Source organism: Anolis sagrei, chromosome 2 (genome assembly GCF_037176765.1).
Source record: "Anolis sagrei isolate rAnoSag1 chromosome 2, rAnoSag1.mat, whole genome shotgun sequence".
Taxonomy (NCBI): domain Eukaryota; kingdom Metazoa; phylum Chordata; class Lepidosauria; order Squamata; family Dactyloidae; genus Anolis; species Anolis sagrei.
This window is the reverse complement of record NC_090022.1, coordinates 52,928,005-53,000,093: the sequence shown is the minus strand read 5'-3', so window position 1 is coordinate 53,000,093 and position 72,089 is coordinate 52,928,005. Positions and strand designations below refer to the sequence as shown.

Below are 72,089 nucleotides of genomic sequence, written 5' to 3'. Positions count from 1 at the left end.
AACTTGCTTGGTGGTGTCCATTTTGTTGGCTTTTAGGCACTGGGCAAATACCTTTAACATTTCTGAAGTACTTTAACCAGCTGCTTCTAAACTGCTGTTTAATGCCCTGCAATTTGTTTTTGATTTTTATTGTGTGGCTTTGCACTGACTGCTTTGAGAGCCCTCAGATGAAAAATGGCATCACAATATGTAAAATAAAGATGAAAAATGGCATTGAAATGTGTAAAATAAAGATGAAAAATGGCATTGAAATGTGTAAAATAAATTAACAAAATCTAGAAGCAAATTCTGGCTGCTTTTGTTTCAGTTGCACATGATGGCCAAAAATTCTTAGGCTCGGAGGGATAGAAATATGCTCCCACGGTTCCATTTTTCTGACTGTGTTTGAATCCAAGTGTGTTTGCAATGCATGTTAAAAGCTGCATAACACATGCCACATGTCATATGTAGGAAATGGATTTCAGTTCCCACTGGAGAGAAGGAATTGTGTAATTTTCATCCTTGTCATTGTGGCCCAATACAAGCTGTTTGGGTCTTCTTTTTGTTTCTGCCAGTGCCCCATGGAACACTTGAGCAGCGCTTGGGCTCTTGGGTCATTGCTGAGCAGTTTCTCTTTTCATCCCTTTTAGCACCTGGCAGACACAGCTTGAAAGGAACGTACAAGGTGTTGCTTTTACAGCATCCTTTTTTCTCCACCGCCTTTGAGACGCTAGTTCATTCAAAGTAATAAAGCCAGATCATCTGCACACAGGTTTTTTTTTTTTAAATAATCTTTTGAGCAGGCTCTGGGCTGTGCTGCACTACATTGGTTATGTATATTCATCTTCCTGGTTATTGTGCTGTTTGATTCAGCACCACAGGGTGAAAGCGCCAGCTGCCTCCCTAGCCTTGTTAACCCATTGAGTCTCAACGTGATGTTTCTTGAATAGCAAAGAGATGAGAGATTATAATTAGTTCAGGAAGAACATGCTGGCTTATTTAGGTCCAGGCCAATCAAATGTATGGTTAGATGAAAGACTGAATATCACTTTTTTTCCTCCTTTCACGCATTTTCAACCTGCCTTCCTGCAGTGAGTCGAAGGTGGCTAATGCTAAATAAGTAAAGATAGTAAACCAACCTTGGAGCTGGCATTTTTTTCCTCTACATAAGGTTAAAGGGATATATACATGTGTGTGTGTGTGTGTGTGTGTGTGTGTGTATACACATATACATATACATATACATATATAGCCAGGCTGAATGCATAGAAGACTGATGGAGAAGTGAAGACCTCATCTGTGCTATCTTCTGCTCTGGCTGACCTGAGCCAGCAGGACATATGGAGCGAGTGTTTATCCACCACAGAATTTCCCTGCCAAATAATCTTGGACTATACTAATAACAGAACAGTGATAAATTTCATTCATTGTTGTTGTGTGCCTCCAAGTCATTTCCTCTTTAAGAAGATCCCAATACATGCCTGTTATGGAGTTTTCAGGAGCTGAGAGTGTGTGATTTGCCCAAGGTCACCCAGTGAGTTCTCATGGTCAAACAGGGAATCCTAAAATGATCCTATCACAGAGTTTTCTTGTCAAAGTTTATTCAGTGGGGGTTTGCCCTTGCCTCCCACTGAGGCCCAGCATCATCCAGTGTGTTTTCATTACCCAGCCGGGAATTGAATCCTGGTTTCCAGAATCAAAGTCCAACATCCAAACCACAATGCTCACATATACCCTCCAACATTTCACAGGTAAGCACAGTGACATGTGAGGCCAAGCCACATCAGAGTTTGGTCAAGACGGGGAAGGAGACACAAGTTTGGAGAGGATGCAACAGTTTGTTATTACTGCACCCAACGGAAAAGTGCAAAATTGTCTTCTCTCCTCTCCCCCCCCCCCCCTCCCCAGGTTGAGTGGAATTGAAGCTAAGAGCAAGGGAATGGAGAGGGTAGAAGAGAATGTTTTTAAGCAGCTGGAATAGTCTGATGACACAGGATTTAACTGGGACTGCTCCTGCCAAATCAGGACAGTTGGAGAGTATGTACATACAATAAAGTAGCCATAAAGCATAAAAGAGCAGACAGAGTGTAAAAAATAAAACTGCAAATAGAGAGGGAAAAATTACTTTTAGAAGTAATTTAACCACAGTAATTAAACCAAAAGGGGAGCATCCATTTGTCCTGAGCCTGGAAGTAGTATATTACATTTTTGGATGATAAGGGTACAACAATCTGCCTTTTTGCAAATTAATATAACAGATGATATTATCCCCATTTTTATTGAAACCAGTTGTGATTTTGTGTCATTTCTCAAACATAACTGGGTAATTTTGGGCATTTTTTGAAAAAGTTAATTGTTTTTTTGTAAAAATAAAATAAAATAAAATAGGAAGTTGGTAACAGGTGGTATGTTACAATGATTGTATGCTGTGTCAAAAATAATCATCCTGAGTAATTATTAAGCCCTTCCTTTATAGCTCCAAATCCTTAGAAGAAAGTTTTTATTGTTTTCTAGAAGTTCATTCGAGATTGAGTAAGCCAAGCCAATCCAAACAAATCAGATGGGCAAATTCCAGAACTTGGGTGCTGAATTTTCTCCTCCTGATGTTACAGTGATGCAGCACTGAATGTTCATCCATAAAAATGTCTTTTGATGTCAGAGAACATAAAACTCCATAGGCTCTACTGCAGTGGTTCTCAACCAGTGGGTCCCCAAGTGTTTTGGCCTACAACTCCCAGAAACCCCAGCCAGTTTACGAGCTGTTACGATTTCTAGAAGTTGAAGGACAAAACATCTGGGGACCCACAAGTTGAGAACCACTGCTCTATTGGGTTTATGCTCTCTTTTAAGGAGCAAAGGTCTCTCAGGTCCAGCATTCTGTTCCCACACTAGACAAGCAGGGGATGTTCATACAATGCAATTACTGTGGGCCTTGTATCTGCCCACAGTCAATATCAAAACCCGTGGATACTCAAGTCCTATTGTATACAATGCCAAAGTGAAATGGTGCTCCTTATATAAATTGGCAAAATCAAACCTTGATTTTTGAATTATTAATATATTTTAAATATTTTCAAGCTGTGGATGGTTGAATCTGTGGATAGGGCCAACTATATAGTGCTATGAATCCACTTTAACTGTCATTGCAGCATCCTACAGAATCCTAGGATCTGAATCTTGGTGAAGCACAAGAACTCTCTAGTTGAGAATTCTAAATATCCCTACTTCAACTGAAAATCCCAGGAGTCAATAGGGGGGAACTATGGGAGATAAAGTGTAATCATAGTGGTGTAACTGTGCATAACTGTCCCACATTTACCTTTTTGACTTTCCCAGACTTGATTACTCCTGGATTTGATTAAAAATCTTACCTCTGGGAATCTCTAGATCCTCCAATGCAACTAAATGATCAACTTCCTCTAGCCATGCTGGATTTCTAGAGAAAATACCTCTCAGGAATCCTTAGGTCCTCCAATACAACTCTATGGCCAACTTCCAGTGCAAGTTGACCATATAGAGTTGTGCTGGAAAACCTAGACATTTCCAGGTAAGTTGTCTCCTGTTTTAAAAAATAGAAATGTCTTTATTCATTTTCATGGGAGTCATGTGCCCCCAACCCCAGCAAATGTGAGCTGGCTGTAGTATGAAAAGGCCCCAAATACCTCTAGAAGCCAACCAGCAGGACACACAAAAGCCATAACTCAAATTGTTTGTGTCCTCCAGCAAATGGCTGCTTTCCCTATGTCATATAGTCAGAGTTTGATTAACCTTTGTGCTAATGGTTTTTGAAATAGGGAGAATAACAGATTTGAAGTCAAATCTGGCACATTTATGGCAGGCTGAATGAATTATGCAAATGTTGTTTGATCTAAGAAATGAATCACATTTGATTGATTAGATACAAACTCTAATCAACATCAGCAGAAGTGGGAACTGATTATTTGAGACACTGCACCCCATGTTTATTAAGGCATCGCTGTCTAATGGCCAAAGGTGACAGGAGAAGAATAATAAGAGGGAAGGGGAGATTAGAGAGGAGTGGGAGCTTATCTTGAAAGAAATGAGGCAACAGAGTCAGAGAATTAGTATGGGGAGAAAAATTACTGGCAGGTATGAAACGTTTTAAGAACCTATGTTTGCCTCATTCTATATGATGGAGAGTCTGCAAGGATGGTCCTGTCTTTAGAGGCTATGTAGGAAGGTGAAGCCAGCATGTTAGAGAACAGAAAGATATGGTCTATCTTTCACACCCTAAGAAAATTTGATGCCTTCAGGTGTAGTAGAGGATACAGATATCTTGTCCCTTCCGTCCCCTCTCCAAAAAAGCAAAATTCTTGACAGCCCTTCCTTGCTAGAAGTGAGCAGGGATTCTTGCCAGTCAAAGAAGCAATGGCAGTCCTTGCTTGCCAGGGAAAGGGAAGTGAGTGCAGGGCAGAGCATGCAGAGGTCAGAAGGCAGTGATGCGGAAATCATATTGTGTGATCATGGGTCACTATAACAGTGCTAAAGCTATGAAGCAGAGACAACTCTGATAAAGACTGGTGCACAACTGGTATGCTTCCATGACTAACCTAGTGCAATTGTGACAGGGCAGCAGGATAATGTGATAAGGCACTAAACTACAAAAGCTTGTGCTACCAGCTTCATTCTCTCAGTCATTCTCTATGAAAGATCCCTTTGCATATTGATGTTCCAGACTAACATGGCAATACCTTTGAATTCCTGGGTCCTACTTTTGTGAGAAAGGTGACATATGAATTGAGTAAACAGATTGTACAAATAATTTGCTAAAATCTTTATTTCATCCTGTCACATGTCACTTTTTAAATTTGATCCTTTTCAAATACATATATCTTGTCTCATCTCTTGGATTCTCATAGACTAAAGTCACCAAATTCACATTCTGATGAGTTTCACATTCCAATCCATCATCTTGCAATTATTTCCTGCATAAAGAGACATTCCTTGAACATCCTGGATATTATCACCAAGCAATTTGTCTGACAGAAGGTATAACCAATATGGTTCTGACGTGGCTTGAATCACTTCTTTTAAAATACATTGTGAGACCATTTTACCACACACAGCCATGTCCATCTGCTAACATTTTTATTTGAAGCTACCAAGGATCCTGTAGAATTATGAACTGGAGGTTGACAGTAATTTTGGTTGTCCTATAAAATGACATCAGTGAGTAGCTGCCATTCCTATTCCTTCAGAAGAATCAGTAGGCATTGGTAATTACCATTTGCTCAGTTTCAACTCTTCTGGTGGATGAGCACCTATCTCTTTGGGTGCTCTGACATGTCTAAAGTTGCACATTATTCTCAGTTGCCCTAGAGAGAACATGCACCTCTCAGTTGGTTAGCAGACATACAAATGAAAAATAACACAACCCAACAACAATATTTTTTATTTGTTTTTAGACCTGTTCCTAGTTTTATTTGGGGGACAGATTCAAAAAATTCCATTGGATAGACTGCATCAGTTCTAGTTTCTTATCATGATTTTCTCTGGGGGGTAAGCAGATGGCAACCAGTAGATAGCATATGTTTTGTGTCTCAAAAATTAGAACTGATGGGGGAAAACTGGTGTCATTTTTGGAATCAACAAGTTAAATACACCCAGAAATTGGGCTAACATTTGAGCCACCAAAATGTGTGTTGGCCAGTGTAATGTGGGTTCCACCCAGAGAATTTTATGCAGATCAAAGAGTCTAGCTTTTAAATGAAATAATCTCAAAGTACCCCCCCCACACACACACACACACATTTTGTGAAAGTTTATTGTTTACTCATTCACTCGCCTCCAACTCTTGGTGACCTCATGGGCCAGTCCATACCAGAGCTCCCTGTTAGCCGTGGCCACCCCCAGCTCCTTCAAAGTCAAGCCAGACGTTTTTGCATGATGCAATAACAGACAGAGATTTTATTTGAGTTATATAGCTTATTGATAGGTGAAAGGTGCTGTATAGGTGCAGGTATATCCTATACAGGATGAGCACCCATATCTGGAAATCCAAAATGCTCCAAAATCCAAAATTATCCATATGGGTAGCTGAGATGATGATACTTTTGGGTTTCTGATAGTTCAGTACATATAAACTTCATATTGTGCACAAAATTATTTTTTTAAACTATTTTTAGAAGGGAGATATGGAAGATATATACATTTTTGTGTTTACACATTTGTCCAAGATACTTTGCCATGCTAAATAGTTGGTGTCTTCTATGAAGATTATGGGTGAATAAGACTTCTGTTTATATATTATTTATTTATTATTTTATTTGCCGTGCTTATATCCCACCCTTCTTAACCCTTAAGGGGATTCAGGGTGGCCTTACAAAGACAACAAATCAATACTGGGTGTACACATATCATCAATAAATAAACAAACACATTAAAACATTAAAACCAACCAGTTAAAACATCACATTGCACAACCATTTAAAATCACATAATCCAGGTAATAATTCAGGGCCAGTCCAAGTCATCGATGTTAATTTAGTCTCTTATTGCACTGCTCCCATTACTGACCAAAGGCCTGATCTCAAAACAATGTTTTAGGGTTTTTTTTCCTGAAGGTCAGGAGGGAGGGGTAGCCAATCTAATTTCACTGGGAAGAGAGTTCCATAGATGAGAGGCCACCACTGAGAAGGCCCTGTCCCTCGTTCGCACCAGTGGCACTTACAAGGAAGTGGAACTCAGAACAGGGCCTCCACCGATGATCTTAGCCTCTGAGGTGGATCATAGAGAGAGATGTGTTTAGCTTGTTTAAAGGACTCACTGGGATTTTCACATTCTGGGAAGATGCTGAGTGTTTCTTATAAAAAGAACAATCACAGGTGAGGTAAAGTCAGATTAACAGATTAATCCATACTTAACGAGACCCACTGTAATTTAATGGTTTGAATATTGGACCGGAATTCCCTGCATAGCCATGGGAATTTATTGGGTAACCTTGGGCAAGTCAACTCTCTCAACCTCAATGGAAGGCAAGGACAAACCCTCTATGGACAAATATTCCCAAGAAATCCCTGGGATAGTTTAACTGTAGAGTTATCATCAATTTGAAATGATTAGAAGATATACACTAACAACAAAAGTTATGTTACTGTTTTATATGTGCCACTCACCTTTATTCTGTTGTTACTGGTTGCATCTGACTGCAATTTGGCTTTTACTGTGAAATTGTGGTTTGCTATGTATACCTCCTTGCATGATCAGTATGAATTAGAAAGCACAAAGAAATGATAGATAGATAGCTTAGATAGAGTAGATTATAACTGAAGTGTAGAAATATTCAACACTAGAAATAGCATTGCTTACAGGTTTAAGTTTTCATAAGTTGATGGGCACAATTTATCTTCATCTTCTTAAGTACATTTACTTTTCAGTCTGTATGGGTTCATCTTGGTGCCTCTCAGCCCATGCATATATCCTCCATGCCCATGTTGTCTGTGCAAGCATACCATTCCTGATAAAGCAAAACAAGTCAAAATACACATGTGCCTGCACTGAGACAAAAGCAGCAAAGTGAAGGAGGGAGTTTCTGGAAAGAACTCATAAGCTGCCAGAGCATTCATTGAAAAGGAAGCATTTCTTTATAAGCTCTACCCACATCAAAACAACTAAACCTCTAGGCTACTATGGGATTATAAATCATGAAATTCTTTATCCTGCCTTAAAAGCTGTCTTTGACTTTCTGCCTTGGGTGGTTTCTAAAAAGGCCCACATGTTCCCAACTGCACGGTAGTTCCTATGAAGAAGGAATGCAGGAGTCCGAAATCTTATCTAGTTCAGAGGGTGGGCTGTAGCCACCCACCCTCCTCCTCTTGTCTGATAATTCATTCTTAGTACAGGCTGTTGGTAGAGACATGCTGTGACTGAAAGCAAGCTTGGGCCAAGATAATGCTTATAGTGATTCTCAATCTCTCTCTCTTGATGTGTGTGAGTATGTGTATGTGTGTGTGTTTGTAAATAAATGAACAAGTAAATTAACAGGTTAAGAGAGTCAGTGGCTAAAGAGTTGGACTGAAATTTAGGAAATTCAAGTTCTAAATCAGAATGGGGGTATCTACAACCATCCAAACTTTTTTGGACTACAATGTCCATCAGTAAGTAATAAATATCAAAGAATGGTGAGATTTGCAATCCAAGAACTTCTGGAAGGTTGTAGAATCCCCTCTACTTTGCTACACTTTTCCAGGACATAAAAATTATTTGGTGATCTTCGGTCTGTTCTCTCTCTCCCTCTCCTTCTCTGCCTTTCTACTGGTATGTTACAATTGGTGTTTCTTGGATAAAGTAGGGAAGATAAGAACCATATAAACCAACTTGATCTCACAGATGGAAAAACATGATATACAGTACTACTGACTAATAATCTATTAACTAATTGAAGCATTTAATATGTTGAGTGGTTGCTTATCCAGCATTCAATCACATTTTAGCAAGATGTAGGCTGGGTCTACGCTGCCATATAATGCAGTTTGGAACTGTATTGAACTGCATCATATGGCTCTACACTGAGCATATAATGCAGTTCTAAACTGCACTATATGACAGTGTAGATCCAGCCTAAGAAATGGCTGGTTCACATAAACCTAGCTGTCCAGCCATGATATGAAGTGGAGCTTCACTAAACCTGTCCTCTGGCATCTGGGATTCTGTAGTCCATGGGACTACAGTGTGACCTATTTTCAACATATGCATATAGAATCCAACACATCTGTCTCACCATCAGTTCTCACACAAAGTCCAAGAACTAAGGACACAATTTTGGATAAAGAGATAGTGCACTGCTCCATGAGCTCAGCCAAGTGAGCATTTTTGGAAATAATCCGAAGAAATAATTGCTATGTAGATAAAAGAAGGCAAAACTGTGATTAATTTCTCAAGGGATTGAGGTTTTTTGTTTTTTGTTTTTGTTTTTGTTTTTTTGTTTTTGTCGTGTCAGGAGCAACCGCTCCTGTTGTGAGAGAATTGGCCATCTGCAAGGACATTGCCCAGGGGACGCCCGGATGATTTCTGATGTTTTGTCATCCTTGTGGGAGGCTTCTCTCTTGTCCCCGCATGAGGAGCTGGAGCCGATAGGGAGCTCATCTGCCTCTCCCAGGATTCGAACCTGCGACCTGTCGGTCTTCAGTCCTGCCGGCACAGGGTTTTAACCCACTGCGCCACCGGGGGCTCTATAACACATTTAGTTTTCCTATAGTGGTGTCTTCAGGTGCATATATACATCTTCTCCCATTTACATTACCACATATATCTTTCTGGGCATTGAGAGAAGTTTGAAAAGTTTGTAGTCCTTCTTTTGGACTTGCAGTCCTTCCAAAGAATACCTTTTCAAACTCTGCTTTCTTAAAAAACCCATTAAAAACAGTCACCTTTCTTAGCCCAGTGGATATACATTCCATGTGTATAGACAGTGTCACTGTGGACACCATCTGCATGTTGCTGTATCTGTGCATCTCTTGATGTTTAGGAAACTACTTAAAACATGGCTTTTCAATCAAGCATTTGGAGAGTCAAGATAATTTTGAGACTGGTGCAATGTCAAATATTCTATGTTTTATGTTTGTCAATGTCCGATGTTTAATAGTTTGTTTGTTTTAATCTACTGTTATATGCTATTTTAGTTATGTGTTGATTTTATATTTTGTGAGGGATTGAATTTTGTCATTTACTTTGTTGTGAACCACTTCAAGTCCCCCCAGTGGTTGAGAAAAGCGGTATATACATGAAATAAATAAATAAATAACTCTTGCATGTATTGAAGACCTCTATGCAGCTACTACCTCTTTTGGAAAGCTTCTAATGTGAATGGAACATGATTTGTGGGTCCATTGACAAGAGGTCTAACTTTCAATACATCTAAACATTCCTTCAAATTGCATGTGAGGGTGTATTTATTGTATTTCAGTGTCTCAATTTAATATATGCTGCATCCCAAATTCAAGGCTGATGATAGGATGGACTTTCTAGCAAGCTGGATTCTAACTTAGCTAGACTATGCACATAGCATATTTTAGAAGAGATGCTCTTTAAGATTATGAAATATATCCGTTTGTCATAGCATGTGATTTTTTTCATGCACGTCATTAGCATTTAGTATGCTTTGAGATTATTTTATTTATTTATTTATTTATTTATTTACAGTATTTATATTCCTTCTCACCCCGCAGGGACTCAAGATGGATTACAATGCACATATACATGGCCAAAATTCAATGCCAATTAGACATACAACATATATAGACAGACACAGAGGCAATTTAACATTCCAGGTTTCTGGCTTCATGAGGGTGTGCTCAATTCTGGCCACAAGGGGAGCTGCCGCTTCACCATCCACTTATGACACTGAGTCCTTGATGGAATACTTCCTCATTCTTACGCATGCTGCTGGAAGGTTTTATGGTGTTGTAAATTAGTTAAATTGACCTCCCTGCATAAAGTGGTACCTAAATGTCATATGTGACAGAGGCAACTGTCTTTCAGGCTGCATAGGTCAACAGCAAGCTAGACTGTTAATGGTCAGGAGCTCACTCCAACCTGGGCTGCCTTCGAACTCATGACCTCTCGGTCAGTAGTGATTTAATGCAGCTGGCTACTAACTAGCTGCACCACAGCCCAGTAATCTGTGGAAAATAAACATGGCCTTAATATGGAACATGTTTCTAAGGAAATCTGTCACAGTTTAATCTTTCAAATTTAAGGATGTGCTGATGCTTCAACTGGGCAACTCACATATTCTCAGCCTTGTAAAACCCTATGATAATTTGCCTTTAGGGTGCCATAAGTCAGAAATTGTTTGAAGGTACAAAGCAATAACAAATGCTTCAGAATATGACTCCCTCTTAATGTTTAATTTGGTCATCAGGAAGGGCAAGGAGCATGTTTAGTCTCCATCAACATATAAGCGCTATCCTTCTGTGTTGGTGATATGAGTAATTAGTTGCCAAGAGAGAAAAAGATATCTCCTCCCCTTTAAGCCAGTTGACCTAGGCTTCCTGGTCAGGAATACTGCAGGAAATCTCAAACTTTCCTCTATAATTGCCTTACCTATTATGAAGGATTTCTCACTATTTTCTAGTAAAAAAAACATTCTGCATATTTGTTTATGTTCGGTAATTTTACTTCAGGTAAGTTAGCCCTGACTTATTGTTTCCAATTAGTCAACCATCTTCAGAATTGTTTTTTTTTTCCAATGGACATTATCTCTGAAACACATTGAGACTAAGAGAATAGGACAGTCTGTGGCTGCATTCAGTCTCGCCAAAGCATCAGTCATCTTTGTGCTATGCATATGCAGATAGAGACATCTAAATGCAGAAACCTGTCCAAATGATCATGTAGTCATCTGTTCCCAATAAGCTTTCTGTTTCAAAGAAGTAAGAGAGTTACATAACTAAGTTGCCAGTATCATTCAAATCAACTTTATCACTCTAACACTTTTATTCATACACATGAGTTCTCCCAACTATTCATATTTTCATGTAGCTTAAGGGAAATTCCAGGAAGGATGTAGCAACTTTAATCCACCCACACAAGCAGTATACCTGAATGATACATGTTAATCAGAATCAATTAAGTGCCTCTTCCTTTTCCTTGCCAAAATGCAAATTTCGCAGAGTGGGGAAAAATTCCCCAAAGTATCAGCATCTTTGTTAGAATCAGCAACCATCAGCAACAATTTTCCAATATCAAGTTAAATCCTGATATATGCATTCTCATTAGTACCTGTGAAATGTAGCATGCATGTTTTTGTATTACCCATATACAGACTGAGTGGTCAGTGCATGAATTCAGTGTCTGATAAATTCAATTGTGGGAGAATCTCTTTTTCAGGTAAAATAGTGTTTGGGTTTTGTTTTAATAAATGTATATGTGCCATGTATTGTCGAAGGCTTTCATGGCTGGAATCGCTGGGTTGTTGTGTGTTTTCCGGGCTGTATGGCCATGTTCCGGAAGCATTCTCTCTTGATGTTTCACCTGCATCTATGGCAGGCATCCTCAGAGGTTGTGAGGTTACAACCTCTGAGGATACCTGCTATAGATGCAGGTGAAACGTCAGGAGAGAGTGTTTCTGGAATATGGCCATACAGCCTGGAAAACACACAGCAACCCTATCTTTGTGCCTTTTGGAAAATCTCAGCTAGTGTTGCTTGGCCATTACTGCCATTGTTGTTACTGTTTTTCCCCTAGTTTGGAACTCAAGGTGGTATAGAGCAGTTTAAATAAATGTAATTTCAAAAGATAAGGTCAGCCCCTTCGCTGATGGCGTTTCGGAAAAAACTTAAGACATGGATGTTTGAACAAGCATTCGGATAATCCGACGAAACGAACCTTGACGATTAAGGACTGGTAATTACGGACGACGAATTTGGATTGTGATCCCAGTTACGAGATGCACTTGGATTGTTATTGGTGGCCCAATAATTCTGTATTTTATATGTGTTTTTATGCTTTTAAATTGAATATTGCTGTTTTTAGATGTTGTAAACTGCAATGAGTCGCCGACTTAGGCTGAGATATTAGCGGTATACAAGTGTAATAATAAATAAATAAATAAATAAATAAATAAATAAATAAATGTAATTTCAAAATCACTGCATATTCTCTTATCCCTCTACCTGGGGAAATAGAATATGTGCCTTGACTGACATTGTTGGACTGTATCCTATCACCACAATTAGCTATAATAGCCATTGGAGGAAAATGTGTTACAGTCTTTCAATACCAAGAGTAGTACACACTCCCAATTTCTACTGTATGCTAAACTAATAGCATACTCAGGTGGCAAAGTGTTTAGAGCTTTGGCTCACCTGAAATATATATACTTGAAAATCTATCTGTGCAGGAAAAGCATATAATTTGTTAGAGGGAATATTGAAAACCTAGTCCAGTGTGGACTAAGCATGTCCATGGTTGTTCAGAAGCCACAGAACACTTTCGTAGCTGGGGGAGCCTCTGAAAGACAGCTATGGGAGGGAGGAACTGGCATGCTTCCTTCCCTTGAAGCTTGAAGCTTAAACTTAAAGTAGGTGCAGGGAACTGGAACAGATTAGCAGGCTAATTTTTTCCCAGAGACCCCCACAGAGACCACACAGGTTATTCAAAATGCCCCAAAAACTAAAACCTGAGAAGAGGTTACAAGTTGATATCTGCTTTTGGTGGGGGGCATTATGCTAAATATTGAAGCAGGGGCTGCAACTTATTTAAAAGATGAAATGGACTTCCAAGTGATTGAAATCCATCAAACAGGGCAGTCCAGAGGATTAATGTTAGATCATAAGAACCATCAGAGGGGACACATGCAGCCCTGGAGCTACACTTTGCTCGCCTCATATTAGAAATTGAGATTACACACTAAGATTACACATACACACACCTCACAACAGTTTTCTTGCAGATTGCACCTGAACAGCTCGAGGGCTTAAAGTACTGCTAATTGTGTTATACTTTTCTGTGCTTTTCCAGAGTTCATGAGGTAATTGCTCCTTGCCTTTTAAAGCTACTGTTTTGCCTTGCCTTGGAGGTTGTTTTTAAGGTATATGGCTTTTCTCGAGATGCTGCCTTCTCTTTATTGAACGCTGAATAGCAATTTCATTGCAGCTCCCTCTGTTAGTTATGAATGGAGATGAGAGATTTTATTGAAACAAGCAGCAATTACAAATGGTATATTTAGAGGGTGGCATTGATTTGGGGATGGTTAGTAAAGTAAATAATAAAAAAAGATAATACTTGTGATTTGCACCATGTATTTCAAGTGTTAGAGTGCTTTGTACGTGTAATTTCAGCAGTTCTTACAAATACTCTGTAAAGTGGGTCATTATTAGTATTCATAAAGTGGTAAGGAGGGGCTGAGATTAAGAGAACAGCTGGCTACTGCCTCAAGACCACCTACTGGTTTTGAATGGTTTAAACAAGACTGTCTCTGGTCACATCTCACACAATGTATGTATGTAGATACCCCCTCGATGGATTGTTACCTTGTCATGGGAAGGGGCAGGCCCATAGCCAGAATTTTGATTCGGGGGGGGGGGGCTGAGTTTGATTCGGGGGGGGGGCTGAGTTTGATGGGGGGGGGGGTCAGGATCTCCCCCAGCAAACCTTTTGTATCATTATCCCAATACCCCCATGAATATGGGATATATTGAGCATGGTGATCAGATCATGATATGAATAAACATAACAGTTTAAATAATGTACCAGTAAGGCCTTCTCGCAGACCACCCTGAGAATTTCAGGGGGGGTTGAAGCCCCTCAAGCCCCCCCCCCCCCCCGGCTATGGGCCTGGTGAGGGGGCTTGCGTGTTCCAATGAACCTGCAAACCATTGGAGTCATGCACTCCTGGGGGGACGGGGGGACGCAGGGGAGATTCCAGACAGAGGACAATACGAAGACCTCAGTGGTGGAACAGACAGAAGATAACATGGTACATGTTACAATGGCTGTGAAGGCAAAAGAAAGCTGTAAAAGATTGAGAAGCCACCATCATCATGTTAACCATGCCACTGGTTGGGACCCTCACTCTGTGAAAACTGTGTGTTGATCAGCTGTCCACGCATTTTAAAAACTCATGCATAGGTGTCCTCCAAGAACTTGGAAGGCCAACATACTTGGACAACAAGGGATCAGTAAGTATGTAGCTAGCATATGAAACCAGGAGTGGGAGCAGGGGGGACTATATTTAGTTGGGTTGGGTTGTATTTGTTGTTGACTGTCATCAACCCATCTTCAACCTAGGTCAGCCAAATGAATGTGAGATCTCCAAGTCACCTTATTATCAACAACTCTTAGGTCTTGTAGACTCAAAGTTATGACTTTCTTGATTGAGTTTATCCATCTGGAATTGATACTCAACCAAATTCCCTGTACCATATCAAACTTGATTGTCTTTTCTAACGAGTCATATCTTCTTTTGATATGTTCAAAGCCCCAGTTTAATTTTTATTTCGTATCAAAAACATTGCATAAATTAGTATAAAACTGATAAAAATAGAAAGAGCGGAGGTGGCTAAATATCTTTTGACAAAAAACGGGCAACAGCAATGGATTGTCTGTAGCCTCCAACAATTCTTCCTCTGTACATGAGGCAGGGCATAGTGGACAAGCATACAGATGTGGAGTTGTCAGTTCTGCTCCACAGTCACACAAGGTGTGGGATTTTTTTAGGTAGTGCCATTTTGCCAGGTTTTCTTTTGATCTGCCCACTCCACATCTGAGCCTGTTCAGGGACTTCCAAGTTGCCCATTCTTGATTTGCCCCTGGAGGAAGAACTCATGGGGGGCCATCCCGTTGGGATTACCTGGTTTAGCTGCCCAGAGGGATACCTTTGCTGTTGCTGGGGGGACGCCAAGAGGAGTGGTAGTTCTCATAAAGCTTTTCCTTAATTTGAATCTACTGGTAGGAGGCTGGTAGTGATGTAGTGGATGGCTTTCACAGTGTTCAACCTTATTTCTCTCACATTTAGCAGCAACTTCCTGTCACACATCGGGGGGGGGGGGGGGCAATGCCAGCTAGCTTGTATAGTTTATCAACAAGTGTAGGTTTAAGACATCCTGTGATTATTCTGCATGTTTCATTCAATGCTATGTTCACCTGATTTGCATGGGCAGATTTATGCCAAACACTGCAGGAATACTCAGCAGTTGAGTAAGACAAGGCTAGGACTGATGTTCTTATTAATTTTGGGTCTGCACCCCATGTGTTTCCGCAGGATGTTATTGCATGCAGCTACTTTGTGCTTGGTGTTCAAGCAGTGTTTCCTATATGTTAGTGTTCGATCTAAGGTGACACCAAGATATTTAGGATGGAAACAATGTTCAAGCTCTTGACCTTCCCAGGTGACTTTCAATTTCCTGTTGGCTTCACGATTGCGTAGGTGGAAAGCACAAACTTGTGTCTTGGCAGGGTTAGGCTTCATCAAGGGTTAGAGTTAGGGGGATACAGAAAGAGCCTCCTTGAAGACTAAGTAAATACAGTTGGGCATCCCCTGGGCAACGTTTCTTGTAAATGGCTAATCTTTCCAAACCCAAAAGCATTGCTTTTAAACATTTGAAACCCAGTTTAATAATCTTAGCTTCAAGGAAGAGCCTTGGATTGATATGTTCGAGGACTCATATATTTGTCCTTTTGATAGTCCATGGTATCATAGAACACTTCTTCAGCACTATATTTCAAATGAGTTGATTATCTTCCTATCAGCTTTCTTCAATAAGCCTTTCTCATATGTCTTGGATATAGCTCCTTCACCTTTCCAAGATGGCATTTCCTTCAGAAATTTCATCTCTCTCCCACTAGTGGAGCCAGCACTTCATCCATGCAAGAGTGAAAAATGTCAATAAGCTGTGTATAGTCCTATAAATGGAGATCAGAGAAGAGCCCTTTTACACTACATAATTATAGCACTATGCTTCTGCTTTAAGTGCTATTGCTACATCTGGTAGAATGCTGGATCCCTTCACATCACACAGTTATAGAGCTATGATTCTACATGAATTTCCATGGCAACATCGTATGTTTTTCAGTTTGAGGAGGAACACTTAAAATTATTAGCCAAATATCTGTTGTTCCTCACCCAATCCCAGGATTCCATAGGAGGTTAAAGTGGAATTACTATGCAATTACAGTGTGGTGTGGAAGGGCCCCTAGGATCCATAGTTTGGGGAAAGAGCTCTCTGGGTGAGAATACTAAATGCACCTCTCTATATGGCAAAGCCTAAGACCCCATAGGATGTGAACCATGGCATTTAAAGTTGAATCATAATGCTATAACTATGTAATGTGAAAGGTCCATACTTTTGAATAGAAGGGACAATGAAGTCAAAGGCAAACTCGATCTAAGTTTATCAGCAATTCTCACAGAAGCTGGCAAGGGGTGTGAGAGTATGTCTTACTGACGCTGAGAACAGAAACTGCTATTTTGTGCTGTGTCGTGTGAGCATGAATGGTGAACACCTCTATCCGGTTTGAGGCGTGTATAATATATCACCAGATCTGGGAGGGCTGTGTCCCTCCCTACACAATTAAATGTAGAACAGAATTGTACCTTGTGTAGCTAGGAGGCATACTGCAACTTAACCAAATTTTGGTGGGCAGGAGGTGCTGTCTCATTCACAGGTTGGGGAAGGGGAGAGACCACCATGTTGTAAATCAAATCAAGGAGGTCCCAAAATGCTGCCATTAGGGGGTGCAAAAATATTTTCCAGCTAATAGCTATGGGACTCATTCTGAGGTCTGCCTGCACTTCATAATTCACCATTGCACCATTGAACTCAATGAGCCTATATGATCATGTATAAGTCTAGAAATTTTAGTTTAAAAAATCAACCCCTCCAAAAACTGAGTTGATTTATCCATGGGTCAGTTTGAGTACTGTGCCTTAGTTCTTACATGAAAAAAAAATCAGTGATCCCCTTCTTTGAGTAGCATAGTGAAAGGTGAGAGTTTAATCCATTTTGGAAGAACCTAAAAGAAGCACTAACCCTCTCTCCACCATGGGAGCACTTCTGGCCTTTTGAAGGCCTGGTTAGAGAATGGCATTTGCCACTAGAGGTGGCTGCCCCACAGGGTAGCATTGGTGCTTTCCCCACTCCACAGAATGGCTCTTGATCTATCCTTGGATTGTATCAAAGTCCATAATTTTGACACCCAAACTTGCTCCTGACTTATACACATGGTCAACTTAAATATTAGTGCATATAGTACATATGCTTTTAGGAGCTAGGTCTGTACAGTACACAGAGAGAAAGGATGGCGGGGGGGGGGGGAGTGGGAGATATAAAGTAGCCCCATTGAACTCAGTGGACTTTATATCCAAGCAGAAAAACACAATCTTGGACTGTTGATTTGTTAAAGTTCAGGCTGATCATAGAGAATGAGTTTTCAGCCTGTAAAATTAAGAAAGTTTTTTTAAAAAAAAATACACGTTATCCGCACAACAGCACTAATAAGGTAAGATATATTACTTGATGCTTAAGTGTGTACTTGTACACCAAGGAATCTTCATACCATTTGCCTATAGATTTCTTTTAATTAGATTAATAATTTTGTGTTAACAGAAGCAGCAGCAGCAGAGCTGTCAGTCACTGTAAAAGTCATGAGTTTGAATATCAAACCGGGGAGAGCTGATGGAAGAAAAATCCATTAATTACTTTCCTCTAACTGGCACATGCTTTTCCTACTTGCTTTTTCAAAAAATGACATTTTCTTTGCCATTCTGTGAGTGTCTTCAGCACCGCCCTTCCTTCCACGTACACACGCACATTGTAGACATTTCCCTCAAGAACAAAATTAAATTTAAAGCTGCTAAAGTCAGACCTTCTTGAAGCAAAGAGAATCTTTAGAATGGATTTTTTAAAAGGTCGTTTTGAACTTTATCTGAGTACACATGGATGGAATGGAGACCCAAACCATTCAGCTATATAAGGCCATCCAACTAGCTCTGTCATCATTACTGAAACAAATTCATCACAAACTTGAAATTGTCTCCTTTCCCCCTCCCCTCAAAGACCTTTTCCCATGAAGTGCTCAAACTAAACGGATAGTACAAAGACAGCATCTTTGCCATGTAACCAGTCAATACATCTTTTTCACCATTTCAGACTACTCCACATATGGGCTATTAGTCCAGCCATGCCTGGTGGCCCAGTACAAATGACCCCTCAGGAGTCTTATAACCCAGCCTTTTTTTTTTAGTACTCCTGGGTAAAGATTGGAATAATTACAGGCAGTCCCCTGGTTACAAACAACTCATACGAAGGTTGTTGTAGGTTTTTTGAGCTATATGGCCATGTTCTAGAAGCATTCTCTCCTGAGTTTTCTGATCTTTTCTTTGTATTGTTCTGTTTCCATTTTACTGTGGCATTCCCCTTGTCCGCTGGGAGAATGGTGATACCTGGATCTGAGTTGAGATCTCTGATGGCTTGTTTTTCCTTCCTTATTATGTTGCTGGATCCTTGCTGTTTCCCCTCTTACTTCTTCCACTTCTTCCTCTGGGAGGCATAAATTGCTGATTCAACATTGGCAATGATACATTCTACTGGAATCCTGGTGGCGGTCACTGCAAAATTTCCTCCTTTCACTAGTATGGATACTTGGTCTTCAGAGAGTTGTCTGTCTGTCAAGTTGATGATGGTTTGTGATGTATCAAATTAGGAGAGAATGCTTCTAGAACAAGGCCATATAGTCCGAAAAACCTATAACAACCAAGTGATTCCAGCCATGAAAGCCTTTGACAATACAACTCATACAAAGTTATCACACCATGGCTTTATAGCAGGCAGCCCTGCATTTCTGCCACCGGCAGAATTCTGGGAAATATAGTTTAGGGTGCGGCCTTTTGAATTCTCAGCTACTGAGGTCCTCGCCTTCTCAAACAACATTTCCCAGCATTCTGCAGGCAGCAGGAATACAGGGCTACCCGTGTCCACTTTAAAGCCCTGGTGTGATAACGTGGATAGTTAAGAACAGGGGTGAGACAACAGGATGTGAGAGAAATCTACCCCTCAGAAGGGAAATTTACTCCCAAAAGAATTATCAAGGTGTCTCCGCTGAAGTTTTATCACCAATCCTTATTTCCACAACAAGCCAAAATTTCCAAAATTCCAATTTTCACATGGACAGAAAGTGAGGTGAAATCTTCTGAACAGGGGCACAGACAGCAAAACAAAAACAAAAACAAAACAAAACAAAACAAACACCACAGGGGTGTTAACCCCTATGCTATCCAAAGCATGCATGTGAGTGTGTGTGTATACACACTCACATTTGACTTACAAAATTTACTTGTTCTGGTTTACAAACAAATTCAACTTAAGAACAAATCTACAGAACTTATCTTGTTTGTAACTTGGAGACTGCCTGTAATTGCTTAGACTACAGCTTCCAGATTTTTCCCTACATTCTAGGAATTGTACTCCATATTTTCACTCCATATTTTCAAGTTCTGCCATTAGAGCTGATGACACTAAGTGGTTGTTGGCTACATTAAGTTTGTTGAGCTACCAGCTGGGCAGACCTGGATTAGAAGTGATGAGTTTAAATATAGTGAAATCAATTAACAGGATGACAATTTGTCAGAACTGGAGGAGACGCAATGGACATTTCGTCCAATCTCCTGCCAGATGGCAGAAATACCACCCACCCACCCGGATTGTATGTCAAACTACTAAATAGAGAACAGTGTGCCAGAAGAAAGATAACAAGGGCATCAGAGGGAAGGTGTAGGCAGAATAATTAGATCTAGATGACTCCACGAAACAGGAGAACTGGTCTTATAATCTAAATTAGGACCTGATCATGGGCTATCTTAAAGAAGTTAAAGGAAGTCAAAAATGTATCAAAAATTCAGTCTCTATATGTATCAAGAAATCTATCAAGAAAGAACAGAAATATTAATATAAAACTAAGTGTTAATATCCTTTAAAATATAAAGAAGAAGAGGCTGCACATAAAAGAAACTAAAGAAATAAAAGAGATATCTCATGAAGTAGAAAATGGTAAGTCATATTGCCCCTCCCCTATCCCCCCTGGACCTCCCCTCCCTTTCCTCCCTAGTTACCCTCTACCTTGCTCAACACAAATTCAGCCATCCAGCGTCATCTCTCTCCCCGCCTCCTCCACCCTTGATCTATCCCTTGCCTATTTCACCCTTCTGTTCTCCCTTATTTCCTTTTTATGTTATTTTGAAAATACTTTAATAAAAATTCATTTTTAAAAAATCAGTCTATACACCTGGGGCCCTTCCACACAGCCATATAACCCAGAAGATCATAGAATCATAGAGTTGGAAGAGGCCTCATGGGCCATCCAGTCCAACCCCCTGCCAAGAAGCAGGAAAATCACATTCAAAGCACTTTGAAGTGGGTTATCTGAGTCCACACTACCATATATTCCAGTTGAAAGTGGAAAATATGGGATTTTATTCAGCTTTGTGGAAGGGGCCTTGGTTTCACAAGCTCTGACCAAAAAAAGAAACTAAAGAGAGAAAGTGGGAATGAGACTGATAGGTAGATAGATAGATGGAGGGATGGAGGAGGGATGGAAGGATGATAGATAGATAGATAGATAGATAGATAGATAGATAGATAGATAGACAGACAGACAGACAGACAGACAACAATGATAGCCATATATTACTCCAAGAGCATGGATGATTTTCAATGTCTTGCTGTCTGGAGTGCTATAAATGTGAAGAATTAAGGGAAATTTCATTGGGGGGGATTCTTATTTGGGGAAGGGCAATCTCCTCATCTTACACCACCATTTGTTACATGCCTGATCCCACCCCTAAACAGGTTTGCATGAAGTGTGGGGGGAATAAAGACTGAAGAGGTTAACAGGAGTACATGAAGTTGCTAACCTTTCATCAGAATGGTCCAGTAAAAGCTGTAAAAGAGTATGTGGACTTCCTTTTAGCATTTCCTGCTTGTCTTCTTTTTCTTCAAGCGTCTGAAGAAGAGAAGATTGAGCAGAGAATTTGCCCACACAGAAAGGCTACAGGCATATTTTTTGGCTCTTTGAGAAACCTGAAGACTAGAGAAAGCAATGATGCTAGTTCAGTATTATGGGACTCAATTATGAAAATAAATAACACTCCCCACCCCACCTCCACCCCAGGCACCCCCTAATGTTTTTGCCATTTTTGTAATGAGGCTCAGTGATGTATCTGGGGGAAAAGAATCTTATTTCCTCTTTGACTGTGGATTCCAGGGGTGAAGTATTTATTCAGACTCCATGGCTCAGTAGGTTCCACTCTCAGGTCGGCGCTCAGCAGAGGCAGGTAGGCTGATAAACAGCTTGCTGTTTATTAGGAACAGCACACGGAAACCTAATGTTCTTGCAGCAAAATAGAGCAGTGTATGTATAGATACAGATGTAGAACAAACCAAGGTTAGACACATACTGAGACGAAACCTGACCAGATTGGGGACTTTCTCACACTACATAGTTATCTCACTATTACTGTCCTGGCAGGAGCCCCCGGTAGTACAATGAGTTCAACAGCACTCCCGACATTAGTATTTCCCAGCACGTGATGATTTAGTATCGTTCTGACTGATAATGCTTGAGGAGACCATCGACACAGAAGTCTGAGTGGTCTAATCTTGCTTGGGGGGGGGGGGAGAGGAGTGCTCAAGAAAACACTATGATTGTTGCTTCCAGAATTTGAGATTTTCTCCCCCAAAAGCAAGATATTGATTCATACCTTTTGCATAAAACAGCTCATTAAGTAGACACTTTCAGACAGAGATGCCAGTATTCACTGCTACAAGATCATCCATCATTGAACAATAACTGCCATCGTTGTTGACTATTGGCTGAAATGGTTAAGGAGGATGGGATGTTTAGTTCAACAATATCTAAAGGACCACTGTACTCCTGGTCTATGGAGACAAAGTGCGTTCAGGATCAAAATTTCCCTTCCTGACTACTTTGGTAACAACATCCAGAGAAGAAATCTAGGCAAGGAGGGACAAAATGATGCCCTCCAGGCGTAAGTGGACTGCCAGGACTAGCAGCAATATCCAACACAACTAATGTAGAGAAATGCTGGGAGTTGCAATTCAACAATATCTGGCAAGCTGCATGATTTACACCAGGTGTCCTCAAATTAAGGCCTGGGGGCCGGATATGACCCTCCAAGGTCATTTACCCAGCCCTCACTCAGGGTCAACCTAAGTCTGAAATGACTTGAAAGCACACAACAACAAAAACAACAACAACAACCCTATTTCATCAGCCAAAAGCAGGCCCACACTTCCCATTGAAATACTAATAAGTTTATACCTGTATTCTATTATTTTCAAGTGTTTTTAGCACTACAAATAAGATATGTGCAGTGTGCATAGGAATGAATTCATGTTTTTTTCAAATTATAATCTGGCCCTCCAACGAGTTTGAAGGACTGTGATCGGGCCCTCTGTTTAAAAAGTTTGGGGACCCCTGATTTACACCCTTAATAAGGTCATAATAAACCTTTTCTTCTTTAAGAAGCCCCAGTAATCTTTATTCTTATGACCTTATGAAGAAAGGACCTAAAGCTTTTTTATTTTTCATGTCAGGACTGACTTGACAAACTGCAAGTGACTTCTGGTGTGAGAGAATTAACCATCTGTAAGGACATTGCCCAGGGGATGCCTGGATGTGTTACCATCCTGTGGGAGGCTTCTCTTATGTCCCCGCATGAGAAGCTGGAGCTGATAGGCAGGAGCTCACCCTACTCCCAGGATTCGAACTGCCAACTATTCAGTCCTGCTGGCACAAGGGCTTAACCCATTGCACCATCGGGGGCTCCTGACCTAAAGCTGAAACATCAGCTCGGTTTAGTAAACCTGTAAGAATTCAGGCACGAACAAGGATTTCTCATTCTTGCGCAGCATTTTCTTTTCCTTGCATCTTGTGACTAAAATGTGTCTATTTTCCTTTTATTCCCACTTGTCTGCTTCCTGTCATGCTGCCGAGAAAGCAGGGCAGCAGGGCTGAGGGCAGCGGCTTCATCAAGTGCCTCAGGATCCTGCCAATTTGAAAACCCAACATTCAGTCAGTGATAAAACGTTACATTATGATGGGCAGCCAGCCTGCATTATTGCCATCTGTAGTTCATGATTCCCCCTTTAATGAGGCTGCTTCTGAGAACCATACATAATGGGGAAAGATACTGATGCTAGCACTTTCCTATTACTATAAAAATTAAAAGCAGTCAAATCATTACAGTATAAAAAACTGCTTTTTTTAAATAAAAAAAAGACCCTGAAACCCTCACGTTCGTCAGAAGTATTCTAATTTTCCATTATTTAGTTCTTCAGGCACTAAAATGGCCCAATTCACATCCATCCAACTTGATTTTGCCTAGTGATACACTGCCCTCTGCTGTATTTTTCATCCTCCAGCATTTTGAAAATAAAGCAAACCTCTTGTTTATTTGTACTCATTCATTGCTTTTAAATACTGGATGCAAACAGACTTTGTTCCTGTCTATAAATGACTGACTGGCATCAAAATAGCTATTTAGAGAAAGCATCAAGATTACAGAACCCATTTCTATTGTGACTTTTAAGACAAAAAGATTTTAGAGGAAACTTTTCCTTGTTTTTCACTCATTTCACACCCCAAACTCAAGAACTTTGTGAATATTTGCAGCAGTTGAATATCACATACTGAGCTAAATGGGGAATCTTGAATGACGGATTGGCTGATTTTATATCCCACCTTTGTCCCAGACTGAAGGTGGATTTGAGCAGAATTTTATTTAAAATCCCATAAAAAGTCTCCATAGTGAAATGTCAATGATAAAGAACAGCATTCTTTTTTTTAAAACACACACACACACTATACATACACACACACAGTTAAGTGCTGAATAAGACTGCTCGGAAGTTTAATGCTGAAGACTGCTCGGAAGCTTCAGCTAGCCCAATGCTTGGCAGTCAGGTTACTTATGGGAGCGGGGTACAGGGAGCACACAACACCCTTGTTACACCAGCTCCACTGGCTGCCTATTAGCTTCCGAGCACAATTCAAAGTGCTGGTTTTGACCTGAAAAGCCCTAAACAGCTCTGGCCCACTTTACCTGTGCAAACGTGTCTCTCCTTATGAACCATCAAGGACTTTAAGATCATCTGGGGAGGCCCTGCTCTCAATCCCACCACCATCACAGTCGCGTTTGGTGGGGACGAGAGACAGGGCCTTCTCCGTGGTGGCCCCTCGGCTGTGGAACTCCCTCCCTAAAGAGGTTAGATCTGCCCCTTCCCTCCTAACTTCCCTCCTGACTTAAGACTTAGTTGTGAGAGCAAGCATTCACAGAATAGATGGTTATTATTGGCTTAGATGAGATTGTATGGACCACATTTTTTGGACTGATTTGGAGCATGTTTTAAACTTGGCAAACTGTTTTTGAATGTATATTTATTAACATTTTAGGTAATTGTGTATTTTATTAGTGTTTTTATATTGTTGGAAGCCGCCCTGAGTCCCTCTTTGAAGGTCAAGAATAGCATGGGATACAAATGTTCTAAATAATAATAAAATTAATCATCATCATCATCATATAAGATAAACAGATGCTGGGTATTTATATCAATACAGAATTAGAGAATAAGGTTCACAAAATGACAGAGAATACATAGATAAGAGATTCCTCACAGGAGATAGTTCTCATGTCAGTGGGTTGGTTAGTTGGCTTTGGGTTTTATTCTAGACTTTGAAGAACAATTACAAATGCTAGTCCTTATACTCCAAAAAGGTCCAGCATTTGGGTAGCTCCCTTAAAGATCTTACTAAAAACTTGATTGGATTCACTACTCCCTGACAGAGAAGGATGTGGTGAAAAGAAAAACAATATTAAAATACCACTGTCCCATGGTATATCCTGGGCTTTGGTTCCAGGGCTCTTTATGTATACCAAAATCCATAAACGTACATTCTGAAGATATAGAGGGCCAAGTGTACATTCACCCCCTGGCATGTATTTAAAAAGGAGGTAAGATCATAATGCCAGGTATTCATCTGAACTGGAGATAGAAGTCTTGGTAAAGGTAAAGGTTTTCCTCTGACATTAAGTCCACTCGTGTCCAACTCTGGGGATTGGTGCTCATCTCCATTTCTAAGCTGAAGAGTTGGCGTTGTCCATAGACACCTCCAAGGTCATGTGGCTCGCATGACTGCATTACCTTCCCACCGGAGCAGTACCTATTGATCTATTCACATTTGCATGTTTTCGAACTGTTAGGTTGGCGGAAGCTGGGGCTAACAGAGGGAGCTCATGTTGCTCTCCGGATTCGAACCTGCGACCTTTCGGTCAGCAAGTTCAGCAGCTCAGTGCTTTAACCCACTGCGCTACCGGAGGCTCCCATGAAGGTCTTACTTTATTGATTTTACCACTTGCTCAGACGACATTCTTTGCCATTGGTTATTCTAGCTAGGGTTGCTGGGATTTATAGTCTAGCAACATTTAGAGATCAAGATTATCCCACTCCTCTCTAAAGAGTAAAAATGTCCAGTATTCAATGGCATATTCCTTTCAGCAAAATGTCACCACCGCTCCTGCAGTCTCCCACACTGTTATTTGTTGTTGCCCTCAGGTCATTTCCAACATTCGTAAGCACTAAGACAGGGGTCCCCAAATCAAGGCTGGCAGCCGGATGCAGCCCTCTAAGGTCATTTACTTGGTCCCTACTCTAAACGTTAGACTTAGGGTCACCTTAAGTCTGAAACAACTTGAAGGCACACAACCAAAATCGACTGCCTGATGCAAGTGATTCACTTTGTCCCAAGGCTGGGCTGCTTTGGAGCCTAAATACTCTGAACACATCCAATTCTGTTCGATCTTGAAAGCTAAGCAGGGTCACTCCCTGGTTAGTACTTGGATGGGAGACCACCAAGGAATATCGGCTTCTAGAGGATATATTTCACAGGAGGGCTAAGACAATCCTCCTCTGTGTGGATTTATTTTATTTTATTATTATTTTTGCTGAAGAAAACTGTGAAATTGACAGGGTCACCATGAGTCAATAGGTAACCTAAAGATAATCCAACACCCCTACAACGGACTAGTTCAGTCATAAAAGGATTCTTGTTGCTGTGTCTCTTCAAGGCATTTCTGATTTATGGAGACTCTATGCTGACTTTATAATAGAGTCTTCTTTGTACAATTGGTTTGGAAATGTTTGACTTTGCCTTTCTCTGAGGCTGAAAGTGTGTGACTTGCCCAAGGTCACACCCAATGGGTTTCCATGACTGAGCAAGGATTCAGACCCTGGTCTCCAGAGTCATAAGCCAACATTCAGACCACGTCTCCATGCTGGTTATAGTGGAGAGATAGCTACAGTAAATATTGGGCATATAAAATAGTTTTAGACTGAGTCAGAGCATTACAGATGTCCAAATTTATGTTTTTTATGCCTCCTTAAAGTTTATCCTGGTCACAGTTTGCTCTTTTGTTTCCTTTTAACTGAAATCAATCAATAACTGTTTTCATTAGATCTGGGCACTTGACCTTTATGATGCGGGACTTAAGATTCCTTTCCACATTTGCATTATAGATGGATTAAGTGCATTAAAATTAACTGCAGAAGTTATTAATAGCTCCATGCAATGTTTTCCACCACAGGAGTACTCAACAGTCAGAGGTAATTGCTGACCTGATTACTGGGATCTGGAAAGTATTGCAATACTTTAATCTTTCTGGTTACATTTGCAGTGGACTTTGAGTTTTAGGGCAGGGATTTGCAGAAAATAGGCAGGGATCTATTTGTTAATTTTTAGCTATGTTTCTTTCAGATATAGTAAGTCACCTTGAATCCCAAACTGGGACAAGGGCAAGATATAAATAAATGTTGTTGTTTTGTTATTTAACATAGATCAGAAAAATCTCTGGCTCCTAATGTTTTCAAAATACCAAAAGGAAAACTATTCCCCGACTATCACCACATAGTCTCTCATAAATTAGATGTGTGTGTGTGTGGGGGGGGGGGGGCTAAATAAGAGTGGGTTTTTGAGTGAAAAAAGAAAAGCAATTTCCAGATTCAGAGTATGTGTGTATTTTGCACCTGTAATTTATTCTCAAGTCAGTAGGCATACAACTTGAGAATAAGCATGTGCTAAATCAGGGCAAAAAAGTGTGTGGTCCTCCAGATATTATTGTACTATAACTTCCATTAGTCCAAACAAGCACAGTCTGTCATGGATTGCAGTCTGACAACAGCTGGATCGCCACATGTTTCCTATCCATGTGCCAAGTACTACAACTGATATCAATGAGACTCTGTTTTAAGTTTTGGCAGAATTCTATCCCTTATAAGAAGCTATAACAGTGCAGTATTTTATAAGAAGTGATAACAACATTGTCTTTTTTCCTTTCATTTTTGTTACTAGCACTACTACTTATTATTATCAACACACTTATTTATATACAACTTTACCCTCTTACAGAAGGCTCAAAGCAGCTAGAATTAGCCAGAATGACTGGAGAACTGTAGTTGCCCAAATGAAGTTCCCCATGTAGTCTTCAGTCATCACATAATATTGGCTTGTTTTTATTTTCATCAAAAACATATAAAGGTTTGAATCTTATTGTTAATCCCAACTGGAGGAGATCTATTGAATCAAAAGAATTTATGTAGGTGCTGAATAATGAAAATCCTTATCTAAAGCCCTGGTGGTGCAGTGGGTTGAACCGCTGAGCTGCTGAACTTGCTGACCAAAAGGTTGGTGCTTTGAATCTGGGGAGCGGGGTAAGCTCCTGCTGTTAGGCCCAGCTTCTGCCAACCTAGCAGTTTGAAAACATGCAAATGTGAATAGATCATTAGGTACCACTTGGCGGGAAGGTAACAGTGCTCCATGCCAGGAGAAGCCTTTACCTTTACCTTATCTAAAACAGTTCTGCAATCAATTCAATTGGTATACTATATTTGGGAGTACCATCAGAATTTAGGCCTATAAGTTGGTCTTAATAACTTTGTAATTGTAGTACTTGGTGAGATGATTCTGACAGTAAGATGAAGTTTTTTTGCTGAGCTACACTACACTGAATGGACAAGCTTTCAGCTCAGAAAAGAGAAAGGCTATGTAAACAGAACTTAAGAGACCAACTGCTAATTCATCTGTGACAAAAGACAATGTAAAAATGTGTGCTTTTGAATTATTATCTGACCTCCCCGCTGTGCATACTTGAGCTGCTGCAGGATAAAATAAATTGGCTGTGTGAACAAAACGGCAGGAAATATTTGAATATTCTGTCTTCAAAAATTTTAACCTTTTATTGTAGCTAGCCTTGGTGTCAAATTCAGGCTATGCCTTTAACAGGGAAAGAATCTGGAAGTCAAAAACAAAACTAGAGAAGGGTCAGCTCTACCATTAGGGATAATGAGATGATTTTTCTCAGGCAGCAGATTTTGATTGTCATAAAAGAGCAGCAAATGTCTAGTTATTTCATTTATTGTTTTCTTCCTTCTATCAAGAGGGCTGCCTAGAGTTTGCTCAGGCCCAAGTGACAATTTTTGTACCTTTCAATATTTTATATGCTGAACACGGAATGGATATACTGGTAACAATTAAATTAAATTAAAATATAATGAATTGATGCTCTTAATATGCCCCTCCACTGCCTTTTCATAGAGGTGTGATTGTGTTTTACTAATAGAATCCTAGAGTTGGAAGAGTCCACAAGGGTCATCCAGTCCAACCTCCATCATGCAGAAACATATAATCAATGCACTCCTGAGTCCTGACCATCCAGCCTCTTTGCGGTAAGAGGCTATGCCAATGGTCTCCTTCATCAGGTAGGTTTAGGAGCCAAATTAAATGAAACAAACAGCTACTTGACAACTGATAGTTGAGGGTGAGACTAGTAGAAGATCTAACTAAGAGAATGGCAGTGGCACTTTGGGTCTTGTAATGGACTGGCCTACACTAAAGGGTTGGTGTGAAAAGGGTTGCTGCATAGCAAGGTTGGTTTTAAAGGCAGAAGCCAGGCCAGCTGAAGGGTGGAGCAATCAGGCAGTCTCGAAGGCCTAGGTGCGGCCTGATTGGCTGTTAAAATTGGAGGGAAAAGCTCAGTAGCTGGAGATGGGTGGAGCCAGAGCAAAAAGAAGAAGACAGCAGCAATTTTAAGATCAGTTAGTTGGAGTTGGGGATGGAAGGAGGAGGAAGTTAGGGAAATGGTGCTGAAGAAGAAACAGTCAGGAGACTGGGTTGGAAGAGGAAGGAGTTAGGGAGTGGGAAGTGAAGAAGAAGGATGTGGAGTAGTGAAGGGAAGAAGGAAAGGAAGGAAGGAAAAGAAGTGGGAATTTACTAGTTACCTCTTTGAGGATTAAACGGCCTCTAAAGTGCATAGAGTGCTGTGAAGGAAGGAAGGGAGTTGTCAAAATGGTTTTAAATGATTCCAGTTTGAATTTGTGTGTGGAACCTGTTCTAAAGGAATTTAAATTTAATATACCATCCTCTGTAATCAGATACACCTGGTAAGATTACTGCAACCATTACACTTGCTGACTGTTCATAAATAAACTACTATTTTCTGTTTAATCCAACTGAAGTCTCAGTGTGGCTTTTAAAACAGTTCAATAAAGGAGGCGACCTGTAAAGATCACAAACTGATGGCAGCAAAAGTATTCTGTAATAAAATAAAATAAGGTAGGAGCAAAGACAGAATATAATTTTCAGTGGCAGCTTTCCCACTGATTGAAAACCCATGACCTCACCTGGGTTGCCTTTTTGTCCTCCATATTGCGCGTGAGTGTGCCAGATGTAAAATCTAACTACTGTCCCTGCCTAGGTGGTCATTGATAAGGACAGTTGGTTATAATTGGTGGCACTTGTTGGGATCTCTGTAATAGCTAGTCAGAGAGTCCTCTATATTTTGGTGCCAAGTGGTGGGATATCCCAGGTTGTTGAGACGTATCCTCAGTAGATCTCTCTTGATAGAACTGCAGAGAAGGAAGCAATGGCAAACCACTTCTGAATGTCTTTTATTACAAAAATTCTATGATGGGATAGTCCAAAATGGCACGATAGTGCTGAAAAATGAGACTCGCAGATGATGAGGCACTCAACCATCTACTAGAGAAGAATAGAGGAAAAGTGCTAAATCTAATCATAAGTCAAAAGGATATTCAACTGGCAGTATCCTTAGAAATAAAAGGAAAATCTGAAACTGCACAATGAGTACAGTAGGAACATGGAATGTGAGAAGCATGAATCAGGGTAGGTAGCCAAGAAGTGGAACGTACAATGAGTTCTCCAGAGCTTTGGATTGTTGAATTTAACTGACTGCTGATCATCACACCCATATTATTGAATGGTAGCAATGGGAACACAAACATGCTGAAGTGTGCAAGCTTGTGTCAGTGCTATTTAATAATATGGGGAGCGATCATCTGCATATTTTTACATCTGTATAGGTCCAGGAATCAAATCCTCACATATACAGTGGGCACAGTATATTGTTGGAAGTGTAACATCTCGTAACCCTGAGGAGTAAAGAATGCCCCACAATGGGCAGTAGCAATGGGGTTTGATAGAATGAGTGACCTGAAATGTTTCTCCTTTATGTCTACCTGGCTTGACCTCTCTGTTGTGTGAACTGATACATTTAGAGATGTTTCTTCACCTCTTCTTCTTCCCATGAGTAATCTCTTGACCTTCCAAAGCTAGGTAAGATCAGCATCCTGGGTACCTTTCTATCATAAAATGGAATTCTTACAATAAAGCTTAGTTTCTTTCCCCAGACCATTGGTGTCTTTTGCTCCTTACATAAAAAACCTCTAACCACTGAATGCACTCCTTTTTAGTATTTTAGATGAGTTAGCAAAAGTGGACAGGAATGGGTCATTTTTCAATCAGATAGCATTTTACTCAGGAATCTTTTAAAATGGGTAGCACTAATAGTGAAGAGAGAGCTAGAAAAGCAGATAGAATATGATCAAATAGCTTTAGGAAAAACTTTGAACCATAATCCATGTTCACACCCCAACTACAGACGCAGAAGAGGAAGAAATGGAAACAACCTATTCTAGAATCCAATAGGAAAATGATGAAACAGCAAAACATGACACATTGATAATCATAGGCAACTGGAACACAAAATAGGGAATAATGAAGGACCAAACATTTTAGGAGATTTTGTCCTAAGATCACAAAACACGGCAATAGATATATTACTGAATTTTGTGAGAGCAACAGTTTGTTTATTGCAAACTCATTTTTCAGGCAGCCAGAGAGCTTTGTGAATGTCACGGCCTGACCAATAAAGAAATCAAATAAGCTACATAATTGGAAACAAAAGACAGAATTTCCATTTTCTCTGCAAAAATAAAACCAGGGGCAGGTGATTGTGACACAAATAATGAACTACTAATATTAAAAATAACAATAAAGCTTGGCAGCTGTGGTGGTATGGATGAGGGTGAACAAATTGAAATTGAATCCAGACAAGACAGAAGCACTTCTGGTCAGTTGCAAGGTCGAACAGGATATAGGGTTATAGTCTGTGTTGGATGGGGTTACACTCCCCCTGAAGACACAGGTTCGCAGTTTGGGGGTCCTTCTGGATTCATCACTAAGCCTGGAACCCCAGGTTTTTGCAGTGGCCAGGGGAGCTTTCGCACAATTAAAACTTGTGCACCCGTTGTGTCCATACCTTGGGAAGTCAGACTTGTAGTCCACACTCTAGTTTCATCCCAAATAGACTATTGCAACACGTTCTATGTGGGGTTGCCTTTGAACACTCGTCCAATGGGCAGTAGCGCAACTGCTCACTGGAGCAGGATACAGGGAGCACACCACTCCCCTGTTGCGCCAGTCTGCTACCGAGCACAATTCAAAGGGCTGCTTTAGCCTATCAGGCCCTAAATGGTTCCAGCCCAGCTTACCGGTCCAAACATATCTCCCTCTATGAACCATCTCGGAGGTTAAGATAATGTGGAGAAACCTTGCTCTTGGTTCCAGCTCCCTCACAGATGTGACTGTTGGGGACGAGAGATAGGGCCTTCTCAGTGGGGGCTCCTCGACTATGGAACTCCCTCCCCAACTAAATTAAATCAGTGCCCTCCCTACTGGCCTTCAGAAAAAAAGTAAAAACTTGGCTATGGGACCAACCCTTTGAGCAGTAAGCAGTACAAGGAACGATCAGGGATTATGTGCAATTGGTATTTGACATTTGAAATGGCCTTGGACCACAGTTTCTGGATTATGTGATTTTAACATTTATATTAATATGTTTTTAACTCCACATTTTAATTGTCTAAATATTGTTGCATTTTTATGATCTAATTGATAGTTATATGTTATTGTTGCTATATGATAGGTTTTCTCACCCCCCGGGTGAGAAAAGTGGTATACAAGTGAAGTAAAGAAATAAACAAATAATGTATTCAATCACAGGTTCTTAACCTATGATCTGTTGATCTCTGGATAGCTGCAGTGTCCTCACAGGAAATCTGTAAAGGCTTTAACATATTATGAGCTTTCACAGTTAAAACAGGGAGGGAGGGATTGTGGACAATCATATGCTGATGTCAGCAAACAGAAACTTTTGCTGAATATAAACATTATTTGTAAAAAGTTTCATTACAATATCTCAAATAATTCCAAAATTATGATAGCAACAAAGTACTTAGCATGCACTACTTCTGCACAGAATGAAAACTTGCAAGTGAATAATGCTGAGTGGCAAAATGGTGGCATGTGACATTTTTACCTTATTTATCTATTTATTGTAACATGCACATAACAGAAGCCAATTTCATCGCTGCAACAGATAGTTAGGATGTGGGGGGGGGGGGGGGAGCTGGTAGGAAAAGAATAAACTCATTTGAAATGTGGTGCTGAAGGAGAGTTCTATATGTACCACATGCTACCAAATAACAAATAACAAAATACCTACAGCAAATCAAGCCTGAATTCTCACTAAAGGTCAAAGAACCAAACTAAAGCTATCATACATTGACCATATTTCAAAATGGCATCATTCATTAATAACTGACCACCCTCCTAACAAAACACTTGCCTCCCTGGTCAAGAACATGGACATGGGTGCTGGTGACAAAAACAAAGCAGGTCACTTCTGTGCTCCCCATCCTTGCTTATCACTGGCCAAGGAAAAATTGTGTTGGTAGGAATGGCTGACACTGAAAATTTGAGAGTGAAAGCTAGGAAAAGGCAAGTATTTTCATCTGACCTTATGGAATTTTATGATGCCTAGTAATGCATCTCACTTTATTTTGGTTTGAAAATATTTGATCCCTATCCAAACCAATATCTCTATGGTGAATACATATGGCAGGTTTTTCTAGTTGGTTGTACCTAGGTTCTGGTATATTCTCCTACACAAGGCTTTTAGCTACTTCCCAACTTTCAGAAAGATTTTCTGCACGTTTCGGGTTTAAGAGCCTTTGATGTTTGATCCCTTTAGTGATTCCTGCTTATGCTGCGGTGTTAGCATGCTGATTGTTTCTTTTAAAGTTATTTTCGGTTTTTTACTGTTTTTTTATGCATGAGCTGCCCTAGGTCTCTCTCTGGTGGAATAAAAATTGCCATATAAATGTCTGAATAACATATAAATGACTTGTTTCATTGCCAAGGCAAAAGGGGAACAGCATTGGGCTTCAGAAGTGAACAACACGCGCAAAAATGGAGGAGAGGTAGGTGGTCAAAAAGAGGTTTATTCCTCCCACAGTCATAGTTTCTTCCTATTATGGAGGTTCACATTATGTTTCTGTTTTCATGTTAATGGAAATATATGGCAGTAGTAGCTCGCAACTATAAAGCAAAGGTCTAACTCGCTAGATTCTGGTGTATACGTATTATGTGTGATAAATTGTAATCTGATCGCAAGAAGGCTCTTAAAGACGGGGGAAGAATTCCACTTATGTAAAGGGGGTGTCTAGAGAGCATTCTCCCAGCTTTCCCCAGTCCATATTATGATTTCTATGTTAAAAATCATAATGGTTATAATGTGGAAAGAATTGCCACCTGCATGGATAACCAGGTGCATCTGCTCAGTGTGTCCCTCACATGATCTTCATGTGGCTTCCTTGATTTTGGGTTAGTCTGTACAGTCTGGAATGGTTCTAACTGTCCAAATCCTGTCTTCCCCCCCCCCCCCCTCCCTCTTTTTCTTTTATTTCTGTCTGATCAAATGATTATGGCCACAAACCAAATAAAACAGGCTAATATATTAAATCCATTAATATCACTGGATTTGCACCATTTAATCTTATATTGGGATTTTGAACTTTTTCAAGCCATAACAAACTTTTCATCTGAATGCAGAATATTAACTAAGTATAATTTATGTATTTTAAATAATGTAAATCAAGTTTTAATGTTTAGCTATTGCATTGAAAGGCTTTCTCATATTTCCAAACAACTCTCTGCAATCAGATTTCTTTTCACAAGGTGGCCAAAATAAAAATTTAACCAAATAGAGCAGATGCACTATCAGATCTCATCCTCCAGGTGGCGATTTTTGCTAGGTTTTCTCTGTCCCTGGCCTCCAAAATAAAAAAGGCACAATTAAAGGTTTTGTAAATAAGAATTTAAAGTGTCATATACCTAAGGGGTTCAAACAAAAAAAAAAAAGGCTTGTAACATCTTTAAAATAGTATAACCTAATGTGGAGCAGAACTCACATCGCTAGGTGCATGATGCGTTATCTCCAGACTTGAAACTATGAAATAATTTGTTTCAAAGTAATATAGTTCCTATTTTTGATTACTTTTTCTATACAGAAGGACAATGATCATGTAACAATGACATAAATCCCTGCCCTTTCACATACTTAAGACAAGACATACTTAATAGGGATGCAAAAATATTTCAATATTTTCTTTGTCCTCAATGAAAATGAGTGCCTTGGCATAAAGAAAAACCTTGTCAAAAAGTATCAACTACAACAAGGTTTTTTTGGACCCAGCACAAGAACAAAAAGACTTGAGGTGCAACATGACCATCAATCAGGAAGCCACCACTATGTTGAGAACTGGAGGGGGAAGGTAAATGCCATCCAGGTAAATCCCATGGTTCCTCCCTGTTGGGCTCCTCTCCTACAAATGCACTTTTATCCCTATCTCACCCAGGGTTTTTAACTTTTTAACATTTTACCCCATACATTTGCCCTGCCCTCTGTGTCTGGTTTTACTAAGCTGTTTTATATTGTTGATTTTGTTATTTCATATTTTGTTATGATGTACTTTGTTATTGTGTGTTTATTGTGTTGTATTATTTTGGGCTTGGCCTCATGTTAGCTGCCCCAAGTCCCCTTTGGGGAGATGGTGGCGGGTTATAAATAAAGTGTATTATTATTATTTATTATCCTGTGACCCCAGTGAATACAGGATAGTTGTGTAAACAGCTGTGACTGGTTCCATTCTGGGACTAAACAAAGTGATTACATGGGTCTGAAGTTGTGGTTTGCTCTGGATTCTTGGAGAAAAATTGGGACAATCTGTGATTTTGCTAACAAGGCTCAAGGTTGTGTTAATTCCCCTGGAATAACACCTTTCTGACTGCACTCTTCCAGTGAGTACTTTGGACTATATTATGATTGTTTTATGAGTAGTTCTATACAAAGCATTTTGGATGTGGATTAAACAAACCAGTCCTGCTGCACAGCACCTACACAAACACCCCAGGAATCAGTTGGAAGATGGCATAGTGACCATAATATATGTGGATTGCAAATCAGAACTGAACCAGGAACCACAATATCCATAGCTAGACAACTGCCAGAAATTTCAGGGGTGTTTTTTCTTCTTAACCAGTCTTCTGAGATGCACTGATGTGCATCATCATGTTCATTCATGATCAGCACTGGACCATGGCAGGGTACAGGAAATGAGAACAAAGAGGCAGAAAGCAAGACTTCCCATGGAAAGGAAGTGGTTTCCTTCACCAGTGGAGTAATTATTTACCTTCTGGCCAGCTGTACTTCTGTGTTTTAAGTGCTTTAGCACTAGCAGCGTCCTAACAAGAACTCCACATTGTCCAGTCCCAGTTTTGAGTCCTGCAATGGATATACTTTGCACAGCTGCACCACATGATCTAGCTTGTTCCGCACTGAGTTTTTTAATGCACCATTTCTGGCTTGATGCATACTGTGGCACACATTGGGGGTTTACATTTTGTGGACACTCGTCCTTGAGCTGAGTTACTGTGTCTGTATAGGACCACCCTGTCACCTTCACCTGGAATACTTACTCTGATTTATATCTTATATTACCTGGCCCCTGTTCTTGGACTACAAGATACTGTGGTAGATTTAAGAAGATGACAATGTTAAATTTGTCCATGTGGGAAATGCTCGGGTAATTAAAATGTGCATGATTCCTTGACTATTGTAATTCAGTTCTGCTTAATAGTCAATGCCAGTTTTTAAGAACTTTGAATATTTTAATATGTAATTTCAGGATCACACATAATATATCCCATATTACAACTGGGTGTCTAGGAAGGTTGTGTGCTGTTGCCTAATTTATATTCATAGATCACTTGTTTAAACACAGGCAACTAAATAGGGAGGGTGAAAGTGTGGGATAGGGAAGAATATAATTTTCTGAAGTAGTCTTAACACTTGGGTGGCATATCCTCCAACTATCCCGATTTGGCTAAAACAGTCCTCTTTTCAGCTGTATTTCAAATGTCCTTGTTGCTGCCTCTCCTCCCACTTTCTTTTCAGCAAAGACCACCAGCACTGAAGCGATGATCCTCCTCCAGCAACTTCACTGGATCAGTCATGTTGTCCGAATGCCCAATCACCATCTCCCAAATCAATTACTTTACTCTCAACTCAAGAACAACTCAAGTATCTCAAAAAATGTACCTTCTTTTTTTTAAAAAAAACCAACGATTAAAATTCAACCAGAGGTAGAGCCATTTCCTGGAAGGAATGCTCACCTTCCATCAACCAGTCCCCTCCAAAGACAAAGCAAAGCAAATCTACCTGGAGTCTAGACACATGCATAAGTCTGGACTTTCCATAAAACCATAGGGTAAATGGCAAAATTGTAAAAAAAATGAATTAAAGCTTATAAATGGATTGAAAATGAACCTCCACTTATTTCATTTGACAGGATGAGAGTGCCTACAAAGTAAGCACCATTTCTTTTAGTCTCTGTATATAAACCCAGAAACATCTGCTCTGATTTAGGATTTCTGATAAATAATTAAGTATTTAATTAGGAGTTAATATTTTATTAGAAAAATGGATCTTGTGTTGCACAATACAAAACCTTTAAGTGTTGATAGTGATGGTATTACAGCAAGTTTGAAGTGCTATGGAATACATTTTTAAAACTGTCAGAACCCAGACACCTTAAAGAGCCAGACTCAAGAGTATGTCCAAAAGTAGAGTTTATTTAAACAAAGCAAAAAGGACTCATAGACACTTAACTCAGTGTCTCTGGTCAAAACTCAAAAGTAGCAACTAGTTCTAGTTCAAAAGGTAAACTGAAGCAATAATCCGGATTATCCAGAGAAAAGATCTGGATTAAAACAAAGTGTTCCAAAAGTCACACAAAATAACACAGCATGTAAAGGGTTAACAAACAAAGAGCTGCAAGGAAGGAGACGTAGTCAAACAAAGTCCGAGGTCGTAGTCAAAACCGGTCCAAAGTCAAAGACGGGGAAATCCGCACTCACGAGTCGAAACACACGAACTGAAGCAGCAACCTGCAGATCCAGGACCCAATACCAACACGAAATAGGCAGCGATAAAACCCAAGGCACGAAACCAACACTTTGCCTTCTGCAAAGATTCTCCATTTCAAAGCCTTCATTTATCTTACACCTCATCATCCGAAGATGAGCTGACCTCCGCCCCGTCATCATCTCTTACAGCTGTCCTTGACTCCACACGTGAACTCTGATGCCCATCCCTCCAACTCCTCCATCTTCTTCAAGACTTAGATCCCCCCAAGACTCAGAAGTATCTCCCAAATGCCAATCCCCACCACTAGAAAACCCCACAAACGTGTCACTAGACGTTGGCTCTGCACATACATCTTGTACCTCTTGTACCTTAGTCCAGTCCAGTGTGTCATCCTCACTTTCATCACTCTCTAACCCATCACTATCAGAAAACCCTGCAAATGACTCTTCATCTGTGGAAGCAGTAAGTATATCCCAGATCTTCTTCCTTTGTCGCTCCTCATCCGATTCTTGCTCCCGAGTAACCATCTTAGTTCCCCTATTCACATCCACTGTATCTCCTTCCTCTCCCTCACTCACTGACCCTTCGTTATCAGAGAACCCTTCGAATGAGTCTTCATCTGTGGGAGCAGTAAGTATATCCCAGATCCTTTTCCTTTGTTGTTCCTCATCCAACTCTTGCTCACGAGCACTCCTTTTCCCCCTTCTGACACCCATACTACCACTTGCAACGTTACTTACAGGCTCTACTACAACAAAAATGCTATGAAAATGGCAGTACTTATAGCTTAAAGCTAGATATACTCATATCTTAGAAACGTATGCATCTGTACTATTTAATAGCTAATCTTCCTTACCTTGATTGTCTTTAGATTTTTGGATTCCCATCATTCCCAACTAGCATGGCCTATATACAATGTTGACCAACAAGCCAAAAAGGAATGGCTTGTAAGAAAATGCTGGCTCAGAATACCAAAGTAACACAGGGAGGCCTGAAGCATAGAGCTTCATTAAGTGATTCAGCATAATCAATAGAAGGAAGCAGTATGGCCTATTAAAAATGCTGGATATAAGATTACAACAAAGACAATACAAGATTTGCCACAGGGCTTCTTGGATGCTTCAGCAATTTGCAAACAGAAACCCAATTAGCCAGCAGCAATCTGGAGATGTTCTGTGTTGTGAGTGCCCATTTAGTGTATAAATAAGTCTTGCAAAATTATTTCTCCTTTTGGGAATGAAATTACCAAACAAATATATTTTGAAAATAATAAGAGATTTTACATTTAAATATTTCATATTTGGATATATACATATGGTATGTGATCCATATCCAGATCAAAACATCTATGTTGGTTCCTTCTGGATCAGCTAGACTCTTCACCAAGAATAGGAATCTGTGGAGGAGTGAAGTGTCTGAGAACCCAGGCAAGTAAGTTAAGGCATCATTATATATCGGTTCTTCAAGAGTTCAGCTACACTATAGAATTAATGCAGTTCGACACCACTTTAACTGCTCTGGCTCACTGCTATGGGATAATAGAAGTTGTAGTTTTACAAGGTCTTTCACCTTTCCTGCCAAAAAAGTGCTGCTGCTTCACCAAACGACAGCTCCCAGGATTCCATAGCATTGAGCCATGGCAGTCAAAGTGGTGTCAAACAGCTATTCTATACACTATTCTATAGTGTAGATGCACTCTTAGACTAAAGGATTGCCCTTCTGCGTCTCCATTCCTCTATAAACAGCACTAAATGATTTCCACATATGCAAAATTGCTTGCTTAGTATTTTAATATTATGATTGTCAATCAGTTTCCCTTATTCTCTTCTCCCATCTCTCTTCACTGATCAATTCTTTCACGTCATTAGGTAGAAGAAAAATTAGCTCACTGAGAAGGAACAAACATGAATTATTTTTGGTGTGAGCCTTCAAAATATTTCTGGGTCATGGGTCATGGAGATCCTAGAGCATGTGGAGTTTCCTGGCAAGATTTCTTCAGACAAGGTGTGCCTTTGCCTTTCTCTGAGGCCGAAAGTATGACTTGCCCAATGTTGCCTAATGAATTTCCATGGCGAAAAGGATTCACATCCTGGACTTCTCAGTCATAATCTAACATTCAAACCATTACACAACACTGGCTTTCTAAATATGAATTAGAAGGAGGGAGTTGTAACCAAGGGTCCATTTCTGGATTCTTTCTGCGAAGGTAGAGTGATGGTTGTCTTCTTCTCGCACCACTGATGCTCTTATTGTGTGTGTGTGTGTGTTTTAAAACATTATCAATGCTACAGAAAGACCGAGCAGTGCATTGGTTCAAACATTGGACTATGACTCTGCAGAGCAGGGTTTGACTCACTGGGTGAACTTGGGCAAGTCATACTCTCTCCACCTTAGAAGGCCAAGAACACCCCATGAAAGGGTCACCTTGGGGTCACTGTAAGTCAGAAATGACTTGAAGGCACAAAACAATTGAACTATTACAAAGTATTAAACTGTAATATCTATGAATGTTCATGCTCCTATGTAGACAAAGCATCCCTTATCTAGAATCTCAAAATCATCCACTGAGGTCCCTTCCACACACTTGTATAAAATCCACATTGAATTAAGTCCCCTGCTTGAGCCCTGCGATTGTGGAGGTGACGGTGGCACTGCGGGACCCAAGCAGGAGGGAAAGGGAGGGGGCATCCCTACTTTGCGGAATTTCACTTCTGGAACCTGGAACGCAACACCCGCAATAAGTGAGGGACCACTGTAAACAAGAATAAGAAGGCAGATAAGTCACAATATCTGCTTTGAACTGAGGGCCCTTCCACACAGCCCTATATCTCAGAATATCAAGGCAGAAAATCCCACATTATCTGAGTGTGGACTCAGATAACCCAGTTCAAAGCAGGTATTTTGGGATTTTCTGGCTTGATATTCTGGGATATAGGGCTGTGTGGAAAGCCCTAGGTTATCCGAGGCCTCTTCCACACAGCTGAATAAAATCCCACATGATCTGCTTTGAACTGGAACACATGGCAGTGCAGATTCAGATATTGTGGGATTTTCTGCCTTAATATTCGACTTCTTGTCAGGGTGTTGGACTGGATGGCCCACGAGGTCTCTTCTGACTCTATAGAATCATAGATTGGAAAAGACTTCATGGGCCATCTAGTCCAACCCCCTGCCAAAGAAGCAGGAAAATTGCATTCAAGCACCCCCGACAGACGGCCATCTAGCCTCTGTTTAATTTAAAAGCTTCCAAAGAAGGAGCCTCCACCACACTCTGGGACAGAGTTCCACTGCTGAATGGCTCTCAGTCAGGAAGTTTTTCCTAATGTTCAGATGGAATCTCCTTTCTTGTAGTTTAAAGCCATTGTTCTGCGTCCTAGTTTCCAGGGCAGCAGAAAAGAAGCTTGCTCCCTCCTCCCTATGACTTCCTCTTATGTATTTATACATGGCTATCATGTCTCCTCTCAGCCTTCTCTTCTTCAAGCTAAACATGCCCAGCTCTTTAAGCCACTCTTCATAGGGCTTGCTCTCCAGACCCTTGATCATTTTAGTCGCCCTCCTCTGGACACATTCCAGCTTGTCAATACCTCTATGATTCTATTGCGATGTGGGAACGGCCCCGAGTCCACACTGCCATATAACCCAGTTCAAAGCAGGTAATGTGGAATCTTATTTAGCTGAGAGGAAGGGGCCTTAAAGGGAATGTTTCTTAGGGGAATGCTCAAGACCCAAATATCTTAAAAGGGGAAAAGGGCGACCACAACAAAAGGTTTCCTCACTGCCAAGGAAAGGCAAGTGGGTGGGGAGTGGGAAGGGTGTGGTGAGCGCGAGGAGCCCTGACGTCACTTCCACTCCCCCTTCCATTTGCCCGCAGTGCCTCCCGGGCTCTCTTCCTATTCGCTGGCCTGGGAAGAAGGAGAAGCACGTGAGCGGCTTTTCCCCCTACTGGGCGGGTATTGGGAAGGAGCCACAGTGCTTTCTGCGCATGCGGGAAAGCGAGCGCTCGAGCCTGCGCGCCAGTTGCCTCTCCGCGGCAGTGGAAGCGGTCGCTTTTTTATTTTGGCGCTCCCGGCTCGGACTGAAGGAAGGAAGGAGGGAGCCATGCCGCCTCCGGGCCAAGTCCGGCTCCCGGATTGGGACGCGCTGAAGCTCCGCGTGCGCTCCATGGTCACTTCCCACCGGGTTATGATCTTCAGCAAGACCTACTGCCCTTTCTGCCGGAAGGTGAGGAGGGGGAAAGGGGGGGAGGAGGAGGAGGAGGAAGTAACCGTTTCCGTGGCAACGTCCCCTCAGGGGGGTGAGAGAGCTCAGAAGGCCTCCTGGTTCCACCTCACTTTCTCTTGCCCTTGGCTTTTTCCTCTCTAGACTTTCCTCGGCGTAGCTTCCCCCTCCCCCCCCCCCAAAACCCCCAAAACCTCTCAGCATCTATATTGTAGAATTAATACAGTTTGACACCACTTTAACTGCCCATAGGATTCTGGGAGATGTGATTCTACAAGATCTTTAGCCTTCTCTGTCAAGAGTGCTGGTACCTCTCCAAAGTACAACTCCCACAATCCTATAGCATAGAGACATAGCAGTAAAAGTAGTGTGAATGGCATTAGTTCCACAACTTTGGCCCTCCAGGTGTTTTGGACTTCAGCTCCCAGAATTCTTAACAGCCTCAGGCTTAAGCGGCTGAGGGAAATCCACCAATGATGGAATTGAACCAAACGTGGCACACATGACTCCCATGACCAACAGACACACTAGAAGGGTTTAGTGGGCATTGACCTTGAGTTTGGGAGTTGTAGTTCACCTACATCCAGAGAACACTGTGGACTCAAACTATGATGGAACTGGACCAAACTTGGCACGAATACTCCATTTGCCCAAATATGAACACATATGGAGTTTGGGGAAAATAGACCTTGACATTTGGGAGTTGTAGTTACTTGGATTTATAGTTCACCTACAATCAAAGAGCATTCTGAAGCCCATGAATGACAGAATTGGGGCAAACTTCCCACACAGAACCCCCATGACCAACAGAAAATACCCAGTCCAACTCCCTTCACCAGGACAAGAAAACGTAATCAAGGCCCTCCTGGCAAAGAGCCATCCAACCATAAATATAGATAGATAGATATGATTCACACACACAGAGATATAGTGTCATAGATTTGAAAGGGACCCCTAAAGGAGGACAGTTATATGTTGCATGTTCCAAAGTAGGAAAATCAGACAATCTCTACATAAACACTGAAAAAAACCCAACAAAAAATACTGTTTACCCACAAGCATAAAGAAATTACATATATTAGAAACCAACACTTTCTAATTACTTTATTTTCCAGATCATCAGACTGGGCTACAGCAACGCATGGCAGGGGGTGGCTAGTTAGGCATAAAATTGAAGTTTAAAAATTGTTATTAAAACTATCTGGCTAGGCCTGCTGGAAGAGACCTGTGCCTTAAATTCTGACAGCTGATTTAGCTGTTGGATCTCAACCAGCAAGTTGTTCCACAGCCTTGAGGTGCTGATGAAAAGGTCCTCTGGTGTCGGTTGCCAGTCGGGTTCTGGCAGACTGGAGCAGCCCTCCTCCTCCTCCCAGGACCTCAGTATTCAGGGTGGATTATACAGGAGAAGGCAATCCACACCCATGTGGATGATTTTGGAGGATGTTTGATTTCCTGATTGGGAATGCTCAACCTGTATTGATTGTTTCACCATCCAAAAAAGATAAACCAGGAAGCCCAAGTCTTTATCACACTACTACAGCAACCCCTGCTCCCTGTAATTTGAAGAAATTTAGTACTCACGTTGTTGAATTACTTAATAGTTAATGTCTTACATGTTTTGTTGGTCGTTAACTTTTCTTCATAGCAATTGTAGTAAGCAGCAGACTCTAATTCTGCTTGTCGTCAAGTTCTTTGTATGGAAATCAGTATTGACAGATGTTACTCTTAAGGCTTTCATTACTATTTAGGGTAGGATGTTATCTCAAAAGATGCTTCCAGAAGAAGTCTTTTCTATCCTTTCACTTTATTTTCTTCATTAAAGTTTGTGGGAATTCCAGATGTTTTCCCCTCAAGTTGCAGTCTCCATTTTTTTCTATGCATTTCTCTATCCATCTTTATAAGCAGAGAAAACATGTTAAGAAAAGAAATTACAGAATAGCTGAATAATACTTTAATATTATGTATAATAGTGTTTTTTTCCTGGAAGTATCCTATGGAAAGTAAGAAAAGTAGTGAAATGTAGCTGAAACTGACATCTATAAATTATTATTGTATTTATTTATATCTTGCTTTTTCTTTCCATACTGACATTCAAAGTGGCTCACAATTGAAAAGCATTACAATACAACTTACAAATATACAAATATTAAAACAGGATTAAACATCATTAATATTTAAACAATTCAGTTGAAAAGCATAGAAAACCACAGCACCCCTGACTAAATTGTAAACACCTTAATCTTTAAAAGCCTTTAAATTCCTTTAAAATTAAACTGTTCTCTGGTTTTTATAAGACAGCTGGGACCTCTGGGACCATAAATCAAGAGTCTCAATTCAGTACGATTTTAGCTAGTCATGAGTATAAATTAGTTGTGCTAGGCATTTCATTGATCTGCTAGTCAGGGGCAACGTGTCTGTTTCTTTAGGAACCTTTTTAAATTTTTAAATTGTTTGTAGAAGGTAAAGTAATGGTACGGGGGAGATAAACATCAAGATTATGTGTAGTAAGTTTGTCTTTTTCTTGTTTCTTTTGCTGTGTCACTCAATGAACACCCACATCCAGCTGTTAGAATAGAGGCTTCCTTGATGGAAATAGGGCAATTAAGGACTCCAGAAATTATGGTTCCAGAATGTCTCTTGATAGCACATCACATGCCTGTGGGTGCAACTAATATGCATGTTTTTAATTGAAGCAAATAGGCATGTGATTAAAACACATTGCATAAAAGTGTTGTGCCAAACAGCAAATCAGATAAGATGTTAGATTTCTTCTCTGATGCTGCTTGTATGCTTTCAGGTGTACTGCTGAAAATAGTTCTATTGTAATAAAAATTCAAGACTTAGGGGTTTTTTAACAGTCACAATGCTGCTGGTTTATTGCCACTGAGCTTTCAGGTGTGATTGCTTTTTGCACAAACATTGTTGCATAGAGGAAAAGATGAGAATAAAAAGAAGGAAGTTAGATGTCTTGAGTAAGTGCTGATTTCTGCTCTTATACAACTCTTGCTCATAAGCTGCCCAACTCTGCAAAGACAGTCATGGCAGGCCCACACGAGGAAGTTTATGCTCATCCAAAATGAGTCATGGCAGAGATTGGGATTTCTAGAGGTTAAATGTCCAAGTTCTTGATTAGTTGACAGACTTGAATATGGGAAAGTATTAACTGGCATGTGTTGAAATCCCCTCATGTAACTACGTAAGAGAATGTGATAGTAGCTATTTAAAGAAGTAAAAGTGGGATTAATTTATGTAAGGTAAAAAGAAAGTATTTAATACTTATGGTGGTAATCTCTTGTTCCACAGACTAGTGTCAAATGATAGATTAAAGTCTCTTCCCTCCCCAATTCAAAGCTGAGGAGTAACAAACTTGATCTTGGTATCTCTTTCCTGCCCTTGTGTCCTTCCCTTTCTGTTGCTAGAGAGATTGAAGGCGGGCAGGTTGAGGCATGAGCATGGTAATGCAGGCTCTGCATAAGTACAGGATTATGGATTTTTGAATACCTGTACTTGTGTATGCATACATAATGAGATAGTTGGCAATGGGGCCAAAGTCTACACATGACATTTGTTTATTTTGTACATATACACTTTATACATATAGACTGGAGATAGTTTTATATGTAATAATTTGTATGTAAAGCAGTTTGAATTACTATCTCAGCCACCCATTTGGACAATTTTGGATTTTAGAGTATTTATAATCTTGGAATTCCAAATAAAGGATTCATAACCTGTAGTATACAAAGTTCTTTCAGTCTCATATCATACACCTATCATTGGAGAGAGGGGGCTTAGACTAGTTCAAGAGCTTAATGAGCCAATGCTTTTCAAGCTATCAGAAGTATGAGATAGCTTTTCAAGCTATCAGAAGTATGAGTAGGGACCACTACTATATTTATGTCCTTCCTTTCTTCCAGCACTTTCCATGGACACCCACTTTGTCATTTATGTAAATGCTTGTTTCCCACTTTTGCATGGGGAGCAAAGTAATGCTACCCTTGCAAAAACAAAACAAAACTGAGGAGAAAGTGTTTGCTACCTTTTGCTCTGCTGTCAAGTATACAGTGTTGCCTTTAGTATTAAGAATGCTAAAATTTCACACTAGGTTTACTGTGGAAATTACCTGAAGGGGAAACGAGTTCAGGAGCAAAAGTAAAAAAGAATCCTTAGCCAGGGAAAAGGCTTTTGAAAATGAAGGAAAAGTATAGCTTGCCTCTTTTCTACCCACAGGGTCAAGCAGATGGTGTTAGACCCTGCTTCAGGTTTTCCCTGGGCAGTAATGTGAGTTTCCTTAAAACCCTGATGTGAGATTTGCTTCAGATGCCTGAAAGGATTAAGATAGAGTTTAGAACTTCTTTGTTTATTGGTAAGAAGCAGATGGTGATTTTACTTGCTTTTCATATACTTGTGATGTAATGATGGGCAAGTCTTTTAAGAAATAAGTCCCACAGTTCAGTGATTTTTACTCCCAGGTAGATGCATGTAGATCGGTTTTTTAAAAAAGAAGAAGTTAAGAGTAAAATACAGTAAATGTACATTTCTACTTACCCATATATACTCGAGTATAAGCTGACCCAAATATAAGCCGAGGCACCTAATTTTATTACAAAAAACAGGGAAAACGTATTGACTCGAGTATAAGCCGAGGGTGGGAAATGCATCCACTATGGGTCAATTTCAAAATAAAAATAGATACCAACCAAATTACATTAATTGAGGCATCAATAAGCTAAATGTTTTGAATATTTCCATAAAACTGTAATTTAATATAAGACTGTCCAACAAACCATTATGCTAACCTCCTTCAATGTAAATGTACTTATTATTAAAATAATAAATATAATAAAAATAATAGACTGAAATAATGAAAATGCAATAAAAACAGTAATAATAGAGTAAAATAATAGATGTAATAATAGGGTAAAATACTGTAAATGTAATAATAATAATAATAATAATAATAATAAATGTAATAATAATTATAGGGTAAAATAATGTAAATGTAATAATAATAGAGCAAAATAATAAATAGAATAATAATAATAGAGCAAAATAATGTAAATATAATAATAGGGTAAAATAATAAATGTAAAAAAATAATACTAATAACAGAGTAAATGAAATAAATAACCTTGACTCAAGTATAAGCCGAGGGGAGCTTTTTCAGCCTAAAAAAGGGGCTGAAAAACTAGGCTTATACTCGAGTATATACAGTACTTTTTATTAAAATACTTTAATCAGTACCACCAGTGTCTATATCTGAAGCTAAAGAAAGAGTGAAGTTAATGAAAAATAACACTGGTTTTGTAAAGCCCAAAGAATGATAGCAAATAAGGCCCTTGATATCAGCTGGGATTTGCCTCCAGAACCCCCATGGATAACAAAATGTATGGATTCTCAAGTCCCATGATACACATGACATAATAAAATGGCAAAATCTGGAATTCCTTTGTGAAATTTGGTTGGCTTTTTAAAAAATGCAAGCTGTAGTTTGTTGACTCCATGAATGTGGAGGGATGATTGTTGCTATCTTTAGGGAAGAATATAATTAAAGCATCACCCAATTGGCTGGAACTATTATTCACTTCATAATAAGTAAAGCAGTGGGTCAGATCCTGATTAAAGTTATTCTAAGATTAACCTTCATTGAAATTAAGGGAACCTAGTTGTGAGTAACTTAAATTATTTGTTCTAAGCATGATTTCAGTAGCCTTGTACTAGGCATGATTCAAAACTGGATGTGGTTTATATTTCTGATGGATTATGTACTTTCTAGCCTACATATAGCAAATCTTCCTCAACTTTTAAAGTTTCTTTTTAATTCGTTCTGTCCTTTTAATCTAAAGCGTTGCAACCAAAGGAAAGATGTTGACAGTGTTGTAAGCATTGACATGTGATCACTGGCAGCAAATGAAACATTCTTTGAAAAATGGTTAAAGCTTACTATTGCATAAATTGCATTAAATGCTTAGAATTAAAAAGATACCAGATCTAGCTTTATTAGAATTAAAAAGATACCAGAGCTAGCTTGATTGAGTTATTTAACTCTGTTTGCTTTGATGTGCATGCATATTGTAATAATGCTAGATTGTGTAGATTGATTAGGTTTATGGCTTACTGCATTCATTCCAGAATGCTGGTCTTGATGTTACAACATTATCCTTTTATATTTAGAGTGATGAGATGATATAGGGAAGAGTACAACTTGACACTTCAGCATTGGCACATTCATTCGTAAACTGCACACCTTGATGGAAATGTACTAGTGATAGTTTCTTTCTATATAATTGCTTGAAATCATGAAGCTAGAAAATCCTGTTTCCCTTTTTTGGAAACAAAGAAATCATAATGGGGGCAGCTTCTTATTTTGATCAGACATTCTGTTAGAAACACAGACACCTTAAAGGGCCAGACTCAAAAGTGGCTTCAAAACAGAGTTTATTAAAACAAAAGAAAAAGGACGCAGAGGCACTTAAGTGCAGTGCCACTGGTCAAAACTCAAGAAACAAACCAGACCTGGTCCAAAAGGTAAACAGAAATATAATCCATATTGATTGGATGCAAAAGGAACGAAGCAAAGAAAGCGCTCTGAGGCAAAACCAAATGGCACAGTACACAAATGGTTAACATTAAGGAGGAGCCGCAGGAAGAGAAGCGTTGTCAGCCGAAGTCCAGCGTTGAAGCGGGAGAAATCTGAAACAGCGCTGCTCTAATGTCCGCAGAAGCAGTGTCTTTAGCCAAGCCAGTCCAAGTCCAGAAAAGGGAGAAGTCCACATTCACGAAAAGCCAATCCGGGTCAATAACACGCAACGATCAGGAGATCCAAATTGCATATCCAACGCTGAACACAAAACAGGCAGCTGCAAGTCTACAAGAATCCTTTTCAATACACAGCACCCAACACACGAACGCTCACCAACACTTTGCCTTCTGCAAGGACCCATCACCCCTGAACCCACTTTTATTTACAAATTGTCATCAGAAGATGAACTGACCGCCGCCCCATCATTATCCCCCACAGCTGCTCCCAGCTCTTCGCTTGAATTCCTTTGTCTTTCTCTCCAAGTCCTCCATCTCCTGTCAAGACTTAGGTCCCCCCAAGACTCAGTTGGATCCCCAGATTGCCAGTCTTCACCCCCAGAGAACCCCAAAAAGGTATCACTAGTTGTTGGCTCCTCACAAATAGCTTGCACTTCTCTTATCTTAGTCCAATCCAAGGTGTCTCCTTCTCCTTCACTCATTGACCCATCATCCCCAGAGAATCCCTCAAGCGACTCTTCATCTGTAGGTGCCGTATGTCCCGGATCCTCCTTCTCTGCTGCTCATCATCAGATTCCTGCTGCCGATGAACCCTTCCCCCCCCCCCCCTGGCACCCATACTACTGTTTGTAACATTACTCACAGGCTCTACTACAACACATTCTCAGTGTCTAATGTGGAAATGGATAAGAAAAAAGGACTCTTGCAATCTAAATAAATAACCCTAAATATCCATGTCATTTGACTTCAGTATTACTTAAAATACTGCATAGCTGCATATAAATATGCATGTGTAAACATAAATATTAGATATGTAAGCCACTTCACTATTTAAAAATAGCTTTAGTGAAGCAGCTGTGGATGACATAAGAATTGTTCTAGAAGTAGGGTGTTGCTTCTGAGGCTGTTAAATAGTGTTTAGCAGATTAGGCTTGTAAAGTTCAAGGGTCAAATGAGTGCTTACAATGCAGTTTTTACTTCATGCTGACATTCAGTTTGTAATCCAAGTTGTACTGAAAATTTCAAAACAGTTTAGTGGACATTGAATATTTGCTGCCACCCTGAGAATATTTAAGGAGAAAAGGGAAATGACTAGAGTAGGGTTGAGCAATATGTGGCCCAACAAGGGATGTCATACTGCAACTTCCAGTATTTCTCACCATTGACTTTTGCTGGCTAAGGTTGTCGGCAATTCCAGCCCAACAACCTTTGGAGTCTTACACTTTGACTGCCCATGAACTGGAGCATATGACCAAAGTTAAGCCATGACTATGTGTGCTGTTTCATAATGTTGATGGGAGCATTTAGCAGATTTTACACCAATTATGTTGGCATCAGATGCTTTCCGTGCTACATGACGCAGTTCTATTATACTGGCATACTGGAGAGTTTATAGCAGAATGGGGAAAAATCACTATAAAAAACCTGTTTAGGTGTTTGAAACTACTTAGCATATTATATTGAAGAGCCCCAACAGAAAATAACGAGTATTCCTTTCCTAAGAAAATTCTTTAAAATTTATGGGGTTGCCATAAATTGACAGGTGACTTCAAAACACATACAAATACATAAATCATCTAGTATAACAAAAGGAAACTTGAAAATTCAGCAACACACTACAATGTTCAATTATTTTCTCACTTTTTAAACAGTTTTCTTCAGTTTAGTGCCAAACAAATCTCCAAGGAATCTCTCCTTTTAAAATATTATTGGCTTACATGTTAATGAAGTCTTATCATCCTTCCATTAAAGGAAAAGGTTGTACTAACTCGTGACAAGTAGTCTTGTGGTAAGCACCATATTATCATTGTTTGTTTTTCATCCGATACATCTTTATGCAAAACTGACACAGGTTTCAAAGATGACAACACCCCTTGTCATGTAGCATTGCTCTTTTATTTTTCTAATTTATCTTGTGCTAAAAAAGATTATTATTTTTCTCATTTTCCAAATTAGCACAATCTATCTCCCGTATGCAATCAGTTTATCAGTAACATGTCTTTTGACCAGATAATGCAATTTCAATACATTCAATGATGAGAGTTTTCTTCATACAGCACTCACGATGACATTTTGGTGTCATTCTGAATGTCTTGCCTCCTTTCCGATTATACATCTACACTGTAGAATCAATGCAGCTTGACACCACTCTTAACTGCCATGACTCAGTGCCATGGTATCCTGAGAGTTATAGTTTGGTGGTACACCAGCATTCTATGGCAGAAAAAGCTAAAGACCTTGGAAAGATACAACTCCCCTGATTCCATAGCATTGAGCCATGACAGTTAAAGTGGTGTCAAACTGCATTAATTCTGCCGTGCAGATGCACTCCCAAGTTTATGGAATTAGATTGGTAAACTGGTTAGAACAGGTACATACATTGAATATTTACTTGCCTGCAGTCAGGAGTTGAGATTGCATTACTACTGTCCTTCAGACTTCATTTTAACACTTTGCACTTGCTACTTCAGGTTTTTCTTCAGAATCTTTCTCAAAAAAAGTCTGGGAGTAATATTGCATCACTAGTTGCCACCTTGAGAAGGGTTCTGGCAAAAATGGGGGGGGGGGGTGTTTCCATGTTGTGAAGAGGGCTTTCAGTGCAATTTTCAGGCAAATCTAGTACCAGTTTATAAAATTGAGGCTTTAAAGGATAGAAAGAGCTTCAGGTGCTACAAATGGGATGGGGGCAGCATTCACATTCAGGATCCAAGGCACACTTTCCCTACCTGGTGTGATACATCTGATCAGTAACACAGCCATTCTGTTTCCTTTCTACTAGCTGTTTGATTCTTTGCTTCCTTCATTTTCACATCCAATTCTCCATCCAATCTTAGTGAGCACCATCAGTTTTCACTGGCTGGTCTCTGAGTTCCTTTCTGCGTTTTCCTGTGGGTTGAGATCAAGAACAGATGTCCCCATCCACAGTTAGCATGTAGGATTTCTTTCTTGTATGGGAAGCTCTTACTTCTGTCCCATAAACGTACAAACCAGAAGATTTGCTGAGAGATAACATTCTCTGTACATTCCTTATTCTTTTATGCTTCTATCTCAAGCTCTGCTGCATTCCTCCTCATAATATTCAGCAAAACAAATTTTACACCCTTGCGAACTTCAGGGTTATCATCAATTTATTGATATTGAGCTGTAAATGGACAAGCATGGGAATACTTGAATTAAAAGCCAGGAGTATTAATATGTATTTCATGAATTTCCATTTTCACATGGAAACCCATTTAATTTAATGTGATCTTTTTTGCTTGTTGGGTTCCTTCAGCTAATTTCCAACTTATTCTGACCCTAAACCTGAGACAGTGTGACTTGCTCAGTGGGTTTTTATGGCTGGGTACAAGTTTTAAACCACTGTACCTATTTCATCCTATAGCTATTCATGAGAAGTTACCTACAAAGATGGGTAGTAATCTGATTTCTAAATGATATTGAGATTGGTGCTAATTTTAATTGTATTTTTTGTAAACAGCAAGAACACATTTTATGTATTTTAACTATATTTGCCCTTGTTAGTACTTGAATAGGAAACTGCTAACAAATTCCTGGTTCTGTGAGCTACATTTCAAGGGAAGGAATCAACAAAAATATGTTCATAATTCTTGCCTTAAAAACCCTTTATTAAATTCAAGGGGTTGCCATGAGTCAATAGGTGATGTAAAAGTACATGCACATATCTACAAGTCATCTTGAGTCCCAATTTGGAAAAAAAGTGGGATATTAAAAATAATGACAACAACAAACATTTAATAAGGTTTTCTGGTTTTTGCACTGGCTGTTACATTTCCCGAAATGATTAAAGTGTTAATGATAAACTAACTTTGCTAGTTTAGGTAAGATTTAGCTATCTTTTTTCATGAACCTTGTGTACAGCACTGCTACAGAAAGTCCTTTACATAATGTATTTTAAACCATATCTAAAATTTAACATTTCTAGCATGGTAAAATTGTTCTGTAAGAAATAAAAGTGTCCCTTAGGTTTTACAAACAATAAAGGCTCTATTTTTATACTTTCTCTTATTCTTTTTGCAGGTGAAAGATCTATTTCATTCTATGTCGGTAGAATATAGTGCTCTAGAACTTGATAAGACGGGTAAGTGGCCTAGTATGTCACAAAACTTTGAGAAGAAAGATGCTGAGTCATTGGAAAGAATACAGAATTCTGATACATATGGATGAATATAATCCTGAAACAAGCATTTTGAGATGAATAGGAAAATACATCTTGAATTAAATGACAGGTGCTTTCAACTAGTTCTACTGCTGGCCCATTCTGGAAATTGTAGAGCATTCTTTTTTACCTGTTCTATACTGAATTGGTTTACTTTGGTGGGGTTATAAGTATTTACTACACATATCATTGCATGTTTATTGAAAAGTAAATTCCACTACATTCATTGGGGCACACGGCTACACTAATGATTTTGCAGAGTGCTCATATAGAACATAGCGTATTCAGTTCACATGCCAGCTACTATGTGGGAGGACCTGGAACCAGACAGAAAAGAAAAGAAGAGTGATACAAGAAAAAGAAAACTTCCTCATAGATATCCATTTAGTAACTTAAAGCAAGGATACAGCTTAATGTGTACTGAGGTTTGTTCTTTTTGTCTTGTGTACTTTAATTTATGACATTGTTGGTATCTTTTTTCTGTATCCCTTTGCCAATTGGGTCAAAAGGCAGGCTTGAATTTTTAAAATAGGGTTACATTTGGATGAAAAGTATAGAACTGATACTGTTTCAAGTACGGAATTACCTTCATGCATGTGAAGAGTTGAAAAGACAAGTTGTCAGAACACACACCATCTTGTCTTTTGTATAAATTCCCAATGAAGTTATTAAACCCGAGGCTTACCAAAATCCACTTGAGCTGCATTTGTATATTCCTAGGCTTGGGTTTCTGTTAGTTCATAATTACAGTGTGTGTGTTAAGTAGGACTTCACTCCTAAAAGACACTGCATTGGTTAATAGTCTATTTTAGCCTTCTCAGTAAAGCATACTGCCTCATTACTACTATACTGAAATATATTTGCAAAATCCTCAAGGCTATTATGATACTTGTAGTAGGAGTTGCTGCTTTTTTAGGACAAGGATTCTTAATTTGGGGTACTACTCTTGCTCTAAAATTTCCATGGATAGACTCCAAGGGATCAATGAAGTCTTTTTTGCATTTTTCTGGGGGATAGGAATTTTATTGCCTTTGTAGATTCTCAAAGGATTCTGTGTCCCAGAAAAAGAATAAAAACCAATGTGTTAGAACACTGAAGGAAATTAGAACAGTCCTGTAACAGCCTAAGAGTGGACATGCTTTATTTGTCATAGGCTTTCATGGACTGCAGTGCAGTTGTTTACATTTCTTTTACAAAGTAGTCTGTGGTCTATGAACCAGGAGAACCTAAAAGAAGCACCCAACTCCTATACTCTCTCAACTGCAGTGTTGCTTCTGGCCTTTTTGAAAGTTTGGGTGGGAAAATGGTGGGAGTGTCCAGGGATGGCTGGCCCCCTGAGTAGGCACTGGTACTTTTTCCTTTTTGTAGAACAGTCATCAACTTATCAATGGATCATATCAAATTACATATTTTGTCCATGACTTATCTGGGCAGTCAATTTATACACGAGTACAAACAGTACTTATGGTTTTGCAAGTTGCTGTCTTTGGGATTTGCTTTCTTCATGTCTGTGCCATAAGATAAAGTGTCTAAGTTGGAGGTTTTATTAAATCCAAATGCAGACAGTCTGAAGATGCTTTCCCATGGCATTTTGTGTTTTTGATATTTATATTTGGCTTTCTGCACATTTATCTTAAAAAGCATCAAGGCTTCCATTGTAATTAGGGAAATACTGGGTTGAGTCCATTTGAGTCATCTTGGTGACTGCAGTTGTTTCTGCTCCTTGATTTAGCATACCTAAATGGATTTTAAGAGAGAGTTAATCTTCTTTATTGCATGTGTCATTTCAGTGAACATTGTCGTTACAATCATAGTGTTTCTATTTTGTCTCTAGATGAAGGACCCAGCATCCAAGAAGTATTACTAGAATTAACAGGCCAAAGGACTGTTCCCAATGTGTTTGTAAATGGAACACATGTGGGTGGATGTGACCAGACTTTTCAGGTAATCTTAATCTCTTCTTTGACATTGTAATGAGACCATTACTCTGGGCTTCTTCAATTAGTACCAGTTTTGTAACCTCTAATTATATAATGTAGTACTGAACAGTTGTAGCTTGATTATTTATCTACTACCTTGTTTCAGTATGAGGTTTCTTACTTTATATACTCATGTGTGAGTCTAGAAATTTTAGTGAAAAAAAATAATCTCTAAAAACCTGGGTTGACTTATTCAATGCAATGCACTCTACGTGGGGCTACCTTTGAAGACGGCCCGGAAACTTCAATTGGTCCAACATTTGGCAGCCAGACTACTAACAGGAGTGAACTACAGGGAGCAGTCTACCCCCCTGTTTAAGGAGCTCCATTGGTTGCCGTTCGTCTTCCGGTTCAATTCAAGGTGCAGGTTATCACCTATAAAGCCCTAAATGGTTTGGGACCCGCCTACCTTCGTGACCACATCTCCCTCTATAAACCTGCACGAACTTTTCGATCCTCTGGGGAGGCCCTTCTCTCACTTCCATCATCATCACAAGTACAACTTTGGGGAAGAGGGAGAGAGCCTTCTCTGCTGTGGCCCCTCGGCTCTGGAACTCACTGCCTGGTGAAATTAGGCAAGCTCCTACCTTAGCAGCTTTTAAGAGAAAAAAAACTAAAAACCTGGCTCTTTCAATGTGCTTTTGGCGAGTGAATATATTTCCCATATGCAGTCTGTTCTAATTACTGCTCCGTCCTCATGAGGCAATTTTCCCCCTACTCTTAAAGAAGGCCTAACCCTACTGTTCTGGTCCTTTTGTGTTCCTCCCTCAGAAACCCATTCTCCCTCAGAAACACATTCTACATATCTCATCCAGGGTTTTATCAGTTTTATTCCTAGTACATTTGGCCCTCCCACTGTGTTCTATTTCTCATGTTATTTTGAAATTGTTTATTTTATTTTGTTATTCCATGTATTTATTAATGATATTTTTGCTTTTTGTATTATACTGTAATTTTGGGCTTGGCGTCACGTTAGCCGCCCTGAGTCCCCTTTGGGGAGATGTGGTGGAGTATAAATAAAGTTTATTGTTATTTATTAATTATTATTCATGCGAGTATTGTATCTTAACTCTTATAAAAAAGAGTGGTAAAAGGTTAGAGCTTAGTCTTTACCAAGACAACTTAAAAGTTCACTCTACTCTTTACTGTGATGTATTCTTGCCTTTTTGTATGCCTAGGTAGGGAATGGCAGTGGCATTGACCAGAGGTGGTTGGCCCTCTGAGGCAGCATTGATGTTTTTCTTTCTTCTTGGGATGACCATTGGCAAAATCCATAATTTTGGCCCCAAAATTTGCCCTTAAACATGAGTATATACAGCAAATACAGATAGTATAATTCCAGATAGTATAATTACTGGTAGAGACGTTTGTTCTCTTGATGGGCACACCATTAGCAAACCTAATCCAAAACATTTTGTACCAGCTGTAGCTGCTTCTGGATCACCCTTGAAGTTACAAGTGTCTGAGTCATTGTAGCCAAGTTATCCTTATTCAGGAACTTCTACACTTGGGGTACTTGCCTCTGTCAGTAAAAAAAAACCACTCTGAACCATTGATATGATTCAAATTACTAGCAAAAAAGATTGATTCAGAACTATGCTTTAGATTTCACACCTGGTGTTTTCAGCCGGGGTAGGACCCCACCCACTAGGATTCAGATTCTGTTTACTCATCATTACATGACACACTGTTCCAGAATCTGCACAGTCACCTCTCTTTCTGATGTAAAAGAGAAATACTGTTGCATGTTGACAAACACTGATAGTATTTTACTCTAGATATCTTGAAAATGGTTCACCTTCATAATGTTCATAGTATTAATATAAATATTAAATAATATTGGGAATATGAACAGCCTTTCCAATTCAGTTAGGTGCCCAGGACTTCCAGTAATGTGGAAAAAATATAATTAAATTCTGTTTTGTTTTACCTTAGAACAGGCCTTCACAATTTTTGGCCCTCCAGGTGGTTTGGACTTCAGCTTCCAGAATTCCTTACCATTGCACAAGCTCGCTAGGGCTTCTGGGAGTTGGAGGCAGAAACACCTGGAGGGCTACAGGTTGAAAAGGCCTGCCTGAAAGAGGGAAACTCTAGGAATCTCTTCAGCATGACTGTGGTTGACTTCTGGCCAGAAGGGACCATAGAGTTACACTGGAAAATCAGGAGATTCCTAAAGAGAACATTTTAAATGAAATCAGTGAATTATCATATCTGAAAAAGTCATATCCCCAAATGTGGAGGGCCAGTTGTACATTAGAACTTTGTTACGCCTTTAATAGAAGTTACCAGGGATCTCAAAAGCAATTGTTGAAGTCAACTCTCTAGAACCAGCATAGTGGGTAGAATCAGACAGTAAGCAGTCTTTCTCCTGTATTATCTTGTCTATGCCAAAGCATCCTCCAATCTTCTGAAGATAATGCTAGGATGTAAACAAGGCCTTAGGGGAAAAACCAAATTAATCCAATTAGTTCCCCTTCCATTTGCAGAGGTAGGTTTTTGAGCACAAACATTTCTGTGAGTAGAAGAGTATTATTTGCAACCTTTTGCCATAGGGTTGATTTTGGAGAATTAGTAAAACATTCTGATCTTTGCATCTTGTCCTCTTATCACAGGCTTACCAGAGTGGCTTACTGCAGAGCCTTTTAGGGGATGGAAAGGGTGAAGAGCTGGAAAGCTTTGACTATGACCTGATTATTATTGGTGGAGGTTCTGGTGGACTCGCATGTTCCAAGGTAAGTAATCTGTACATCATTGCTGAGAACACCGTGCAGTTAATGCAGTGCATCTAAGTGTTCATTCGATTTATCATTTGGTAATTTTGGTTCACATCCCAGCAGTGAAACCCATTCAGTAACCTTGGGCAAGTCACACATTCTGAGCCTCAGAAGAAGGCAGTAGCAAAACTCTTGCCAAGAAAACTCTATGAAGGGCTGCCAAAGATCGGAAATGACTTGTAGGCATACAACAGCCATCTGAGCAAAGCCATAGAAAAAGCATCTTGCTTAATCTTTTGTTTTTAAAACAAAAAGGGCTGCAAAAGCTTGGGAAAAGTTGATGTTGCCTCTGAGAGATTTGAATTCTAGCCTAGTCTTGTAAATTAGCATGGAAGTAGGCTTGGTTGACTATAGTGGAATTTACTTTTCAGCCAGCATGCAGAGCTGAGCTGTCTCAAGAAGTGATTTTCTAAATTTAAAAAAATAATTGTTTGTAGTTCCCTAGAAATATTTTTACTCCCTCTGAATTATTTTTCATGGTTAGGTCATATTATAAAACTCCATTTACCATATCAAATAAACATTTTGTTGTTGAGTTAAGTTGGCAAAACCCCTGGGAAAACAACTTTTATCATCAGCAAAACAATTAAAAATGTTCCAGGTTTATCATTTAAGGAAATATATTCTTTCATGTTTGAAATTATTAGATAATATAATTAGATAATATAGTGAGATGGCCAAAGCGAGGAGGAGATGAGGAGCCTTCTAATCAAGGTGAAAGAAGAAAGCGCAAAAGCTGGGTTGCAGCTAAACATAAAAAAAACCAAGATTATGGCAACAAGAATGATTGACAACTGGAAAATAGAGGGAGAAAATGTGGAGGCCGTGACAGACTTTGTATTTCTAGGTGCAAAGATTACTGCAGATGCAGACTGTGGCCAGGAAATCAGAAGACGCTTACTTCTTGGGAGGAGAGCAATGTCCAATCTCGATAAAATAGTAAAGAGTAGAGATATCACACTGGCAACGAAGATCCGCATAGTCAAAGCCATGGTATTCCCTGTAGTAACCTACAGATGTGAGAGCTGGATCTTAGGGAAGGCTGAGCGAAGGAAGATAGATGCTTTTGAACTGTGGTGTTGGAGGAAAGTTCTGAGAGTGCCTTGGACTGCAAGAAGATCCAACCAGTCCATCCTCCAGGAAATAAAGCCCGACTGCTCACTGGAGGGAAGGATACTAGAGACAAAGTTGAAGTACTTTGGCCACATCATGAGGAGACAGGAAAGCCTAGAGAAGACAATTATGCTGGGGAAAGTGGAAGGCAAAAGGAAGAGGGGCCGACCAAGGGCAAGATGGATGAATGGCATCCTTGAAGTGACTGGACTGACCTTGAAGGAGCTGGGGGTGGTGACGGCCGACAGGGAGCTCTGGCGTGGGCTGGTCCATGAGGTCATGAAGAGTCAGAGACGACTGAACGAATTAACAACAACATAGTGAGAGGGAGAGCATAATACAAGTAGAAAAGAGACCTGGAAATAAGAGCAATAGCAGTTTAGCAAGTAAATAGCTAGGATGTAATAGCATCTTTACTTTATTTTATTGTTAAATCTAAACTCCAGGCTGCTAAAGTTCAAATAAAACAGAATGAAAGATAAACAAATCAAAACACGTATGTAAAATGGAAATCACAGCAATTAAACACCTTCAATAGTAAACTAGCTTAGATGTCAAAGACCTGTCTTAATTTTTAAAATCTTCCCTTTCTGGTAAACCAATGAAAGAAGAGCCAGCCAGGCAGTTCCATAGGCTTGGAGTGACTACCAAAAAAGTCCTTCCTTGCACCTCTCTATCAGTGGTCCCCAAGTCATGTCAAATGTAAAAATGTGTGTTTGATAAATTGAGTTGGCATTTGAGCCTGTGCCTGCTTTTTTGTCACAAATGATACCTTTGCCACCCCTTAAGGCAAGGGTTATCTCCAGTCCATTGACAACTTCAGTTTTATGCTATTTATTAATTAAGTGCATTTTCCTGGGGATGGGATAGAATATTTTCCTCAGGTATTTAAAGAGGTCCATGCTCTTCCTCCAGGTTAAGTACTACTGTTTAAAATATGATACATTTCATGAATGCATTTCTAAATAGTTCACTGGAAAGCAATTTGTCTTACATCTTCTTTCCAGGAAGCTGCAACTTTAGGAAAGAAAGTCATGGTACTAGACTATGTTGTACCAACACCAATTGGTACTACATGGGGTAAGTTTTTAATCAGTTCCCCTATTATTGCTTATTAAATTTGCTTGCATTATCTTTTTTTTATTCATGTTTCTTGCTGTCTTGCTGGGTGTGGTTAGTTCTTGAATAGATGCTTGATGAGAAAATATTTGTGATCATTATAATTCCCAACATAGAAAGATACGTTGCGACAGAACCTTCCTCCTTCTCCCCTCTCTTCCTCCTTCAAACTGGTTCTGAGGGCTTCTCAGTCAACTGGAACCAATTTTAGGGATATACCGGAGATTGTAGTGGAAAAAGCAACTTGCTCGGTTTTTTATTACACTGTAGTGACTCATAGTTAGTAATTTTATGTGAAATGGCCGTTCTCTGTAAACACGTTTTCACTGTCTATATTAAAATTGTATGAGATTTCAATTCAATGTATGATGCAGAATGTGTATTTCGTTATGAGAAATGGTGTGGGGAACCATTTGAAACAGACTTTTAGACAGCATGGAGGGAAGAGGAAAGCCTGATTTGCTTAGCACAACTTTGGATTTAAGCAGTTGTGATGCTTTCTACTATGTACATAGAATTGCAGAATTTAAAATAATCTTAGCTGTTACAAAGTCAAACCTGCCAATGCATTAAATCACTGCTGCAGCATTCCTGAAAGAGGCAGTGAAGCCACTTTCTTGGAAAGTTCACCTTCTTTGGCTATCTATTCTAGTCTCGATAAGTTTGTACCATATGCAAAATTAAACACACTTGCCAATTTTACCTAGGTGAACCTGCTTTCTTTAATCTGTTGCTGAGAAACTTGGTACTTTGAAAAGTGTTGTTCTCTTTCACTGTCCTATACAGAGAGTGATAATATAAAGATAAAGTATAAAGCTATATGTTTGAAAATGTCTTAAATTTCCATGTCTTGTCAAGTTGTTTCTGAGTAATGGTGATTCTAAGGCAAGCCTATCCTGTGGTATTCTTGACCAATTTGTCCAGATGAGGGTTACTTTTTCCTTCTTTTGAGGCTGATGGGCAGCAACTTGCTCAAAGATTGCCCAGTGGTGTCTGTGGCCAAGTGTAAATTTGAACTCCAAAGGTATAAGTCCAGTGTTCAAACTGCTACACTGCTCTGGATCTCACTATAGAGTAATACTGATGCCTAATGAAAAGTTGACATGCAGTAAGGGTACAGGAATGTGAATGGACAACAAAGATGCTATACATGTAATTTGTGTGCATCATGGATCACTTTTATTAAAGTAATATTAACTAAACAAGATTCTGTTTCATTGAATATATACTTTGCATTTCAGGACTTGGTGGCACTTGTGTAAATGTTGGCTGCATTCCTAAAAAGCTGATGCATCAGGCAGCCCTTTTAGGTCAAGCCTTGCAAGATTCAAGGAAGTTTGGCTGGGAATATGATGAGCAAGGTTTGTAAAAATATTCATTGATAAGGAGAGGAATGACTTGATGTGTTTTTCAAGCTTGGGAGCAAAGCCCTGTAACTGATAAAATTAGATAAGCAGTTTGTATCTCTTAAAGGAAACACTGTCTTTCTCCCTCCACCCTTTCTTCACAGCCTTAGGACTGTGACTGCTTCCATGTTATTTTTATTTGTCATATTTAATGAAGAGCAGGAAACCTAGGCAATGAAATGTCAGATTTTTTAAAGTGTATCCAATTGTTTTTTATTGCCAGTAGTTTTTTTAAAAAAAAATGTTGACAATCATTAAGGTTCAAGTGAGATTATTTTAAATTGTCTGGGTTTGCTATATTGTTTTCAGATTTAACCAGTTGGAACAAATAAACAGTTCTACAATTGTGTCTTATTTCTCACATAGTTAAACACAACTGGGAGACCATGGTTGAAGCGATTCAGAATTATATAGGATCCTTGAACTGGGGTTATCGGGTGGCCTTGCGCGAGAAGACTGTAACATACCTCAACGCTTATGGGGAGTTTGTTGGGCCACACAAAATCAAGGTAACTACAGAGTATTGCTCTCATTAACCTTTAGTCTTCTTAAAGGCTTTGCTTGCATAACACAGCCCAACCTCTTCCTGGGGTTGTTTGGGATGCTGATTCCAAAAACTGCATTGGATTGATTACATCAGCTCTAATTTCTTAAATATGGTTAACATGGTTTTCTAGGGGCGAGCTGATGGTGATTGGTGTGATGCATTGTTCTGTATCTCAAAACCTAGATGTGATAGGAGAAAACTGATGCCATTTTTGGAATCGCAGGTCAAATATACTCAGAAATAGGATTAACTTTTGAAGCACCAAAATGTGTGTTTAGACTGATACTTTATACAAACTATTAGTTAAATGCCTCAAAGTAATAAATAAACAGGAGGGACTGGCAACATCCAGTGATTAAGATGTGGATTTGGAAGAATCACATGGTTTTATTTCTGAAATGAACATGTATCAGTAAAAATACTTGAATGGCATTGGTCAGGCAAAGAAAAGGGGGATACAAATTGAGTATCCCTTATCTGAAATGCTTAGGACAGTTATGTTTCGGGTTTTGCATTGTTGGAATGCCTATTGTTGCACATATGTACATAATGAGGTATCTTTTAAGATGCAGGCCAACTCTAAACACTTAATTCATGTATATTCCATATATATCTTATACATTTAGACTTAAGGTAGTTTCATACACATTGTTTTAATGTTTTTGTGTATGAAACAAAGCTTATGTACATTGAACGCATCAGAATGCAAAAAGTGTCACTATCTGTGACCTATCCAAACTATTTTGGATTTGACACATTTCAGAATTCCAGATAAAGATTGTTCAACCTTTCCTACAGACGCATTAGTACTTATATGGAAGACAGACGCAGAAGACATTAAATACATGTATATGCCTCATATCAAATTGTTTACAAAATAACTCACAAAGAAATAATACATTGAACCAGATTATATTGTATGCATATGTAGTTTATATACATACACACACGCACACACACACACACACACACACACACATATATAATACCACCAGGCAGAGAATGTAAAGCCCTTAGTTTAGATAACATAAATTGTTTATACTTTGTAGTTAACATGTTTTGATATTTAGGATGTAGCAGTATTATTCTAGAAAAAAGCATTTTAAATCTTTTGTTGTTGATGTTTTGCAAGCAAGCAAAGCCCTGTGGAAACAACTGTCACAATGCTAACCCCTCCATTGGGAAAATAGCTTAGAAAGAAGTTGTTGATGATGATGTTTTGTTTGTTGTTGTTGTTTTGTATGTTTGTATGTAGGTTTTGTTGTACTCTGTCTAAATAAAAAATTTAATAGATGTTTTTTGCATGCATGTAAATACTCTGTGAATACTTAGCAAAGCAATTTGAAAATCAACATGGGGGGATTCCAAGACACTGTTTCCCCAATGGTTGTCTGGAACAGATATTTCTTATTGGGCTGCAGTTAGAAATTCCCATCATAAAGGTGAAAAATAAGCCAAGAAATATGGTGCTGGCAATATCTTATGGAAAGCACATTGACTTTTTGAAAATATCTATTTAATTTAATTCTTTTGTTTACTAGGCAACCAATAGGAAAGGACAAGAAACTTTCTACACAGCTCAGACATATGTTATTGCTACGGGAGAAAGACCTCGATATTTAGGTATTCCAGGAGACAAAGAATACTGTATTACAAGGTGAGCTGAAATGTAAAGGTTTGCCAATAAATTACAACAGTATTCTGAATTCATAAAAAAGTATTATTTGTACTAATATTTTTGTGTGTTTTTGTTTTCAGTGATGACCTCTTTTCCCTGCCCTACTGTCCTGGGAAGACACTGATTGTGGGGGCTTCTTATGTAGCTCTGGAGTGTGCAGGATTCCTTGCTGGCCTTGGTTTAGATGTCACTGTTATGGTTCGCTCCATCCTTCTTCGTGGCTTTGATCAAGAAATGGCAGAGAGGGCAGGGGCTTACATGGAGACTCACGGTGTAAAATTCATCAGGAAGTTCGTTCCTATTGAGGTAAGGATCTTCATTTCTTAAGTCAGTGAGAAAAACAATGATGCCTGGCATTTTTTCTGTAGAATACTGAGCAATACTGCATAAAGATGTAAATGTTGTGGGGTGATTCACCAAGGCAAATGTGAATGTAAAGGTGAAAAACCTGTCAGGAATACTCTTGTGGCATGAAATAAAATATCTGTCCTCATGATCATTCACACAGGTCATAAAGTTGGAAGACGGCATGCCTGGAAGACTCAAAGTGGTTGCGCAGTCCACAATTGGGCCAGACATGATCGAAGGAGAATACAATACTGTAAGGAGAAAACAATACTTGTATATTTGTGTGAATAGTAAACCAGTTTTGTTGAATGGCAACCTTTAAAAGCCTGAAGCGATATCAATACAAATACATTTGTGCTCCCTTTGGCCTTCATATTTGCATTTTCCAAGTCATGGTATAGAAGTGTTAGCTGAGATAAATTTTTGATAACTTTGAAATTATTTAATAGCTAAATTTATGAAAAAAAATTGCTTGAGATAATCTTTTCACACAAGGCTGTCCAGTTATATATTATTCATTTTGTGCAGGTTTTGATAGCTGTGGGTCGTGATGCTTGCACCAGGAATATTGGCCTGGACAAAATTGGTGTGAATATTAATCCAAAGTGAGTATTCTAAGGCTTTGTTTTCTCCCAAAATCCACGGATATTTTTATGGATGTTTACCTCGATGGTTAACAGATCGTTCCTGTCGTTTTGCCCCCATAAATGCACATGATTTTCAGAAGTCATTTGAAAAACTTTTAAAAATTAACAAGTGGAATTCTAAATATTGAGAATGATTGTCTTAAGCATTGCTATCAATTTGAATTTTAAATTAGTTTTTTGTCTGTAAACACTTGCACTTCACTAGCATCTATGCTTAAGATTCAACACCGTTCCTTTTTCTGAAAATTCTTCAATGGCTTAACTGATTGAAACTGGCATTCTGAACTAATAAGGAAGGGGTGTCATCTTTTTGGATTAAATTGTCATTTGAAATTGCTTGGAGGAACATTTGAATTGCATCCAGCATTGTTCTTTAGGCAGTGATATGTGTTGGACTGTGTGAAGCTGCCATTATAAAGATAAATCTAGTTTATTACAGGCCACGAGCTTTATGATACAGTTTCCAATGGAAGACCATAGAGTCATGCTGGAGGATGTAGAAAGGTGTTCTGCCACATAAAACAATACTTTATTGAGATTTATGTGATACCAACAATAGATAAATACACAAAAATAGTTTTTATCCATGATTTTTCACTTTCACAGGGGTCTGTGCCCATCTCTAGTGCAGATATCCTCAAACTGTGACCCTCCAGCTGTTTGGACCTCCAACTCCCAGACGCCTTAACAAGCTTCTTCAATTGTCAGGAATTCTGGGAGTTAAAGGCCCAAACAGCTTGAGGGCCACAGTTTGAGGATGCCTGCTCTAGTGGGTGTGAAGGTCTGAGTATACTTTTTAGATAGAAAATGCTGTAATATAAAGCTATAATGCTGTAATATTTTTTTTACTTCCTTAAAAAGGAATGGAAAAATACCTGTAAGTGATGAGGAGCAAACCAATGTGCCTTACGTCTATGCTGTTGGAGATGTTTTGGAAGGAAAACTTGAACTTACACCAGTTGCCATACAGGCAGGCAAGCTTTTGGCCCGCAGACTTTTTGGAGGAAGCTCCATAAAGGTAAATCTTTTTTTAAAAAGTTTGAATATATATTCATTGATTTTAACTGATTTTAATATCCATTATATTTAATTCTGTTTTAATGATTATATATTTGTAGATTTTAAATTGTATTGAAATGTTTTTAATGCATCTCCTTGTGGAGAGAAAAAGAAGGGTATAAATAAACATAGTAGTAGTAGTAGTAGTAGCAGTAGTAGTAATATAAATCTATACTTCTTGGTATTGGCAGCTGTACATTTGGACAAAGAATTGGGTTAGGTTACAAAATTGTGTTTTGTTATGATTGAGAGTTGGGTTTTTTAAATTTTTCTTTTCATCTGATTAAAGTGCTCAAACATGTTTTTTTTTTCCAAAATTTGAAATCAATGCTATGATATTATGTTATAGCTAGTCAAGACTTATGAGCAATTGCTAGACTCAACTACTTCTATGCTTGGGTTCAAGAGTTCAGTGAAAGATAGGGCTAATATTGTGATGATACAACAACAGTCACAATAGCATTGGTGACCATCACTTGTTCACAAGAAAGATTAGAATTACTGCACAGGATGGAAATGAATGACAGGAGAGCAGTGGTATAATGGCAGTAACAAGTCCCAGGCATCCTTGGGGTTGCTGTGGTTGGTTTGAAATATTAAGCTTACATGTCTGTGTACATGTGTCCTTTCAAGAAGCACTGCTTCTTTGTTGAAGCATATATCCTTGTTTGTGCTTTCAATTTTAGTGTGACTACATCAATGTGCCAACCACAGTGTTCACACCCCTGGAATATGGATGCTGTGGTTTACCAGAGGAACGGGCTATTGAACAACTTGGGCAAGAAAACGTAGAGGTGAGATAAATTTCAAGCTAGCCATGTGTACTTATGCATATAGTGTGTGAGGTGTACATGTTCAGCCACATCATGCTTTCTAACTTTTTCCTTTAGATGAATTATACATGTGTTACCAATAACTGGTATGTCATTTTCCCTTTTGAGAAGTACTAAGCACCAGAAAGCTGAAGGACTTGTGTCCTTTCACTCCTGTTGTTTCCATTGTTGAAAAAGCAGTTCCCCTCATTGCAAGAAATGTATTTTCCTAGCCATGCTCTTTTAGGAATTAATTCATAGAAGCATAGAGTTGAAAGAGACCATATGGGCCATCCAGTCCAGCCCTGTGTTTAGGACTGCTGGTTAATCTACATGTATTGGATGGCTGCTGTGATACATCTTAAATGAAGCACCATTGTTAGCCATTTTTAATGTAATGTCTCATAATTTGTTTTTAGGGTATAGATAGTAATGTTTATTTATGTTTTAGTCTTTATGTCTTAATGGGTTTTTCTGTATTAATTTGATTTGTTCTACTGCTGAACAACTTTTACAGCTAGGAAGTTATTGCTAATGTTCGGGTGGAATCTCCTTTCCTGTAATTTGAATCCATTGTTCCGAGTCCCTAATGACATGCTACCCTGCTTGGGATATTTCTTGGCAACATAAATGAGAAAATGCTTTGATTTTTTTTTTTTACTTGCTGAGAGGCAGTATACTATTCCTTGAAGGACAGTTTGACCTCCCCTTTGATGTCCATTTTCACTTACCCATGATCCAAAAAATATTCTCCCTCCTCAAGATCTTTATGGACCTCTCTAGGTCCTCCAGTATGATTCTATGAAATGTTTCTGATTCAAATATAGTTGTAATATAGTGTTAGCTATTATTCATGGTTTCAGGTATCTATGACAGGTCATCTAATGTATCTGCCTGAAGACACAGGGATTTTACTGTATTCTAAAATAAATCTTTACTGTTCCTAAGAACAGAATATATCTGTTCAACTGTTAATGCAATACCTCTTTTAAAATTTTACATAAGGTTATTCCTGCCCTAGTTTGAAAATGTCAGTCTCTTCAAGCTTCTCTGAACAATGGGTATACCCAAAGAGTACATATGGGAAATGGTGCTGGAGCTGTAACCTCCACTTATTCCATATTGGAATAAGTTTTTTTAAAAAAAGATATGGATTCATGTTACAGATTTTTGATTATAATGTTGGACATATATGAAAATCCCCGACATTATGGTCCATATTTATCTAAATATTTTAAGCCAACTGAAAAGTGTGTTTTAACTAAAAGACGTAATAAAATATAGTGCTATGTGTTGCTTAACTCCTATTTTTAGTTTAAGATTATTGGAAGCCTAAGGGCTTCCAATAAAGATGTGTGAAGATTTTTTTGCTAATTACCAGCTTTAATTTCTTTTTAGGTATATCACAATCTATTTTGGCCGCTTGAATGGACAATACCTAACAGAGACAACAATACCTGCTATGGAAAAGTTATCTGCAATAAGCTTGACAATGTATGTATTTTGATCTAAACATTTCCACCCTAATTTGCTTTAACAATCTAAACTCTGACAACAAGTATATATAGCTCTATTACATGTATTCGTATATGTAGGTCAGGAGGCAAGCATCACTGTATCATATTAAAAGCAGGAATAAAGCTTAGTTTCTGAAGCTTGGTTAAGAGGTGTGGACAGATTCCGATCTTATGTCTTTTCCATCCTCTAATTTTTATTTGTGGTTTCAAAGCATTTTACTTCCTGCTTTCCTCACATACCCTGATCATGTAATGTGTGGGAACCTATGCTCAGGAAAGCGAACTTTTCACTTAATAGAGCCTTGCTGTCTTTCCATTAATTAACTGAAAATTCATTTTAAGCTTCAATTTCTGCTAATCAGTTTGTCATAAAAGCAAATCTCAACAGGTCTCGTGTGTGTGTGTGTGTGTGTGTGTGTGTGTGTGTGTGTGTGTGTCAATTTTTTTGCTCCTGGAACAAAATCATGTTAATATTAATTCAGTCTAGATATTTTCAGCTGTTCACATAATAAGTTAAGACAAATAAATAAAATGAACATGTTGTTGGCTTCACCCAAGTTAAGTGTTGCCGGGGTGTGTGTTTGAAATAAATCAAAAAATAGAAGTTCCTGAAAGCAGCTGCCTACAGTGGAAAGGAATATTTTAACTGGTCTGTTTTTTATTTGTTCTCCAACCCCAATTCCTTTTAAACAAAGAACCGTGTAATAGGACTTCATGTTCTTGGACCTAATGCTGGGGAGATTACCCAAGGTTTTGGTGCAGCGATGAAATGTGGCATCACCAAGGCGATACTTGATGAAACAATCGGCATACATCCAACATGTGCAGAGGTAATAATAACTGCATTCTCCTGAAAATTTTGTAATCTGCACTGCCTGTTTTGATGCATCTGGAAATGATTTGCCTCTTCGTCTTGATGTCCTAAATATCCATTTAAACAGGCACCCATGTCCTATTACAATTGCATCTTGCAGTGCTCATTTCCTCCTGCTCCCCCCTTTAATATATTTGTTTAAAATTGTCTAGAGCATGGGGTCTCCTTAGTTCAGTGGTTCCCCACCTTATTTTGATCAGGGACTACTCTCCAACATTAGTATCAAAAGGATTATGAATCGGTTTTTGGGCAACTTTAGATTCAGTTTAGTTATTTGAGGTGCTGATTTAGAAAATTGTATTGGACAGACCACATCAGCTCTTGTTTCTGATATAGAACATATGCAACCCAGTAGTAGTCAGCTGCATGCCCACAGAAAACCATATTTAATAATCTAGAGCTGAAGTGATAGTTGTAATCTTTCATGGGCAGTCAGCCTCTCCCCTCCGAACATACCCGGTGCCTCAGCACTATAAGAGGGTTTTGCCAGACAAGTTGCTCTCTTTGTGTGTGGTTTTGAGGTAATGGTGTAGTAATGGTGAGGCCTCAGACCTTATTTTCATTCTTGCGGACCACTGGTGGTCCATGGACCACAAGTTGGGAACCACTACCTTAGCTCAATGTTGGGGTCTCAGAAAATTTGGCAGTGATAGACCTTGCAGAAAATGCTTCATCTGTATTTCATAAAAAAGGGAAATTGGACTGTTTAGCAAGCCTTGATTGATTTATTTTCAGTCAGTGTTTGATTTTACACCTATTCTGTATATCTCTGGACCCTGGGTCGTGTAAAAATTACTTGAGTGGAAAGGGGGTCTGGAGCATCTGTATAATTTGAAAGTATAGTAGTTGAAGACACATGGTTCCCATTTAGCAAGAAATCCTTCATTAGACAAACTTTAATGTTTTGGAACCATGCTTTTAAGTGCCAAGACCCCACCACTTCGTTTTGATTCCCCCCCTTCTCCTTCTCTTACAAAGTGTTAGACAGATTCTCATTGTTGGGCTTTAGTTCCAGTCATGCAGATAGAATGGTATTATTGGATTTGTAGATTTTGAAAAGTAAGGATCTTTAAAATAATTGTTTCATTCTTTTTCAGGTGTTCACTACGATGGATATTACAAGAGCCTCAGGGAAAGATATTGCTCAAAGTGGCTGCTGAGGTTAAACCCTGCTGTTTTAATTGTTTCCTTTTGCTCCACTTAACTATATTGAGAGTTTTAAGATGCACACAAACACATGTGGGTGAAGAAATATCAGACAGCAGTAGAGTGCATTTCTGAAACTTGTCTTAAAGGTAGTGGGTGTCTACAGGAAGCAATTTAAAACAGCAGGGTTAACTTTCATCTTGACTTTCTTAGAAGGGCACATAAGTGTATTTTTGAAGTTTTGGCTCTGAACCCCAATTGGAGGCGAGTCATGACGGATGACTTCTATGTAAAGTTGGGAAAACCAATTCGTCCAAGTCAAACAAGTAGATTCCTCTCGAGGAACCTCTTCAGTTGCACAAGTGAAGTTTAATATTCTTTGTTTTAGTGCTTTTGTATGAATGTATCAGGAACAGCTGAAGGCTTAGTTGGTAACTTTTGCTAGCAGCTCCTCTCAACTACCATCAATCAACAGTATGTTTTATCTGTTGTTGACATGAATGATGAGGTCTGTTTGCAGTGTTTATAAATATCTCTCTTTAAATTGACATAAATTTGAAAATAAGCAAACAAAGTTTAAAGCATTTTTCTTTATATGCCTCAGAGCTCACGTGATACATAATGGGGTAGTTTTGTTTAATGTGCTATCTGTTTAGTCGCCAGAAGAAAACTGTCATCCTGAGACATTCAATTACCAATTTTTACAGATTTTTGTGGCCTAGATTATTTTAGCAGAAAAAGATGCAAAATGTCTTTTTTCTTAAGTGATTGACTATCATCTCCAAATTCCTCTCACAATTTTCACAAGTGAAAAAAATATCCCAAGTTAAATTGGAATAAGTTCACAGTAACTTAATCTTGTTCCCATTTATATACCATAACTAAATTATTTTCATCCATAAAATCAAATGCATTTGGTTTAGATCACGTGTGCAAGTACTTTGCTTGATTATCCACAAGCATCCATTCATTTTGCTTTGTAAAATTCCTAGTACCATGAATCCTTCTGGACAGTCCATTTACTTTGAAGTATTTTGGTTGGATTTAGTTTGTTTTGTCTAAATATGTGTTCTGAAATGCTTTTTCAAAAGCTGTATCATATAAACAGTTTTTTTTTAACTATTTATGACGCATCATGGAATTTAAAGTTCAATAAAAGAGTAATTGTCACATGATATACAGTGTCGCATTCTTAAGAAAAATGAATCTTTCACTACTGGAATATATTTTGACACTCTACAAGTGAAGAGAACCAGATCGGTGGTTTAATATACATTCTCCTCTTTTTCTTATACTCTCATTCTTTATTATTATTATTATTATTAATATTAATATTAATATTATTACTTTATTTGTACCCCGCTAGCACTCGATGCGTCTTACACAGGCCGAGGCCTCAAAACACAGTACAACAATACAATACCTAAAGCAAATTAAAAACAGTTAAGCAGAATAAACAATAACAATACATCAAGACACTATAAAACTGGGCCGGCCAGGGTAGTGGGTACAGGATTAAAAGTGCTGATGTGGCAGGAGGAATGTAGGATTATAAAGTAAGTGCAGTGTGCGGTGTGCAATGATCTTAGTTCTACTAAAGTGCTTCTGGACTTGGTATTGGTTCTTTCTGAAGACTGCCAATGTAGGGGCCTGTCTAAGATCTTTTGGGAGGGCGTTCCAAAGTCACCACAGAAAAGGCCCTGTCTCAAGTCCCCACCAAGTGCGCTTGCGACGCAGGCGGGATCACGAGCAGGGCCTCTCCAGATGACCGAAGTGAACGTG

At 39.2% G+C, this 72,089-nt stretch overlaps 1 protein-coding gene across 1 annotated transcript; it reads left to right on the top strand.

The window, feature by feature from the left end:
* Positions 1 to 42,116: 42,116 nt before the first annotated feature.
* On the top strand, positions 42,117 to 71,482 carry TXNRD3 (thioredoxin reductase 3). The gene is made up of 16 exons (XM_060766199.2): positions 42,117 to 42,355; positions 53,150 to 53,210; positions 55,123 to 55,232; positions 57,880 to 57,999; positions 60,162 to 60,234; positions 61,515 to 61,634; positions 62,046 to 62,188; positions 63,768 to 63,883; positions 63,985 to 64,210; positions 64,413 to 64,505; positions 64,781 to 64,857; positions 65,761 to 65,917; positions 66,645 to 66,752; positions 68,169 to 68,264; positions 68,983 to 69,117; positions 70,259 to 71,482. Exons 1-16 carry the CDS (start codon positions 42,233 to 42,235, stop codon positions 70,319 to 70,321), a joined length of 1,821 nt encoding a protein of 606 aa, XP_060622182.1. The 5' UTR covers positions 42,117 to 42,232; the 3' UTR covers positions 70,322 to 71,482.
* The last annotated feature ends 607 nt before the right edge of the window (positions 71,483 to 72,089 follow it).

Coding starts and splice junctions, on each gene's coding strand:
- TXNRD3 (XM_060766199.2), top strand. CDS start 42,233: ATGCCGCCTCCGGGCCAAGTCCGGCTCCCGGATTGGGACGCGCTGAAG. Junction 64,211..64,412: donor GGAAGTTCGTTCCTATTGAG/GTAAGGATCTTC, acceptor TCATTCACACAG/GTCATAAAGTTGGAAGACGG. Junction 69,118..70,258: donor TACATCCAACATGTGCAGAG/GTAATAATAACT, acceptor ATTCTTTTTCAG/GTGTTCACTACGATGGATAT.